General features: G+C 34.2%; 3 protein-coding genes across 14 annotated transcripts in view; 1 reads left to right on the top strand and 2 right to left on the bottom strand.

The window, feature by feature from the left end:
• LOC106666214 (serine/threonine-protein phosphatase rdgC) overlaps positions 1–32,823 on the bottom strand; it is a 227,649-nt gene extending 194,826 nt beyond the window's left edge. For all 4 annotated transcript variants that reach the window (XM_014393243.1, XM_014393245.1, XM_014393244.1 and 1 more), the window contains exon 1: positions 32,751–32,823. The gene's annotated coding sequence lies outside the window, so the exon portion shown is untranslated. The remainder of the gene's footprint in view (positions 1–32,750) is intronic.
• Positions 32,824–35,167: 2,344 nt separating this feature from the next.
• Positions 35,168–62,521, top strand: LOC106666167 (CCR4-NOT transcription complex subunit 7). 9 transcript variants are annotated; one of them, XM_014393142.2, is made up of 9 exons: positions 35,168–35,583; positions 44,436–44,544; positions 50,623–50,713; positions 50,801–50,922; positions 50,997–51,193; positions 51,281–51,442; positions 51,516–51,630; positions 56,446–56,586; positions 58,184–58,369. In XM_014393142.2, the coding sequence occupies exons 1-9, from the start codon at positions 35,498–35,500 to the stop codon at positions 58,316–58,318; spliced, it is 1,158 nt and encodes a 385-aa protein (XP_014248628.1). In that variant the 5' UTR covers positions 35,168–35,497; the 3' UTR covers positions 58,319–58,369. The 9 variants fall into 9 exon arrangements, with proteins under 9 accessions (XP_014248628.1, XP_014248632.1, XP_014248631.1 ...); XM_014393146.2 differs by having other exon boundaries at positions 35,170–35,575; positions 58,184–58,368; XM_014393145.2 differs by having other exon boundaries at positions 35,170–35,763; positions 58,184–58,368.
• LOC106666168 (coiled-coil domain-containing protein 94) lies at positions 62,397–70,182 on the bottom strand. Its single transcript, XM_014393148.2, has 7 exons — positions 70,057–70,182; positions 66,895–66,995; positions 66,702–66,813; positions 66,469–66,636; positions 66,203–66,390; positions 65,990–66,137; positions 62,397–62,813 (listed from the first exon to the last, which is right to left on the bottom strand). Exons 1-7 carry the CDS (start codon positions 70,078–70,080, stop codon positions 62,553–62,555), a joined length of 1,002 nt encoding a protein of 333 aa, XP_014248634.1. The 5' UTR covers positions 70,081–70,182; the 3' UTR covers positions 62,397–62,552.
• Between the last annotated feature and the right edge of the window lie 1,907 nt (positions 70,183–72,089).

Genomic DNA, 72,089 nt, shown 5'->3' with positions numbered 1-72,089 from the left:
AGGGCTTAAGCCATTTCTCCTGGATATGGATATGGAATACGATGGAGCTGTAAGAAATGAAATGTTAAAGTGTTATGTTTGATCGAAGACTTTCTTGGTTCAGGAACTAAATAAAATCATAGACATAGCAAAAATTGCCATTGGCCGATGAAATACGAAGATGTCCCGTGATCCGTAAAAGATCCATGCTGACTTGTGAAAGGATAGCGTGCCTGGGTATTACTGGGGAATTAGAACGATCCCACTTCATGTATCTACCACCACTACATATCTTCATTCAAGACGTGACTAAAACGACCATCTTTACAGGTTAATGTAGAGACGGGCGCCATTCTACTCGAATAAAAAGCTTCAGAAGGAAATTAAGCAGACTAGGTTCTGGGGATGCTCGTATTATCCAAAAATTAAGATTTGATAAGAAATTTCCAATTAAAATATCAGACAAAACAGACTGATGAAAAAAGATCACAGTTAATACCACTGTATCTGGTATAAATATGATAGAAATGGATAGACGTAGAACGAGAATTCATATAGGTCTTGTGCAATATGGTATTATTTTTCACAAGAAGAGCGTTGTTATTTAACACTGTGCCAGGGAGAACAAAGACTTGGAATCACAATCAAAAACTAGTTATCTATTCAGACTGCGAGGCGACGCTAAAGACACCTATCATCGACAGTCAAGTGCACAGTAGTTTGGTTCTGCATCGTGGACCCTGCCTGACTCTGGGGACAACAACCAAATTACCCTTCTAACTTCTAACTTCTAGTAGGCCGATAAATTGCCAAGAAAAGTTTGATTATGACACTTATGAGCCCTGAACTATGTTGTGAGATACGAATTGCCAAAAACGTAGATTCCTCAGGCAGATTCAATTGGTAGCCTGAACAACAGCATGCCAGACCATAACAATAACTGATGAAAGAATTGCTAAACCTACGACATGTTAGGATTAGAATCATAGTAGGACTGCTAACTGTATACTCCGCAGGCATATGTATAAATCGAATCAGCAGAAAAAACTTTGTAGATATTGCCAGGAAGAAGAAGTAGAGGAACATGTGCACATGTGGAAAGGAAAAGCCAAAGAGCAGAATGATACACAAATAAGCGCTAAACAAAAAAATCTGATAAAAAGGCTTAAGCTTAACGAAGAGCTTTAGATAATGATATAAATTGCACAATAGGTTTAATTTGACCGAAATTAATTTATTGTATAATCTTCTTTATTATCAAGAGCTTTTCGTTAAGCTCTGAGAAATAAGCAAAAGCATGAACGTTCTGACAAAATAAAAGTACAATAACAGATTGTGGCTTTTGTTGTAAACGAAGACGTACAAACAACATAATAGAATAAATTCAATTTATGGTTTAGAATTAACAATGAAAATATATACTTTCTCTAAATTGTTTTCGAAATTATGCTCTTTATTAGTTACATAACTTTTTTTGTTTCAAATCGTTTATAGGGCTAATTTATTTATTTTCTTTTAAGGTTTATTTCATATTAAGCTTTATTATTATTACTACTTTATTTTACTTGATCTTTAAAATGAACATAGTCGTATGATTACTTGGATTACCTAATGTTTCAATGAGTTTGAGAAGTGGTTTGATGGACTAAACACGGTTTCAAATCGTCTTCACATGTTAATTTATATATTTATTATTATTAATTTTTAATGGCGTTTTAACGGCTAAGGTCATTTCACACCCTAACATTTAAACCTTCTATCTTAGGTTAGCTTTATCCCTTCTGACCACTATAAAGCTCTGACTCCAAACATTCACTCATAAACTAATCTATCCTACTGCCATCCATTTATCCTTTTAAAATTCTTAATTTGGAAAGCCGAATGTATGCAAAAATCCCAGTTTAAATTACATATAAAATTTATTCCTGTTTTTTTAATTAGAATTTCGAATTTTTGTTCCATAATTTTCCATAGGCTTTTATGGTCAATAATAATTACGGAGTCTAGCAGCACTAGCAACATTATCAGCATGAGTAAAGGCTCATCGTTATCCTTTCATTCTTTCATTCAAATATAATAGATAAACTAATGCTACATAACAATAATAATAAACAAAACAGCAATAACACTTTTGTTAGGGAGATATTTTTCTTGTTTAAATTGCGATTTTGGGCATTGCAGTTTATTACCCCGCAAATTGTATTTTTTCTATTTCATTTTTCCGCTCCGGCAGCCTCAAAAATTCCTGAATTGCACGCACAACTCTCATTCAAACGTTAGCAGACAAACATTCAATGGTATAACAATTTGGGAAAAGGCCAAAATCTCATTACAAACTCCAATTAATTTGAGAAAGCTGAAAAGTGCCCTTCGAAAGAAACACTGCGGACCCAGTAACTCCTTTAAATCAATCGAAAGGTTGAGCCTTTGCCTAAAGGGTTGCAAAGTGCGACAGTCGACCAATTAAGTATTAAAAGTGCAAATATAAATATTCGTGTAGAATATCAAAGTATTATTTGTTATGATACTTTGTTGGGTACTTTTTAAAAAATTAACCTTCAATTTGAGGAACTATTTCACATTTTCATTTTTTAACAACATAACAAATTTTAACCAACTACCTTTTGTAAGAGGAAGGTGATTATTGCTTTCCGATTATCGTAGTTTCAAAAAATTTTGGTAAATTATTTTAAAAATAGATTCCAAACAAAAATCGCCTTACTATTAGAATTTGATACATTTTCAATGCTTTAGCACACGTTACTAAGAAGAAAAATATGCAATATTTCACGTACAAAGGAAAGGATGTTTTCCTGTTTTTACCAGATTAAATGTTGATCGATTATTGGTCCAAAACCATTTTTCTTCACATTCTCTCATTGTATTCGTGATTTAGCGGTATATTGCTTACATTTGTACAACTTTTCATTATCGGGAAACGCCTCGTTTATGTATGTATTTTCGGCGTTGAATGGTGAATGGAAAAGTAAAGTGCAGGTCGAGAATGAATGTCGTAACAAATGGGATTCGTCAATAAATCGCATGTTCCATCGGTATTCAAAACTGGCCTCTTTTCAAGAACGCCAGTGTGACTTGAATAGAGCTAATACCAATATTTATTATTCAGCGGTATTGCAAACTTGCCTTGTCAACTTCTTGAGCTTTTTCACTGACTATTATTTTAATTATTTTAGATTGCCCAAATTAACTAAATGGACGTTCCTTCCTATTTTTCACCCCACATAAAGTTATATAAATACGGTGCATAAAAAAATTAAAACTAGGTCTTTTATTTATGCTACTGACCTACATAACACCCTAATACCATCCTGTGCGGACGATACCGCATTTTATTTTCTAACTCGAATTACATCCAACCTACCTCCATCATCCAAAAACACATTGAGCTTATCGAAGACTGGTGCAAATAATGGAAGACAAGACCGAATGAAGAAAAATGTACTCAGTGTACATTTACATAGAAAAAAAGTCTTGCCTTCAATGTGTACAGCACATTACACACAGACTTCCACTCGAGGATTAAACCTAGCCAATTGACAGACGTGGAATCCCTACAGAAGACTTAAGAGACAACAACAAACTGTCTTGGTTATCAAAACTGAACTAACTGCGAGTTGCAAGCACTTTGGCCATACGGATCACTGTGGGGTCACCCCATCTAAGATCTAATCAAAAGTTGACTTAGACAAATTTTTAAAGCTCCTTACTACCTCTATATCCACAACGACTTGAACATTCCTTTTGTCAACGAATCGATCCAATCCTGATTCCAAAAATTTCACACCAACCTCTCTATCCGTCCTAACCCTACAGTTCGAAACCTCTCTGCTCGTCAGATTTCCTCGATGGCCTCGAGACCTCCTGCCCCTTAATCCCTCACACTGAGAGCCAGCATTGGCAGGATTCTCATCGCATGTGTCTTCCGGGTGAAGTGCTCGCATTAGGTTAGTGCTACGACCGTGTGAAAAGACGTTTTGTGATCACATTTCTAATACGTACAAATATGTAAAGGGTACAATAATTTTAAAAAAGGCGATATTCACTCCCTTCAAAAATATCGCGATAACCTAAAATCTGTTGTATTTTACAACAACATATTATTTAACTATTCTTAGTGTGTAAGGACTTGGTTGAAATGAAAAAAGTTAGTGTCTCGAGCGGGATTCGAACCCACGACCTTCGGCTCAATACACCGCTGCTCTAACCACCGCTATCGTGAAGTGGTTAGAGCAGCGGTGTATTGAGCCGAAGGTCGTGGGTTCGAATCCCGCTCGTGACACTAACCTTTTCATGTCAACCAAGACCTTACATACAAAGAATAATTAATTTGAAGAAGTAGTTTGGTCAATCATATAATGTCAATAATATAATGGATATTATTCAACATTAAACAAAAAGGTTCAGAAATACACAACACTATGACCAGCAGTTCGGCTTGAAAGATGGATGCGGTGAGACCAAGGGCCATATGGTGCTAAAAGTTATGTCACTTAACAAATAATATTTCTAAATATAAAAGGTTAGTTAGGGGCAAAAAACTAAAAAATATCCAGATTTATAGGCATGGCATTTTTTTTAAATTTAAATGTGGGTCAATTGAAAATGCTACCGTAACTTTAAAAATATTTCCATTCTCTTTTGAAATTCGAATTTTGTTCATTGGTAAAGGGCAAATCGCATTTTTTATTTGTTCATCTGTGTTGAAGCTGAGAGGATTACTATTTTCAAAGATTTTTCAGAGCTTTTGTTTACCATAGGGTTCACCCCCTTCGGCCGGGGGAGGGTGGACTGCAGATTGATCCTAACAGTGTTTACATCCCCCAATTTGTTCCACTTCCACGAGCTCGACCGACCGACTTTTGCAATTCCATGCGATAAGTAATTTTCAACACTGTTCACGTCCGAAGTGGACAACATTAATTTGGTAATTGTTTTTCTGACTCCGAAAAATTTTGCGAACGGTTTTCTTCAAAATAAAAATTAATAGTAAATATAACTTATTGTTCATGATAATAATTAATGATGCAATTATAATAATACTCTGGAAATAATTATTAATCAACAATTAAAATCCGACATCTCAAAGATTGCGTTTCTGAGCGGTAAATTTTTATGTCTTGCCCAACATTATAGGTATATCATAAGAGATTGTAAGAATGTTTTCTGAGAGAATAACAAAAACAAACTAAATATGTATCTATAAATCTTGTGTTGTATATTCTAATGAAATTGACAAAACCCTCCTTTATTAATTAACATTATACAATTGTATATGGTACTCTCTTCTTTTGCAATCAAGACTGTCTTTTTACCACCGCGACTTATAATAGGTCCATTGGGAACCTCAATCCTCTTGGTGTGAACGTTATTTTACCAAAGTGGCAATCCCGTATCCGAGCTAGCGCTCCAACACTCAGGAAAATATTTGCCGACGTCTCTAGTTTCTCCTGACAATGTCTATCATGCATATTGTTTTGTATGTAAAACCATTTGCATATATGTTTTACTTGTCAGTTAAAAAGGCAGTGGACGGTATTCAGACTAAAATTTCGCCTTCCTTTGAGGGAGATTTGTGAATTTCTTAGCTTGACACATAACTGGTGTTTTTATCCAGTGCATGAGTTTTTCATTCCAAACTTAATTTTTTAAGGTCCTCAGGATGACTTTGCTGTTTAACTTAGCTATTTATTTTTGTTTGCTTATGCAATGTTTTTGCACTATATGTGGCCAGGGGGTCAGACCATTTAGGTGTTAACCAATACGCCATCCTGGGTTTTATCCCCCAGTTTTTGTAGCTCAATGTTTGACCAATGTCTAATAATGGCCTCATGTAGTAGCTGTACCTGGGTATTTAGTTTCTTTGGAAAGAGTTATGGCTTTAATGTACATTTCCTTAATTTCATTTGTTTTTATAGTAGTTCCAAAATAAAGGAATCATTTGGTTAAAAAAAACTTTTAAAAAAACATAATTACTTTATCACTGAAAAATTGCTGTAACGTAAATGATACTTTAGGACACAAATTGTCAGTATGTAATTTACTTTGGCGTTAGGTTTATGTTTGAATTGCTTATTACACTGTTGAGTGGTAAATCGAATATGCGATATTTTGTCCTTTGAATTGTTCAAGGACCAATCGACGGTGGTTTTAGTGGTCGAATGCTCTCGACAAGGGATAACTTTAAGGTTAAATGTTATCCGACTCCGATTGGCGACAATGACGCGTTTCTATTAATAATATATAAGAAGTAGTAAGCTCATGGCGATCGGCCAGCTCTATAAGAATCTATTAGAGCAGGTGGACGATCCGAATCAAATGAACACTTACCTCGTTGTGGTAAAAAAGAAATATGTGGAAAAAAGGAACATTGTATGTTCTTCCTGTACTATTTGATAAAGATTAATTGGTTATTTTTCCCCTCTAAATTAGTCTCGTTAAATTATCCATTAATTTATAAGCAAGTTACAAAACCCTTTTTTCTACGAAATGACACATAAAAGAACTACGTAAACAGTCATAATAATCAAATTATTAAATGAAAAACGCGAACATACATATTCATTAATAAATTTATAACAGCGAGTTTTCAACGGTATTTTTTTTTCTTTTTTTAAGTTTATGTAATATAGCAAACTCATCGACACTGAGACTGAAACTGTCAGACGTTCGGAAAAAAGGGCTACCGGGCTACAGAAAAGTACCGCTAGTCCGAACTGATTTGGACAACTTTGTTTCGAATAATAAAATTTGTGATTAGAAGTAATTTTGATCAACCTATCGTCGCAAATGACAATTGCCTTTCACCATCTGTAATTTTTAATAATAATTTTGATTGAAACCCACCACTGAAGATGCCAAGAAGCCGAAACACGTTTGACAGACTAAAATTGGCATCATAATTTCTGGAATGAAAAGACAGCAAAAATCAGCAGATGATGAGTCCTAGGTAATAAAAAAATAAGTCAAAATATAGAAATTGGAACTACTACAAACAGTGCTAAGAAAAATCTTGGAAGAAATGTAATATCCTATGACGTAGCAGTTCGCCGAAAAAAATATCTAATGTAATTTATTCCTGATATGAACTGAGACGATAAATTAATTAAGGTTTTAAGTTGAGATAAAAAAGTCAGTGTCACGAGCGGACTTGATACGCCGCTACTCTACCACAAATGGGAAGTAAATTGAAAAATGGCAAAAATGAGGGAAAATTCAAAAGGTGGGGTTGAGATGGGAAGTTAGTGCCCGAGGGGATCGAAGTCACGATAGCTCAAGTGGTAGAGTAGCGGCGTATCAAGCCGAAGGTCGTGGGTTCGAATCCCGCTCGTGACACTGACTTTTTTTATCTCAACTTAAAACCTTAATTAATTGAACGTTATTAATTGGTCATGCGGACCACGAAAAATAGTGAATGAGATGATAAAATTAAAGGATGCTAGATTACAATGAAAATTTTGGCTTCTTTAACAAAGAAAAGAACTCCTTAGTGGTAAGTTATCGAGGATTTCTATGGTTAAGAATGGTTTTTCTAGGTATCGTAGACTTTCCACAGCTAATCCAGAGCAGTTGGCAAGAACTTGCTGGGTTGTCTCTATCTCCTCTCTTCTACGGTGGCGGGATTTTTAATCAAAGAAAAGATTGCAGTATTATCAGCAAGAGTGGAAAGGATTTTTTTTAATAGGATAAACATGTCAGCAGAATATATTGTGTAAAGGAGAAGTCTAAGAATGGCCCTTGAGGGACGTCAGATTTGATAAAATAGTGCACATCGCAGTTTCATGTGTAACTCTAGCGTTACCGTCAGACAAGAACTATTTTAAAATTAGATAGGAGGTATTGGATAGATGCCCCTCAGCTTCTACAAAAAGCCCGAAAGTAAAATTTAATAAAGACTTGTGCAATGTCAAAGCACACACCGAGGCAACAATGCTTCTGATCAACGAGGTATGAAATCCACAACTGGGTGCCATTGTGGAATTGTGGAGTAAGAACCTAATTCAAAACTGATGACTCGGAATAGTTTCTTGGGATTCAATGGTTTAATTTTTTATTCCATTTGTAGAGGGGAAATTTCTCTCTTAAACAGCTTCAATTTTGTCTATTGGGTCTGATCTCTAACAGTGGATTTCCTGGAAGATTTTTCTTTTTTGTGGGTAAGGTATCAACGTCAACATAGAGTAAGGATGGTTTTCTTATGTAGCCTTTCCCTAGCTATTGCAGAACAGATGCATAGTATATTTTTTGTTAGCTCTGCTCTTCTAGACATTGGTCATCCGTTAATAATCCCATTTTGTAGTCCAAGGAATTCCAAACTCCGGCAGACGGCTGTCATGCTTGAAATTTACTATAAGTATTTTTTAAACCATTACTTACGTTAGTAATAAATGGTTTTTCTCAAAATTTCTATTGGTATTTTACTAGAGCGTGCCATGTAAATATACGTTCAAGGATTTTATTTTCTTTTTGTTTCTCTAGGATTTCATTTTGCTCCCAATTGATAGTTTTTGCTAGCGGTCTTTTTTCTCGCCCATGCCTGGTAAACCTGCCCAGTAGTTTTAGTGTTCCAGCAGCCCAATATTCCTATTCTTTATTAAAGTGGCCCTTGTTCAAGCCAGAAAAGTTTTATGGGTTTATTTTTCGAAGGCTTCAGAGTTTTCAACCAGCGTGTCTTCTACCTTGTTGCGGGCAATTAACAAGCAAAAAATTGATTAAAAAAATTGATTGTTTTTATACAAATACACATAAAAGTTAAAATCGGACTTGCATAACATTCTTGTCCTGTTTAGTTGTCCTCGCATTATTTATTCAAGATCTGTTCTTTTTTTATTGACCTTTTAAAAAGTTATATAAAAACTGTAATAAAATAAAAAAGAAGAACAAACGTTCAAAACTGTAATAAGGTTGAAATTAACGCCAGTCTTGACTCATTTACATTTAATTCGTTTAAGCCAATATTGGACTAAAGTTTCCGCGATATGGTGTAGTTCGAAAGCATAATTGTATTAACCATAATTACACACCTCATGTTCTCTGGTCTCTCTGACTATCTAATTCAAACAATGTTTGTTAAATCGTGTACGTTTAAACAATCCGTTTACCTATAATGAGCTTTGTCAGAATCCGTGCTCATAAATGATAGAGCTAATACCGTGCAGATTCTGGTCGTTAGGAATCAAAGGGAAATTTATAATGACAAAACACTCGTTACTTATTGTTCTTCTGTGTGTGTGTGTGTATGTATATATATATATTTGTTTTTTAATGATTACCAACTTTCCACGAAAACCAATGATTATATGGAACTTTTATAAACAAAGTAAATGTGTGATATTTCTTATTAGGGAGATCTATATATAAGTCCACTTCAAATTATGAATTTGATAGTTCGAGAAATAGAAAGAAGCATAGACTATTGTTCAGATAAGTTTAGATTTTGCTTGGTTTGGTGTCATTTAAGATTGAATCGCTTAACAATTCATGTCCGTATGTCCTAAGACAGTAGTAATAAAGTAATATTATTTTCTTATTTGTTAAAGCATGTTTAGATTGTTAGTCAGATAGTCTTTTTTAACAACCTTTTAAATTTTTATTTAAATCTTTACGTTTGATTCTCATATGGGGATTCGTCGTGAGTAGTTTATCGAGGTACAGTTGCTCTCACACTACACATTCACGATAATAAATAGATTCACTGTCAACATATGCTAGAACACAGAACTATCGGTAAAACAACACTGTTTCCTCCAAGAATCGGAACAAGGGACCCAGATACTCGCTGCCGTGCTCAAGCACAATTCTCATATCGGGTGGCATTCCTACACGCTCTCTATATGGAGCCAAAGAATTGCACCCCTTAACATGTGGGGCACATCAAGTAGCCTTTCTCTTCTTGCCGAATAACAGCCCTCTAAGCCCATGGTATCTTATCCCAGGTTAATAGAAACTAATATATAATCACCTTCAAACACAAGCCCTAAAAAAGTCAGTCCATATTTATTATTATAAATTACTTGAAAAATTGTTTTCTCATCCTGCCTATTGGCAATAACGCTTGTAAACGCGACTAATAATTTTCCATTCTATATCTTTAAAAAAATGTCATTAAAATTGTTTTCGGAGCCCCAAATTGTAAGTCATAAATTACGAATCTTCTGGTGACATTTCTAACATGAGATTTGAAACAGGAAGCTCAACGTCATTTTTTTATTTAGGAAGGAATTAATTGAGTAATGACTGCTTAAATGTAATATGTGAATATTTTTAATAAAGCTTCAGGCTTTCATAGTACTAAAAACTCAATATTCAAAAACCGAACTGAATTTGACAGTCTCGTTTGACATCTAGCTACCTTAGTGATGGATTCCCATGGTGCCTTTGAAAATTTTTGTTTTACGACACTTTCAAAAATAGGTGGTCGAAAAGCCTTGTGGTAAATGAATAATGTTAATAAATCTATTTACCTGCCTTCTATAAAAGGCCTAATAAAAATACTTTAATACCGATAATCTATAATGGAATAAAGAAAGAAGAGAAAAATTGAAAATATAAAAGATTGAATAAAGATAACGTAATAAAACGCAAAAAGTACTCCGGATTTCCTTTCTTTCCGTTTAAACTCCCTCGAAGAAACTTTTGTTGTTCATTTTAGACACTTTTAACCCGGAATTAACGAATTCAACTCCGTGTTCAATTGGATGAGACCCGGAAACTTCTGTGAAAAGAGTTCCTCTCCTTTGGGCCTTGTTCATTTAAACCCGGTTTTTACATAATCTCCCACCATTTATGTATCACACTTGGAAATATTAGGCGAGGACCCCGCTCTAAATAATTGGATTGATAGAGTTCTCCACAACACTGGCACGTCTGGTAATAAATGAAATCCCTTTTGGTCAAACCGGTTATCATCGTCCCAAGTTAATTCAATTAGGGTAGTTAAAGCTTTTCCAACTCATCTGACTGTTAAAAGAAAAAAAAGAAGGGAACGAAGCTAATAAAATCCTCTAGTATTCATTAATCGCTTTCCCTTTGTTTTACAGAAAAAAATAAACCTCATTAAGAAGAATAAATACCTGCTAATGATATAAACGAGCATCTTAATAAAAAACAACACATTTAAAAACATTAAATGAACGACAGTAAAATCATTTAAGCCTTCGCACTTTCCCCATTTAAAATTAGTTCAAAGATTTTCCAAAGTAAAAAAAATTTTCGATCGTAACTGTAAAAAATTCATAAAACAACCGATTGTTTTTATCCAAATGAGCAAAAAGTTATAATTCTTATATAGCTTATTTTTCACAGTTTTGCTATCTAACTGGGACAGAAGCCTTCCAAGAATTCTATTTCTATTCACACATGACATACTTGTTTTAGTTTTCTTTACCACTCACAATGAATGACTCAGTATATTTCACGAATGTGAACCAGTTATTATTTTAACAAACAGAAGAAATTCGATTTTATTTTAGCTTTTGAATTACTTTAACTAATCGATTGTTAACTATTCACATTATTTTTAAGCTGTGTTGAATTAAAACCTATGGCCAAAATTTATAGTTTCATATTGGCTCAAAATTGATAACAAAGAACATCACAACTCTACGGATAATCTTTTTCATGTTTTAAGCCACAATTTTTAAATAGCGCAGACTGTTTTGTAAAAACCTTTTGTGACATAGTTATGCAATACTTTTACAATTTATCATTTAAATTAAATGAAGTGTTAGAAAATTTACTAGAATATTAAAAGCAAAATGAAAAATGTGAAAGCGCAGTTTTGGCCTAAACATAACAGAATAAAAATGATCCATGATGAATAAAATATAAGGAGAATTAAAATGAACTTGAAATTTAATATTTCCTAGATTTTGTAATATCCATCTAATAAACTAAAATACAATTGATATATCTTTATACTTATAAATTACCTGTAATGACCAAAATATCGATAAATGTATTGTAATTAATTTTACAGTTTTGACATTGTCAAGAAAAATAGCAACCCTTATAGATAGAGGAAAATAAATATACCCTTATTCTCAAAAACATTCGAACTTTCTACCACACTTATTAGCACATCTCACAGATTTAGGCAACACACTTTTGCATCGAATGAATTTTTCTCAATGCGGAAAACGCTTTTAACATAGTGTGGATCTCAATATTATTAAATTCTGCACTCATCTGCCAGACACCTGCTTCAGACTCATCATAACTACCACCGGTCCCGAACGTTTGCAGTAAAATACCTGAACTCACTCTTCAATTCTACCTAGTTTATTCTGAGTCCCCTAGATGGCCAACATATGAAAACGTCAGAGTAGCCCATTTTGCGTAAGATGTAGTAGCCACAAACACTTCAACTTCTTCAGAAAAATGGCGCATTGTTATGCACTCAACCACGTCAACACTTGTGAAATTGACGTATCAAGTAAGAAGCTTCATTCTAAATATAACCTTTCAATTAATTAAGGTTTTTAGTTGAGATAAAAAGTCAAGTCACGAGCGGAATTCGAACCCACGACCGGCAAAAAGGAGGGAAAATTCAAAAGGTGGGGTTGAGATGGGAAGTTAGTGCCCGAGTGGAAGTCACGATAGCACAAGTGGTAGAGTAGCGGCGTGGCCTAAGGTTCGAATCCCGCTCGTGACAATGACTTTTTTATCTCAACTAAAAACCTTAATTAATTGAAAGATATTAATTGGTCAAGCGGACCACGAAAACTAGGGAATTAAATATTACCCTTTATGTAATCTTGACATTATGCGTTCCATGATTTGTTTTCATATAAACCTATTAGTACCACCATAAATCTTTGATTGTTGCTCTTATCTTATCACAACTATCACATTGCAATACACTAAACACTCTCATGAGACAAACAGCTACAAATAGCCCTCGATGATTCAACGCCAAAAGACGTAAAAGAAAACGCTCGTGACTGATGCGATCAGGCCAAAAAACGTTCACAAGATTTACTGGATACCAATGCCAAAGTAAGAAGAATCATTAACTAATTACAATAAATGAACTGTTAGTTTAAAAATATTAGGTATATAGGGTGGTGCATTTTTTCACGTACCATAGGACAAACAATGCTCGACCTACTTAAATGAACCCTGTTGCAATTTTTCTAATTTTCTAATTAAAATTAATTTCTTAGTAAGCACTTGGCAAACACTTAGTTCAAAACGGACTCTACTCAGAAAACAGGTTGCGTGATAGGAATAAAAGAAGCGGCCACAAGGCCTGAGTAGATTTATTACGTTCTCTCTTTAATTAATGAGAGTTTACTTATTTAGTGACTTTTTAAGTAGGAACTATGAGAAATGAGCTTTTCTTTCAGTCTGCGTAAAACATTTCTTAATTATTCATACCTAGACCAAAAAAATGCACGACACGGAAAATGAACGTTGATAATCATAATCGTCCTACAAAATCTAAGATTAATAATCAACTCTGACCTACAAGTGGCACCCTTGGCCTCCGAAACTCACGTAGAAGGTATCCCAGGGGCCGGGACGGAGTGAGACTTGAAATTAACCGAAACCCAAATCATGTCTGCCTGCGGTTTTGAATAATGTCATCACTTGAAACTAGTCAATTGCCTAACAGCTACTGATATCAATCGGCCTATTTTAACCTATTGCGGAGAAATATATGTATCGGCCTATTGGAAGAAAACAATTACAATCCTTCTGTTCAGCTGTAATCATGAAACGTAAGAGATTTTAAAAAAGCATGTCATCATAAATGATCGGAAAGTCGATAAAGTTATAAATATGACAAATCGCACTTTTCATGAACGAATGACATGCCATCCCTACATGCCTTTGGCAACATTATGAAACCATTTAAAATTTTGAAAGGTTATTCCATGTTGACCTGCATGCAAACATCGCATGCGTGGTTTTACTGTACAATGTAGAAAAGTATAAATTATCTTGTTCTTACAACAGTAAAATTCTTACCTAGAACGAGATTAGCTTTCCAACAAAAAAAACTCAGTACTCGTGTATATACTCGTAATATATTATAAAACATGAAAATGAATTGTTAAATACAAAAAACCGAAATACATAAGTTTCATCCTTAAAGGTAGTTAAAATTTGTATTAACATCTTAATAATTTTGATTCGGTCAAAATGAACTTTTATTGCACTTGATCAAGTTGATTTTGTTTGTCATGTTCCATGGTTTTGTTTACCCTGCACACCGAAGTTAGAATATTGAAAACTACATACTAGTAGTTCGTAAGCCGACAAAAGCATGTATCCTTTTGTTAGTAGTGTATGGTCTATTCTGAAATATATAACAGCATTACTCGCCATATTGTGCGACTATACTTGCATTGCGACGATTTCACCAAATTTTGAAATTTGATTTTCCCTACGGCGGTGTTACTATCTATTTTTTGGGATTCGTCTCGCCCTGAGAAAGGGTTTGAAGTCCGATGTGCGGCCAGAGGCGGTGAGGAAGAAAGTGGGGATATACAGGATAAACAAACTCCTCAGCCGAAGTAGTGAGGCGTTTTCGAAATATATGCCAATTAGAGGTCCAGCTAATAAATGGTAACAACTGTGCAGCAAGAAGACATTTTGCGGCCATCTTGGAATGGCAAACCTGGCATCCCGGAAATTCAAGTATACACGAGGTGCCTTTTGAACGATGCATTTTAACCTTGATTTTTGTCAAATCCAGTAATTTCAAAATTATAATTTTTCGCCGAAGTTAAAATTTTTTTTAAAAAAATAAATACATTTTTTTCTTTTACGTGAAGGAGTACATTTTTAATTTTTAATTTCATTTCTAATTCCGTTATTACGTTTTATTATACATTCCCCTTTTCTTTTATTGGGCCATATGTGAAGGCAGTTTTTAGTCTTCCCTATACATTTCAAAAAGAAAAATCAATGGTATAATTCAAACTGACCGTCAGAGCATATAGGATAATAAGGCCTTTAGATTTAAAGCATTGTCAGTGTATGGCCTATTCTCAAGAAAGATTTCGCTTTTCAATACATGGGGAGTCGAGGCATGGCACCCTTCCATTAACAAATTCGTCTCTGTTCTACATACAAAACTCGGAAGTAGCTTTGGGCGAAATTACTCTTTACTGTGTATATATGTAGAATCAAGAAGCTTCAACTGCCAAATGAATGGACATATTATGCAACTCTAACTACATCCAGGACAAGAAGGGCTTTAGACTTTAATCGTTGTACTTGTGTTTAGTCGATTATGAAACAAGTAACAACGATTACTCTTCTATGAAGAAGCAGCGGCATGACAACCTAAGGACATATCCCACTCTATTCTGCATGCAGTACGTAGCTTTTAACTTAAAGAATTTGTCTTTGTGGGTAATTAATGTTTGCCCTATTTTGATACAACGTTCTTCTGCGTTTATTCATGACTGACATCCTTACATTACGTGAGACTTGTGAACCTTCTCAGTTCTACACGCAGCTAATGAACATCAGATATTTCATTTTACGTAATATTGCGTATTAAGATTAGCTTAAGCTAAATACTAGCTTATTCAACCAGCAACTAAGTTAAAATATAAAGTAATAACTTATTTCTATAAAACGCATAATTGAGGACTGATACGTATGATATTTTGATCGGGATCTCACATTGGGTTTCATGTAGAGCCGAAGCTGAAGCTCTTTATTATATGAAATGCAGGTTATGCTTAGATAGGAATAAATTGTGCGTAAACCGAACCTGTTCTCACGACGGTTAATTAGGCAATTAAAGCTTTTTATTCAATTTTGGCCAATCTTTAATCACATATTGTATTGTGCATTTAATATAACTGAGGCTTAAAATTATCTGAAAGATTTATTGAAATCCTGATAGGCTTTCACTATCAATGCTACAATTTTAAAATTAAAACTGAATAAACGTAAATCATATCATAGTAACAATGTGTGCAAAATGGCTTACAGTTTGCGTAGACTTATTTAAAGATTAACCTTCGCCTTCTTATCGGATTTCCTGAAAGGTAAGTTGGCGTGAGGCCATTAATCTATACATTTTTTTAAATAAAAATCTAATCTAATTAATTATGATAATTTTTCAACGAAGGTCGAAGGTTTACCGTTGACGTTAGGTTGACTTGTCCCTATAGTGAAACGATTTTATTAGTCATTGAGGAATTTTTCACTTCCTTCTAAATTGGAATAAATTGCCTGTGAAGTATCAATATAAATCAAATACCAGATCGAAACCAAAACTTTCAATTGCAAATGTTTAAGGTATAACGTTATTACGTAACTTCATTAGAGTTCGTGGTCCGATTGACCGAATAACGTTTTTCAATTAATTAGTCTTTGTATAAGGCATTGGTCGGGATAAAAAAGTCAGTGGTACGAGCGTGATTCGAACCCACGACCCTCGGCTAAATACGCCGCTGCTCAACCACGGAACCATGAACATAGCTCGAAAACCACCTTTTCATCGCACGTGGCAAACCGTTGATAAAATCTGATATCAAATTACACCTTAATAAAAGCAATTCGCAAGTTTCTGCTCTCAGCTTTATGTTCACTGATCTTTTTCACCTTCCCGCTATTATCGACCAGCTGTGCCTAAAAATTAGGGGAAAAACAAGTTTATATCGATACAGTGAATTACTGGGTCCACGATTGATCCTTTTTTCGCCATTGCCATTCTCTTAAGTCGATAAAACATTTACATTGTTCTATCTGTGTATGACTTAGTCTAAGACACCAAGGAATTATATCCACTTAATTTTTACGTTCACTGGTGCTATACTTGAAATGAAAAAACAAGTTTCTATACCTTGATTGAAAAATAAATAGATTTTTCTCTTAGACAAAGCAGACCATGGATCGAAACCAGTAGTAATCTGACGGAGGAAGGTGGCTTTTATAACGGTTATGGCAGGAATTTGATCCATGTAACATCAAGGAGATTTTCCTCTTGGTAATCTTGCTCGAACAGGACCAAGAGGACAATGCAGTTTGACCTATATCAAGTACAAAATTCCATGAACCTGGATAGTAAACCAATTTTCATCTCACTTGAAAAACTTTTAATCAAATCAAATATCACATAAGCTTTTTAAAATATTTTTGCCTGTTTCTACTCTCTCTGTAACCTGCTGGATCTTATATCCACTTCTATTTTTCACCTTCCTCCCAACGTACAAATATTGACAAAATGTAGTCATACTCAGGAATAAAAGGATTTTAAAAACCATATTTCTTTCCTTTGAACAGATTGCAAAATAATTAAACTTTTCCTATATATAAAGTGGACCATGGAGCGAAACAAGTAATAATAATCTCACGAAGGTACTGTCTTTATTTCGGTTATGGCAGGAGTTGATAGTTCTAAAACAAAGTTCATTTTACCCTTGGTACTTTTCGAATAAAATTTCGTTAAAATTCGAGTTTATATTTTAGAGACTACTCAACACTAACAAGCTCGTGATGATATTAATAATAATAATAATTAATTAGTATTTTCTAGATTAAAAAACGCATTTGTTCCACAGTCCCCTTGCAGTAAAAAAAGCAAGGGGTCATAGCGATTTGACCTCGGTCAAGTCCACGGAACCATGAACACCGCCAGTGAACCGACTTTTCAACATACCCGCCAATATTTATTAAACTCTCCTATCAAAAACTTTTTAAAGTATTTTCCGAATTTTCTGCCCTCTATGCGAATAGCTAGATAGCTTTTTCACGTTTACCGTACTGTCTTTCAGTAAAACATCCACCTCGTTCTATCAGTGTAAGCCTATTCTGAGACAGGTAAGAAACATGAACCGAGAGATGGCACCCTTTCATTATGAGAACATATCGAGCGACTCTATTTCGCATGAACGCCACGTAGCGGATTTAGACTTTAAGGATGCACTGTGTGTTATCATTGTATGGCTTATTCTGAGCGATTAATGCGCTTCGTTTCTCGACATATTTTTCGCTTTTACATTTTAAAAGAGGTTAAAGAACGTCACACAAAAAAGAAGTATCCTTGTCAAAGTATGTCTACGACTTATCGAATCCTATTAAGTAACTGATAAATTACGTTAATTATTTCGTATAAATATTTCACTTATTTATATATTAATTCCTGAACGAACATTTCTTAAACTCCATGCTATGTTTCTTTGTTTTTAATTTTTGCACCCCGTCTGTACCCCAGTGATAATTACATAAGATTTTTTTTCCAGACAAACATAATTCATTGAACTAAGAATCAGGCAGAGGAAAAATGTTTAAGTATGACAATATGGTGTTCAACGAATTAACATTAAGTATTAGAGAAAAAAATCGAATTTTTGATTAAAAATCTTTCATTTTAATTTATACACCCTATTAAAAAACAATAAAAATAATATGTGAGAAAATGTGGATACAAGTTTTCTGTAGATGTGTGGATCTTGACACTTCTCGAGAAGGTCTTCTCAAGAAGCTTTTCTATAAAAGTGGCCACTTTCGTTCAGATAACGTCGTTTGTCAGTCGAGTTTGGCTAATCCTCTGTCTAGTCATGAACCCAAGGACTTGTTCTCAACGGATCAATATCTAAAGATCCTTCTTTTTTTTCTTTTCAAAATTAAATTAGTGTCGAATGGTCCGCTGCGGTTGAAAAATCCTATTAAATGTGTTGGCTTATTAATCATTTGGTTGACGCGATACCCCGACAATACGCTGTTTTAAAGGTTTTACAAAATTTGGTCGATGACAGGCGAAGATTAATGTAAAATTAATGGATAAATACTTTATCCATTATAAATATTTTCACTTCACCTGCATAACTTAAACCGTGAATTTTTTAATCTTTTTACAAACTTTTATACGGTTATAATTAGCCTTTTAACTGTCATAATAAATATACTAAAATATACATTAAAAAAGTTTTATTCTAATAAAATAAACCATCTTCCTTTTATTATTTCATAACTTTCTCTTTTGTAACTGTCTTTTTGTGAAGTAACTGCATGATTTTAATGATTAAAAATGAGGTAATCGTGGGTCAAAATGGACCTGACAGCAATTAGACTGCTCTTGAAATTTACGACGAAATAAACTTAGCGAGAATTAGATTATTCACGGCCGTAACACTGAAGATTTATTTCCATTATATTATCTTTAATTATGTTAAATTTTCATAGTATTGTTGAAATCCACGGTATGATGGAAAATGCATTTTCCTTAGACCAATATATATGAGGCCGTGTTTTTAGTTTTTTGTCGGACTTAACCATTTTTCTACTAGGCAATGCTCCAATTTATCATCTGATTAAGCTGACCATCCTTGGTCAATTGATCGCTGTGTCCATATATACTGATTCAATATACATTCAATATGTCACTAAAAAATTAAAAATTGGTTGAATGAATTGAAATTTTGCGCTTGGGCTGCTGAATTGATTGAGCCCGAAACGACTACTTACATATAATAGCTGCCACGGAATACTTGCTTATTTTATATCTCACTGTCAGGACGTACAGAAGTTTGAAGCAACATGTACTGTTATATATGATATATATATATATAAATAGTACGTTCTGTCATATATAAACGAGATTTCTATTTAAATATTTAAAAAAGGAGTATAATTATGAGGTATATCATGGATTATAAATGACTTTGATTTAGTCTGAAAATGTGGAAATGTTTAAAACATTATACAATCCACAAGAATTAAACTAATTTAGTTTTCTCAATGAGAGGGTTATTTTTCCCGTGGTTATAACGGGCGTTTCAAATTCTATCCTGTAAAATTTACAATGCATTTATATTTATTCAAGGTAGTAAATTTTGAGTAGTCTTAACGTTGAACTCTTTTCAAGCTCAGTTTTACTAATAGCAGATACTGCACAAACGTAACATTTGGATTAGAAATTTCTTTTTTAATTAAAAAAAATACGGATAATGTTCATAATTTTTATACCCTAGGTATTTTCTTAGCATAAACAATTTCGTGAATCTTCTTTCTAGAATATGACATAACAAACACACATCGATCCATTTGGAAATAGGGATCTATTATTTAGCTATTTAATGAAGATAGGTCAATAGATAAAAAAATCAATGTGCTACGTTCATGATCTCGAATTATTAGAAAAATTGGTCCTCTTTTCCCATGAGTCATATTTTATATCCATTTCCCGACAGCAAAGAGATAAATGATTAATTATGTCCGGTCAAAACGCCAAGCGAGATAGGGTGAACCAATGAATGATCAAACTACGCAAACTACACAGCATTATTTGGACAATTTCCATTCATGTACTAAATGTATCATCAGCAATACAGGTTTGCATATAAGTTTCATTATTTTAACAATTCAACAAAACAATTTGAATTGTTTGTTTTATTTCCAATCCGACCAGATTTCAAATTCTCGATGGTGTCAGTACTATATTTCCTTATTGTGTCCTATTGCCTCTGTATAAAATAGTTTACATAACGTTCAAAGATGATAAATGTCATTTAATAAAAATTTCGGTACGACCTTAGACTTGCGGATCGACAAATCCAGGTTGACAGAGGGACGTATGTCCCTAGCGTGCAGAGAAAGGTTATTCGATGTGTCTCTCTCTTCATTGAAGAGCTTTCTTTGGCTCTGTAAAAAGAGCGTGACAATGAACATGAATGACACCCAAAAGAGAGTTGTGTTTGAGTATGGTAGAATTTTTTCTCTATAGATATATTTCCTATACCTCTTGTAACTCTATAGATATATTTCTTCTTGTGTATGAAGTAAATTGAATGCAACTATTAGCCTGAATGTATATAGTGAGAGAGCCATGGAATATTGAATACTCCATTGATTCACAATCATATTAAGTACACAATATGTGTAAAAGGTGGTAGAGGAATAACAAGTTGACCACCAACTTACTTGAGTGAGTGGTGTATAAATGGGAAAGAATGTATTAAGAATGAGAGCTGGAAGTATCTAGGTTTAGCCGAAATAAATGATTCTCAAGAAATCTAAGTTCGATTCTGTACACTTGTGTGATGAATTGAGATTTTATTAATCAGTAAATCAATCCTGATTAATAGAATATACCGTATATTATAAAGTTATAAAAAATACTCATCATCATACAAACAATGTTGAATATAATTGACATATTTTTCTTTTTCACAAATGCTCAATCAGCCTTATTTTAATTAACAAATTTTAAAATAGAAGTAAAACAAATATATAATTCAAAAATGAGAATTTAATTTCAATATTTTAGGTGAGTTTGCTTGAACTCCTGGAAATTCCTTATGTGTGTTTAGGCTGTCTTACCTTAAACATATCATGTGAATAGCACCAAAAGAGCATTAATTGATATAAACAATTCCACTTTGGGCTTTGTCGATAAACCACTTTGTGACTTGTTGAATTGTGGTTTCACAATTGAGCATATGTGAAATAGATTATCCTTTAGAGAGTTCTCCGTCGTCCCTTAATGTGTGCTCGTATTTATTTAGCAGTGTCCTGTCAACAATCCTGTCAGTTGTATGTGATCCGAATCTACAGATCGGTTAGCTAATTTAGAAGGTCCTTTGATGTTAGAACGTCTCGCCATACTCGCGTATTTTTTTGACAACTTCGCAAACAGTCTGTTATTTTGCATTTGTTTCAAAGTGGCTTGTTACTGTCTAATACGCGTGGGCCAACATATTATGTCATTTTGTATTTTTTTAATCAGTTTTTATCCTCTGGCAGAAAGTCAAGAGATCTTGTTTATTGCCCTTTGTATATTTTAGGTTGTTAGTAGTGTTCATCTAAATTCTAAAATATTCTAAATCAAAATATCTGACTATATTTTCAATAGTGAATAAACGTAAACATTGTCCGGCCAGTATTTAGTGACGTTTTCTAACATAACAATGTATTTGATTCCTTTAGGAGAAAAATGGCATATCTACACATGGAATATCATTATACACATTAAATTTATTCTTACATTTTATAGACGAACTTTTATAGCAACAAAAATTAGGCATTGTTAGGTTGTTAGCATAGTTAGGTGAGAAATTTTTATTTTCCGATGTCCTGTGTTCACACTTAAAAATTCATAACCCCTCTGGATTTAATCCAAATTCAATGTTAATGGAAAAGCTGAATTTGCCTTCTTTCGCCGTATATCAACAATATTTAGATTTTATGACATTATAAGATAGATAAACAACAATTGAAATCAACCGAAACTATTCAAACGTTTTATTTTATAGCCCCGGTTTTAATTTAGTTAAGGAGGCCAGAATTGTACTCTTTCAAAAATTATGTATTTCAGTATCAACTGTACCCACACACTATGGATAGCTGCCAAATGCAATTTTCACGTAGTAACCTATACAGCCCGAAAATGTTCAATTTCTTATTGCTATAAAAATTAGTTTTTGACTGCATTGGTGTTTTCTTAAAACGAATCCAAATTATTTTTCTAAACAAAAAATTGACCTGCTTTACTGAAATATATCTGTTTTGGAATGGAAACAAATTTCAATTTTTTTGGGATAATGGGAAGTGTGCAAGTATTATCACTCTTGATTAGATGTGTTTATATTACAATATTAAACTTGAAGAATTACTGAAATTAAATTGTTTGTTTAGGGCAATTTTCTTTACTTAATTCATTTTTTTAAATATTTATTTACATTTTGTTCTCATTGAAAATTGTAAAATACTATACTCATTCTACGAAATTTAGCAAAACACGATTAATGAACATTTGGAATATAAGTCGTAGCAAATATAAGTAGCATTTAATTGTCTTATATTTTTAATTTAAAAAAATATAGTTATTCACGCAAAGACCAAAAATTAGACTCTCGTATTTGGTTGTTTATTACAAATTATATATTTTACCGTTATCTTAATTACACCACACATATTTTAATGTAAACCAAATTAAACGAAATCAGAAATTCAAGAGTTTTAATAAAAATTTAATTAAAAATTATGATCGCTTGAAGAAGAATTCGTCTAAACTCCAGATAGTGATAGAATACAATTTAACTAACTAGTTTTGGTATCATACGACTACAAGGAATGACTACTTATTTCTCTTTCTCTGCACACTTCTCGCCTCACCATGTTATTCATTACTTCCCGTATTTACTTAACATCACAACTATTTCATTCGTAATAAAAACAAAGACTTTTATTTCTACCGGCAGGAGAACATAAACATCAAAAGGGAAGTTTGTTGAGGACAACATCCTTGACTGGAACTGAGTATCTAATGGCCTGTATCTAATGAAAGTTTGGCGGCCATTATATCTTCAAGATTGTCAACCATTTGAGAACTTTGTCAGGATATCACAAATATCGTAAACTATTTTAATAGTTTCATTAAGCTCATCGGTGCCACAATTCAAACCTTCGAAGGTATAAAACTTTCCCTTTCTTCTTTTTTTATATTTAATTTTTTGCGGACTTTTTATAACATTATTGTTTTTAATAAGGATTATCCTTGTTGGGTCAGGATAAGTTAATCCCCAAACCGGAGGCATGTAGAATAGGAGGAGGAGGAAGGACAGCTCAACTTTGTCGAAGGCACATCTTCGTCAAATAAAAAATTGGAAATGGCAAGGAATAACGTACGTCATAGTGACCAATTTTATTTCATTTTAAATAAACTGTATTAAAAGGTTACTATTTTACTTTATTCGAGCCAGTTCTCGTTTTCTCGAATTTCACGGGTCAAAAAGTGTTTAAAGAGGTCAAGAAAAATAAATTATAAATTTATTTATGTTATTATTATATTTGTCTTGCAATTTATTTAATAATGGACAGAAGTTAATGAAAAACGAGAAAATATAGGACAACGATAAACTTAATAAAATAGAAATTTGTGACCAGTACTATCTTCCATTTATTAGATTTCGTAGTCCGATTGACCAAATAACATCTTTCAATTAATTAATCTTTATGTAAAGTATTGGTTGAGATAAAAAAGACAGCTTCACGAGCGGGATTCGAACCCACGACCTTCGGCTAAATACGCCGCTGCTCCACCACTTGAGCTATCGTGACTTCGATCCACTCGGACACTAACTTCCCATCTCGACCGAACCATTCGAATTTTCCCTCCATTTTCCACTTTTCAAATGTCGTGAAATCTATTTGATTCTCGGCGACAAGGAAATGGCCACGGATAGCTTTAGTGAAGATATACTTCATTTAACTTATTACATTCATTACATTTCGTGGTCCGATTGACCAAATAACATCTTTCAATTAATTAATATTTATGTAAGGTACTGGTTGGGACAAAAAAAATGAGGGAAAATTTGAAAGGTTGGGGTGAAATAGGAAGTCAGTGTCAAGTGGTAGTCATCGAAGTCACGATAGCTCAAGTGGTAGAGCAGCGGCGTATTTAGCGCAAGGTAGTGGTTTCGAATCCCGCTCGTGACACTGTCTTTTTTTATCTCAACCAATACCTTACATAAAGGTTTACTTATATCCTTTTCTTCTGACTATTTAAAAGTGCGAAACTAATAAATCTAGAACCAAACGACCAAAAGTATTATTTTATCAATCAAGGATTCATTTTCCTCCCAAGATATAAAAAAATAGTTTGACTTTTATTGGCCGATGCCTACAGAGAAATCGGGGTGAAATTAACGTACGGTGCTTACTTCTCTAAAACTAAGTAGATTCAGTTAATATTGATCTCAAAAAGTAAATCCGCTACCAAAAACTTTTAAAAAAACTTGGTACTTTTGACTAAATAATTTTTATATGACACACAAAAAGAATTACAGAGAAATATTAAATTTAACTTATTACGTCGCTTCAATACTCAAAAACAGAAGAGCTAAATAACTGAATTGCCTGTACTTAAATTACTGTCATAAGTTAACCAAACATCTCGTGAAGAATAAACAAAACCTTGATTTCATCTTCATAATCGATTTCAGAGAGGGTTCGTATTAAAATGCCACACTGTATATTTACTCATTATTAACTATGAGTTAATTTAGTACATGTTGATGTAGCTGATAAAGGCATAATTAAATCATATTCAATTACTGGTACTTCGACGTTCCACATGTAAAGTGTGTATGTAGGTATATACATAATATTTTTCGAAGTACACTATTGTTAGAGATTTTAATAAAAATTTACTTTAAAGACTTTTTATAACATTACTAATTATCTCTTTGTTTTATCATTAGCACATGTCTTCTTTATATTATTATTTGCAAGATCTGCTAACATGTATACATTACTTTATTGAACATTATTAGGTTTAATTATTATTGGATTTCTTTTTTTTCAGTGAAAATTGTAATATTAAATCTGACTTTATTATTATTACAACATACAAAAGCAATAAAATTGATAGATAATGAATCAACCAAAATAGTAACAATAATTTTTCCCTCTTTGGCTCTTTCAAATCAAGCGTAATCTCAAAATCAGAAACAATTGAACAGTGGAATTTAATAAAACGCCTGTTTGTCATCAAACGTTGAAATTTCTCTGTACGTATTTCTGTGCGTTGAAAGATTTAAGATTGAAAATCGTGGATTTGTTTCAAGTGTGTTGTTCAATATCAAATATTTATTGTAAAACAATCAACCCAACAAGGAATGATTCCTAACTTATCAAATTTAAATGTAAATTTTATTCTCAATTTGCATCTAAATAAGAACGCTAACAACAATAACCCGCATCCGTGGATTTTATTTAATATGTCTACTACACCTTTTAGTTAGAATTGATTAGAAAACAAACTTATTCGTGAAGAACCTTTTTGTAAAAGTTAAAATGAATAATCCGTTGATATACAATATAATTGAATGAGCTTGAATGAGTTATTTTCCTCTAATCTTAATCTGTTGGCGTAATAAATCAATTATATATTCATAACAGGGATTCCGGCGAAAAGCCTCATTACCATAGAGTGATGTCATAAGTCTGATAATTTGACGAATCGGACTAATTCGATTAAACGTCACGTTGGTCTTTTAACCCCGGTCGACTGTTATGAAACGGTTTGTTTGGCTTCTGATATTAGAAACCCTCAAAGGCCGTTCCGGAGAGTTTGCCAAGCCGCGAATTGGCCGATGGTCAATGCCGACCGGTTCTGTATTTTTGAACGAATTAGGAAAGTAATTTTACCACAGTGGATTCAAACCTTTCTGTCGTCAGACCGGACCGAATGGAACGGCTTGAAAATACCTATCACACAACATAGTACGATTATTTTTCATCGGCAGTTATTAATAGCAATGACATTGTCTGCTGCACTTTTGCTGAAATCTTTCTTTATTCATATCAAAATAAATGTCACACATTCCATACAGCTTTATGAATTGTAATAGTTTTTTCTAAAATATTTGATTTTCTTTAAATTATATACAGTACAGAAGAAGGAGAAACAGTGCGAAAAAAGTTACAGACAGTGAGATAGGGAAAGAGAGACAGAGAGAGAAAGAAAGAGGGAGAGAATAGAGAGAGAGGGAGGGAAAGAGAGACAGAGAGAGAGAGAGAGAGAGAGAGAGAGAGAGAGAGAGATAGAGGGAGAGAATAGATAGAGAGAGACAGATAAATATGTTGATTCGTAGATAGAGAGAGACAGATAAATATGTTGATTCGTAGATCGATAGGTAGACAGTGTATAAAAAAACTGAGAGAGAGTGATAGTGAGAGAGAGAAAGTGATTAAGACATAGGGTGGGAGAAAAATGGAGCAAATTAGTGCGGCAAAAGAAAATATAAAGGAAAAATAAGGAAAATATGGAGTGAATGACCACATTTAGATCAAATAAGAGTGAGGGAGAGAGAAATTAGATAAATTGTGTGTGAGAGAACTGAGAAAGATTAAGATTCTAAGATTAAGAGAAGGTGGGAGAGAAATGGAACAAACTAGTGAGGAAGAAAAATAGAGTAAATGAACACTCTTACATTTAATAAGAGAGAGAGAGAGAGAGAGAGAGAGAGAGAGAGAGAGAGAGAGAGAGAGTGAGAGAGAGAGAGTTAGTGACAAGGAGAGAGTGAGAGAGAGAGAGTTAGTGACAAGGAGAGAATGAGAGAGAAAAATGATAGATACAGAAAAAGAAAGAAAGACTGCAGTATTTTTAACAAAATACCAAAAATGGGAACTTACTTCTACAAATACGATAAATGACATACTGATCCTAACAAATTTAAAGAACGATGAATTTTAATAATTGGTATTTTTGCGGATTGAGATAATCAATAATTACCAATCCGAAGTACATACGCAAAAATTATTTAAAGCCTGTTGAACTTCAAACTTAATCAAAAATTAATGATGAAACATGAACATGTTATACTTTATTCGAGAGAAATTGGTCCAGCATAAAAATCGCTTGGTTAACGAATGTTTTCTTTCTTTCATATGACGCTAATTAATTAACACGAAACTAGATAATAAATTTTTTAACGTAGACTAACATAAAATTCGGAATCTAATACGATTTATTGGTATTTCTTCAGAGGGTTGAGTGAAACTTTTTTGACTTTTTTTTAAATCGGACCAATATTCAAATAATTTTACCTTTCCAAATAGTTAAAACGTTTTGTTATAATTTGCATTAATTTAATTATTAATTTTACATAAGTAGCAGCGTGAATCGGAGGTAAAATGTTACAGAAGATAATGCCTACAATTTAAAAATAAATTAAAATTGTGCCCTTTGGCAGCTTATCTCGTCACGTAGTCTACCGACCCTCGCTATGTTTGGTTTAAAATTATTTCAACGCGTGTGGCATTCTATTATGCGGGGTGGCATGTGTGAAATTAATATTAATATTTATTTATACAGGCGAAATTACGGATGCGATCGAACCGGGAACATGAACATGAGAAACTGTCTGAACAGTCAATTCATGTAAATAGTTCTTTATATGTTCTCTAGAGGTTTCAGACCATTTCCACTGCAATAGGTACATTAGGCCATAATTTGTGTAGATCTTGCGATACGCTTGCACGTTAAACAAAATTGTGATAATTTTCCATTTTAGGTGAATAGATCAGTTTTTATCATTCACAGCTTTTTTTTGTAATTTTTTCAAAAACTACTTATTTCCTCTCGGAAACCATTCATTTTTAAACATAAAAATATATGTAAAACTGTTATCACGAGATTTGTAAAAAATAAAGACCTGAGGTCAGAAACAGGAGACAAAAAGACGAATAACTGATGTAGCACCAGGTGATTTTAACGGAAGCTCACTGATCGTGTTTTGTCAGAAATGTAATTTACATGATGAAAACTCCCTTCTACAACTGTTGGGTAAATTTAATATCCTATTCTTCCTATATAAAAGAAAGTATTGAACAATACCTGTGACTAAAAAATTGTAGTGAATTATTCCAATCTCTCACATAGAAAACCTTATTTAAAGTAATATTAAATTCTTTTGAACATTTTGTTCAACAAAATTTAAAATTAGTACTAAAATCTTATCCCAAAAGACATAAAAGTACTATGTTACGTATTAAATGACTTGTAAAGTGTATAAACACTTAAAACCACGGATAGTGCAAGGAAAATATTGAACACCTGTAATGCACATTCTGGATTATTTCAGGAATAGTTTACGCATGAAACGACGTATAAAAAGGGGTAAACAACATACAAAACTAGTGCTTGAATATTTCTCATTTACAAATTTTTTTGGTCAATGGGCATCCATTTTCCACACAATATGACAGAAAAATAATATGTTGTACTCACATCAAACAGGAATAGGATTTTGAGTACAGCGATTTATCTGGTTTCATTTCCAATAAAAACTTGAAAGGAATTTTATATGAACATTGGGTCTCAAGTGATGCTTTGAAAAAGAAAGATCTGGCAAAACAAGATCCCGGCCATCCAATTTATTGAGATTTTACTTACACTACGTACCTAAAACCTTCTTCTGATTTGCTCAAAAATTAATTTTATTGAAGGCTAGGGTAAAAATAACAATGGTCCGAAGGTTTACAGGAATGTACTACTTCACTACAGGAATTGTGTGACATGACTGTAAAAAAATTAAAAGCCAGGTATATCCTGTCACACAGTATGGCCTAAGTCCAACTTAGCTGTGTGGCACAGACGATTGGCCAAACAATTTTAATTTTTTTTTTTTTTTCAATTATTCGGAGATTTGAACCCAGAACTGTGACAAATATTAGCCTGTCATCTTAACTTCTTTGGGGAATTGGTATTGTGTAGCTATTTTAATATTTAGATTGTTAGGAAATTAAATTTTTTGAACGTATATCCTAGAACTGTCGGCAAACGTGTTTCGATCTTAAAAAAATTATTAATAACATAAATTAGGTTTTAAGACTTTTTCCCAAGCCCGTTCGGAGAGTTGATTACTCTTAGGCCAATTTCAACGAAGAAAATTCACGTCTCTTTGCTCAGCACAATTTTCTCGCCACATAGTGATATTTATAACCCTTTACATACAAATGAAATTAAACAAGACTTCACTATTCCTTAACCTATTTCTCACCCTCCAAATACCTTCGAACACTAAACACGTAATCTGTGTGTGCTTACGAGGAAACCCCTTAAAAAGTTCCTGGATTTGGTTAGATCACGTATCAAATCCTACGCTGTCTAATAAGAAAAACCATAGTTTTTCTTAGTTTAACTTCCTACTTAATTTTTGCTCTTTAAAGCCATCCAAATAACGTGTTTCCCTGCACTTTGGAAATTTTCCCTCTTTTCTCTGCATCAACAACTAAACCAATTAGTTTTAATATTTAGATTGCTTCACCTACAATTCTGTCAGTCTCCAGTCTCCTCCCTGTAATGAGTAAAATTTTCGAAAAGAAATGAGGCCACATTAAGAAAGAATTGTAAGCTTGGGCAAGTAAAGAATCCAGTAAATATTGGGAGCGACAACCAGGCATGAAACAAACAAAAAGTCTACTCGCAAATACAACCTATGAAAGAAAAAGAAAATCCTATGCAACAGAAAGGAATTAAAAACAGTTTGGACTTTAGTCCCTACACTCAACAATCCATCAATGTCATCGAGTTGTGAACTTCATTTTATTCTCCATTGAACACGGTTTAAGAATAGGGGGGGGGGGTCCCTGGGCCTCCTGTAGCAGGTGAAAGGCATCCTACCCTGGATCCACTACTTAAACCAAAAATCGTACCTGTCTGACCTTACTTTAACGATAGACAGGGAACAGCGTTATCTCCTATCCTGTCAATCTGGCGTCTCACAAGGAAGCATTCTTGGACTTCTCTTTTACACGGTACAACTCTGTCTTTCCTGTCCAGATACAATCTTCTCTCTTTTTACTGGCGATGCAACAATCCTTCCTCTGCAGAAAGACACAGTCACCGCATTCGAAAACTTGCAGAACCGTACGTTACTTGAGACTTCACCTAGACAACGATTTACTTGAAATCCGCACCCAAGTCTAAAATGAACTACACGGAGGTTACAAACTACTATCACCACTACACCACCGTCGATCCAAACATCCGAAGTTGTTATACATCATGATCCCCCAGCCTATGAGGTCTTTCTACTTACTCTCGAATTTTGGAGGTCAACCAACCATTCGAACTCCCAACGCATTTAAAGTTCACAGTCAAAAGACTTAAGAACAATTGTGAACCCTCTTTCTTATGAGCCCTTAATATTCCCTTTGTTCCAGAAATAGGGAAAATCCCTCAAAAAACAATTTTACCTATCCCTTTCCACACATTACAACGCCTTGGTTTGTCAGCTCAGTTCCACTGCCATCCTAGATAATAATCTATGTTGACCGAAAAGCCAAAGAACTAGGTGAGTAAGAAAATTTAATATTGCAATAAAAAGCGCAGTTTGTTTTCCTTTATAAACAACAATCAAATGAACAATTCAATGTAATCTGGTCTTGTAAGGATTACCAATGTTTTATTCTAGAAATGATTTATTCCAAATTGACAAAATATCAACAAATTTTAAAGAAATGAATTGAGCATTTTTGTCTCAATGCCTTGTCGATTTAAATTTTTGGGCTTATTTAGATTCCGAACGTGCCGCATTTATCTGTAACCTTTCCAAGGGTGAATTTTATCTTTATTTTCGTTTGTGCGGAAAAGAATGAAAATACAAAGCTGCTTACCCAAAAGGCAACCTTTCCGTCTATTAAATATAACAAGTACTCTTTCAATAAAACAAAAACGAGGTAGTAAAACAAAGAAAATATCATTGTATTTAGTAAGTTTTGCATTGGAAAACGAATGTCAAAACATCCTTGTCGGAAACACGCCCAGTGTATTGTTTTATTTCACCGGACAATAGACGAATTTTCAAACTGTTGTACAACGCTATTCTAAACAATCGATCGATTATCAATTAATCTTTTTCACATCAAAAACACAATACTTTTGTCGTCAATCTTGGTCGAAGAAAGGTGACAAAGGGTTTGTGGTATTTTCTTTTTTTGTTCAATCAATGCACATTGTATACAGAACAAATGTCCATTTTATGAAATTGTATATAGCTGGGGAAAACATTAATATTGATCGGCTATTGATTAGGATAATGTATTCGACTAGTACGGCCATTAACCTATTTTAATGTTTATTAAAACGTACCATGTTTACCAAATTTAGACGTCAGAGGTATTATAAATTTGATAATGATCCAATGCGAACNTATATATATAAAACGCCTATGTCATGAATTTTGACAAGTTTAGTATTGATCACATTTCATTGTAAATTTAACGTAATTTTCAATGACCTCAACGGATTTGTCAAAAACCTTATTATCATGAAGTTACCATTGTTCATTTGAAGCAAGGTCGTGAAGTCTTAAAAAATCAGAAAAAGTGAAATAACTCCGAAACTTGAGATTAGGACCACAGTTAATTAGTACTTTTTGGTAATGAGTGAGTGAATGAGTGAGTGTGTGTGTGTGTGTGTGTGTGTGTGTGTGTGTGTGAGATTAGTTTTTTAACAAAGAAGGATATTTAGAGGCTATTCCAACTGAACTCTATGTGTTAATAAAAAATATATCAGAAGGAGCATTCTCAATTAGAAAGAAATCACAAGAATAACAAAGGCCATAAATAATATCCTTCTACCAATTTAGTCAAGGTCCAGTGCATGTGGACGCTAAGGAAGAAACACACTTCCAGTTGAATACCTCTGAGGAAAACGAAAGTCAATTTCAGGACAGACTTAATTAGAAATACTAAGGGCCAAGGTAGAACAGTGACACAAAGTAAAAAAGTATAACAGATATAATTATATTGCTGTGACCAAATCAACAGGGAGCATCAAAAGGCTCGCTAGGATGACCTACGTGATGAAAGAGAATTCCACCTTACCCTAAAGGCCAACAAAGGAAAATGAGCCAACTAGTTTGAGAAGTTGAAAACTTGTAAAGACCCTGTACTTGCTGTATTGTAAAAATAAATTAAGCATATTTTTTATTAGGATATTTTTATTTGTTCAGTTTTAAGCAAAATTTTAAACAGAAAACAAAGCCTAAGTGAAACTTTATACGGATGCCAAAAACTATAGCCAGATTCGTCATTCTGTATTAAAACTTAATAATATTGTTTTTGTAAGTAACCTCGGTGCATTTTATAGCCACACGGCAAATTTTCTTTCTAAATGCACTAAATATAACTATAATACTTTTAAAAAACTGCAGGCATATTTTGTATTATGAATTCAATTGTTGCAAGCTATTAAGCAAATCGTGTTGTTGCGGTTTCGCTCCTATCTACTTCGACTACACAAGCATTATTTCTGGCTGTCGAAAACTGACCTGTTGTTCCTATCTACAATACGTAGGATATTATTTTGATTCGGGAGCGAAGACCCAGTTAGTCTGGCAGCCAAATGGAAACTGAACGGAAAGGAATGCTCTGCATGCCGCCCCCTCCGCATCCGACTCGACCGCCTCGTTTGAGCACGTTCAGTACTACACCAGTGTGTTACAAGTGTATAAATCTTCTTTTCAATGCACTGTTTGCTCTTTCAGAAAGCGTAGATTAATCAATCATGTCTAATGCCATGTCGGTAAAATGGGTTGGTTTTTGGTTCTTTATACATAAAAAATGTTCTGGTAATCGTTACAAAATCTTTTCACCTGGGGATTGAATATATATAATCGGATAAACCATTTACAGAACTGGATGATACTCGTCGATTCTTGTGCAAAAGGATTGATGAAGTTCGAATACATTAGAAACTTTTTAAATAAACAATTCCATCAAACCGACATGCCTACAATGTTTTATTATATTTATATTAGGGGAAAATAAAAAACGTTAAAATATTTTTCTGAAATGTGTCGTGTTTAGTGACCGTTAGTTAATGATTATTTGGAGATCGTGAGATGTGGTCTGGTGTGACGTAGATTTAAGAAAAACATTTTCTTCATCGTGCCAACGTTTCGATCTTTATTGAGATCATCTTAAGGGCCTGGGATTTATAAACATTTTTTTAAATTACACAAATACATGTAGAAGGAAAAAAAGGAATTTATGCAATGCTAGAAATTTTAGATTCAATCAAAGTATTTGTACTCACTCAAAGTGTTTGTTTTCTGTGTAAATGTGTCATTATTGGGTGTCGTGTTGAGAGTGCCAGTGCGATATTGATGTTTTTGATGATGATCTCACGATCTCCAAATATTCATTTTTCTGAAAACTACCAATTTCAAAAATGAAAATATATAATGTGAGAGAAAAACAGTGAAAGCGAGTAAGGGAGAAAGAGATCAAGTAAAACTGTATGCATTATATCTATCTGTTCGCCGGTGAAATTTAAATTGTGAGAATGAGAAAAAAGATGTAAGGGAGAATAGGCAAGAAAGAGAATACAAAGAATGAGAAAGAGAGAACGAGTAAGAAACAAAAAAACGAGAGAGAGAACAAGAAAATAAAATAAAAGAGTGAGGAGAGTGAAAGAAAGATTGTAAACCAATAATAAGAGAATACCCCCATCGGCCCCCAATTAGATTAGTTTGATATTGTACACAGGTCGATGAAGGAATGTTGAGTACTCCATCTACCAAATAGAATAAATGCAATGTATATAGGTGTGAATGTACTTATTCCTTCCTTCTCATCTCACTTCCTTCCTTAAATGATTTTAAATCCTTAATAACCCCCTTCTCACATTTGTATCTTTCCCAAGCTTTCCCGATGAACCCTAACCCAATAATCTACTTTTTGTTTATCGAACTCGAATGGACTACTGATTAACAAACTTGAGCTCGTAATATTATAGAATGATAGATATATTGACGTAGCTCTAAAACTGAAACTCGCTTAACAGAAATGCATTCTGTTCACACAGGTTACCAACTTCCATTCCACGGAATCCGCTCGCAACTTCCATAAAGTTATCTCCATCTCCCTCCCCTTCTGCTCTGCACCTAACCTGCCAGCAATATACTGTAATCTATCAGTTCCTTTGTACCTCGCTCAATTGAAATCCATCTTTAATTCCTTCGGATGTCGGTTTGTAGACCGAGGAGCCTTCAATGCCAAGCATCCTCAATGCGGCAGTAGAGGTGCAAATTCTCGCTGACGTATCCCTCAAAACAAAATCCTGATAGAAAACTATTTCTATATTTCTCCTTGCTTACCAGTCAATTGGCCTTCTGATCCTGCGACTGACATGGACCCATCACCTTATCCCTCCAGTGCCTAATGGATCTGTCCTCTGATCCCCATTTCTCCTCAAATTAAGTATAACCCGACTTTCTAAACCCAGAAGACCATCCCTTTTGCAGTGCTCATTATACTGGCAACTTTTTCAAGATATCCTAAATTCTGCTCTAAACCTAAATACTCCAATGAAAACAGCCAATGACATAAAAAACGTAGTATTACATTAAGCAACAGCGTTTTAAATGTAGAATTAAATGCATTATATATATATAATCATCTGAATCGAAAAAATGTTTTCACAGAAACATTTAAAAGCCGATATTTTTTTTTAATTTAATTTTTTTACATTAGGACACGTCCAAATAGATTATACTTCTTTGACAGGCCTGTTATTGATTTAATGATTTGCATTGAGCCGTTTTCCCATTGATATTTTGAGGCCGTAAAATTTTATATCATGACGTAAAATCGATATTCGCCGTTGAGGATCGATTTTAGCGAATTCCCATTGATAAAATCGACATATGTGTTAGCAAAACATTTTATTTATACGTTTTTATTCAAACCAGAAGAGATAATTTGAAGGGTATTTTTCGAAGTAAACAATTCCTGGAGGCCATCCTGGTTGAGACCGCCGCTTGAAAAGAAAGGCCTGCACTGGATAGCTATGAACTATGAAACGTTACATGAATCATACGTAAAACTAAAACATTCCAATTTGTTGCCAAACAATAAAACGTGTTACAAACACCATCGATATAGTTTGAAAAATAAAAACAAAAATAACATCAAATTTAAAAATGTTTTCAATACATGATTTTTGGAACTGTTATTAACCCTGACCTTTTATCAACACGTGTATTTTACTGACAATTTTAATGCGACATACTCAATGATTTTAAGAGAAGTTATTAAAGGGCTCAAGATAAAAGGACTTGATAAGACATTCGAAAGCGACCCGAGAAGACAGGTAACCAGGTACTGTAGAATGCAAATTGTGCGTTTAGTTTTCTTGTTATTATCAACTGTGTTGGACTAAACTGTGTGAAGTCGGTTAATACCGAAAGTGCTAAAAGTCGTTTCGGTTCGAAGCCAAACTCTTGGACATTGTTCACTGGGCTCAACATTTTTAACATGATCAGTGCAACACAAATATTGGTATGTCTCGTTATTAAGTAATCGTTTTTTTAGTAATTATAATAATAAATTATAAATTGAACCTAAGTACAAGAAATCGAACTGTCTTAAGTAAGATGATCCAAAAAAAATCCTAAGAAGTATTTCTTATGTCTTTAAAATGATTCTCATATCTTCATAAAGAGTTCTTCTCTTATCACAAAACACCTGTTGAACTGTAGCAATAATTATGCATTAACAAAAATATAAAACTAGAAGTGATAACAGTTTGACGACGTAAATCTTTATACAATCTGGGCCATACACTATGTCCCTTTAACAATTCATCAAGGTGATGAGCGTAAAGTTAATTTTTGTCAGAGGGGAATGAATATGTTCTTTGTTGTTTTTAAAAACGTTTATACAGATTAAAACTTAAAACCTGGATATTAAACTTGATATCATTATAGGTCGATTTTGAAACATGTGTAATCACATTTTTTGTTATTTTATATGCTAGAAAGTTGAATGATCTATAATGTTTATAATCATTGCCGAACATACATTCCGACGAACTGCATGTTTCAGTGCGGAAAAGACAGCTAAATAATTTTAAGACTTTTCTTTGATTTTTTTTTCAAAAGATCAATAACTCCCGCTGATAAAAATGCAACCAGCTTTATTTTTAAAAAAATCATTATTACTGTTTATACAAAATAGGTTAGGTTAGATTCATTGTAAATTTTTAAACCATTAGCCTTAAATAAAGTGATAGGCGCTGAATTTAATTTTAATCTTGGCCGAATAGAAAAATTCAAAACTCTATGTACTTGAGTCAACTGGACATGAATGGATTTTCTTTTTAATTCGAGTAGTGGAGAAAAAGACAAGTTGTGCTCTTTAATCTAGATGGGGACTTACTTAAAGTGCAGTGGTGATTGTTTTCTATTTTAAATTCAGACAAATCCTCGTGTAATGGGTTTTAACGCGCCTAACGGTCGGGCAAAAGAAATCGTCAAAAATTGTCTCTTCCGTTTGATTGATAGGATGATGGTGAAATACACGACTTTTACTCTTTATAGTATTGAAAATGAACTAGTGGTCGTCGCCGATGAGGGGTAAGTGGAGCAATTCGAAATTATCTTGGAAAAAAAATTACAGCATCCCTGTTGAATAGAAGAACACTAAACAGCCAAACCAACCTGAGTCCAAACTGTAAAAATAACAATGATAATTTCTTTCAATTTTTTCCTACAAAAACTTCTTAAACATCAGTAGTTAATAGATAATTAATAAACAGTTACTTTTTTGAAAAATCAAATGTGAAAAAAGAAATAATACACATTAAAAGCAACCTTTATGATCAAGTAACCTTCCGTTTTTGAAAAAATCTGGCATCGGGAATATTGTGATCAAGTATTCAATTCATCACTTTTTATTTTTACAAAAAGCCTTTTAACGTTTTCTTATTTGTTAATTTTTTTAAGATTGTAAATATGCCGCGCTGTTTTATACTTTGTAATATACTTAAGAGAATTTTAAATTGTGTAAATTAGGAAGATGGAGTAATGATTTCGGTAATTGTAGAGTGAGTATTATCTTTTTTTCCCTAAACAATTGATATAAATATTTGTAAATCCGTGTAAACCTCTCCAAAACCATAACACTAGAATTTTTCGGCTCGGAACCAGGTCGACGGTTTTAAATATAAACCTCACTAAACATAAAAAATCTCTCTAAATGTCTTCAATTAATCATTCCTTTTACAAACGGTTATGACTGTCAGAACAATACCTTGACCCTTACCTGAAAATTTTAGTCCCTACATTTGACATACATGTAAGGGAATGATAGAAATTGAAAATATACTATATGATCTAACAATCGAAGTAGATCGTATAAACGATAAAGTTTTCATTGTGAGATTGAAAGATAATGTTGGTTGATCTGCTTTGTTAATTGCTTCTTAATCGAGTCAACATGCAAGACCTCGATTTTTCAACTTGGCATGCCTTTCCCTCGGAATCTCCATGGATGTTCTTGTGTCTGCTACTACTTGAACTTTTTATTCCTATATTTTGTCGTTTTATCCAGACCAAAGTGAATTTAGGAATAGTATATTGACTTTTCTACGGCGTTTTTTATCTATAATCAATACCCGCACCGGGCGAAGGGTTAATTTCTAAACAATGAAGAGTGTCAATCGTAAAGCCCATCGGGTACAAACCCACTCTCCTCTCTAAGCTTTATTTAATTCACTATACCGCTTTTCCTCTCCCTTTCTCTAAAAATATCAAATATTTAATACTACCTACTTTCCACAATAGTAATTTGCAAAGCCTTTAATTGAATTGTTTTTTAAGTTGATTATTTCTCATATAGAAAAGGAAAGCAGTAAGTATTAGCAAAGACCATGTCTATAATTCGTGGTTTTATTAGAGAAATGTTTTTTCCTTTTTCTTTATATATATTTTGTTAAATTTTTCTGAAAACTTAGCCAAGAAATCGATAATGATTTAAAATTATTTTTTAATAAATAGGAGCTATTTGAAGTTCTTTGTATCCAAATTATGAAAGAAAACAAAGGCATTAAGTTGGATTTTGACAGTTTAGCTTACTTTCCAGTGTTAAAATATAGTTTGTCATTGCCACATAGTTAGTTTTCGTTTTTATTACAAGAAAATCTAATACAAGTAAGCAAAGATGAAAGAAGTTTAGTTAGTTAGATGTTTTATGCCAAACGGATAATCGATAGTTTGCAACTATTTTTGAAAAATGATCCTTCCATTATTTCATAACAGATTTGTTTTATGAAAGAGTAAAGTCTTAGAAAACATATAATAAACTAAGTTGAAATTATAGCCGTTAGGGAAAGAGTAATCGATTTTGATTAATTATTTTTGGAAAAGGGGCTTCGAATCAATCGCAAATTAGTAACGTTCAATATTCGTAGAAATGGTTTTTTTAAACTATTATTTTTAACTTAATTGTTGAGAAATCTAAATTCCAACCAAGCTTATTTTTGTCAGAAATTTTGATTACACGACAGCCCCGATTTTCCGTCAAGCAACGGAAACAGATGAAGTCCATCTAAATTAGACTTATCAGAGATTGGTCCTACTTTATGACTACCCTTAGAAAGTGCATTTTTGATCAGGTACTCACAACTAGCTGAGTATTTTATCGTATATTTGTGGAAAGGATGTGCCCGGAATTTTATGAAAAATTGCCTAAGCAGTTCCGGAAAATTTGTCTGATTTGAAGAACTTAATAACCTAATATAGATATGGGAAACTGCCTAAATATACAAGAATAGGCGGACCATTGATGGTGTAAATGGTCGCCACAATAATGAATGTTAATTTAATTTTAAGAAAAACAATCTTGCTTTACCCCTCCACCGTAAATTACCATTTCGTGTCAACTCTGTTTTATAGACTTTGCTAGCAATTTGCTGCCTGAGCGTATTCTCAAAACCTAAAGAGTTATCCTAGAGCCACCATTTTTGAAGTATAAGAAAGGAAAGAAATTGGCGAAATATCATCTAGGAAAATTGTGAGAATTCTTCTTCAGGCCTGTAGCATGTGGAACGTTCATCTTGGTCTTTCAGAACATTTTTGGTCCGCCTATCCTCATTGTTTAGATATTGTCTTTATCCGTATTTTTATATTAAAGATATCGAAAATCTGCCTGGCAGATCGGAAAGGATCAAGCTGCGTAGTCCTATAGGAAAGTGATGATTTCGTCTGGGCCACTATTTTGAAAGTAAAAGAAAGGAGATTTATTAGCGATATAGCGTCTTAAAAAGTTGTAAGCAATCTTCTTGAGGACAAGCACCTTGGTCGTTGCAATAAGTTGTTCTAACCTAATTCGGTAATAAAATAAATTCAATCCACACTTCACATGGTTGATGGATATAAAGCCAATACCACAAAAAAAAATCCACAATATATCTACTTATGTCACAACCTGGATCTATGATTTCTGCAAACGGCAAAATGTATTTTTGAAATCCAAGTAATCCAAAACTTTGTACCCCAGGAGTGGCTCCCTGACCCCACCCAGAGACGTGTTATAATGTAGAGAGCGATATATCTAGCGGGTGTATGTGTATAACGAACTCGTCTGAGCATTTCACTACCATTTTTGAAAGAGCCAGTAAGCATCATTTGACCATTTTTATAATTTTTCTTCGGGTAATTCGGTTAGGGTAGTTATTAGTATAGGTATATAGTTAGTTAGTGGTAGTGAAATGATAGTTCCCAATGTTCCTGCATGAAAGTTACTAATAAAAAACATTTCTGGATAGAATATTTTAAAGTGGTTTGTTTCCATTTCCTTTTTTTGTTTTTATTGTTATTTCCTGAACTTCCTAAGAGTTAGAGGATTTACGTGGACATCTTTAACCGTTACTCTTAGGGAAACAAAGATTTGACAAATCTATTTCTCTCGTTTGTGAAGGAGCAAGGGCTTCGGACCATATTCTCTTAGTATTTATTTTCAAGGAAACTTATTTGTTTAAACTACCTTCTCTTGCCAGTTACTGCCCCTCACAACAGTGAGTAGCAGAGCTAAAAACTCCACCTTCTAACAGAAAAAAAGTTATGTTGTTCCTGATTTCGCAGACGGCACGAATTCTCGCAACTTTCCTAGGTTCTACTTAACTTATTTCCAAAATGGTGGCCCATCTCTAAGTTAAATAAACCACGTTTTCCGAACTTTCGGCAGAAAAAAGTTGACAAAGACTTTAAATAAGTCAATTTAGCCAAATACACTAAAATGAAGTATCCTACATATAAAAAAGGGCTTGAATCAGAGTTGATTCCAAATGGAAACTCAAAACCCCTCTCAAACTACACTTTCGTTTAAAACATATTTTACTTTTGTTAATTTATTATGTTTATAACAAAATCATGACATTTGGGAGCTTACTAGATCTACAGTTTGACCTTACTTTATGACCAAATTAAGCGGGCCAAAATTGATCTGAAACGCCCAGTCTGCAGGTATCTCACCACGCAGACTTGAAGAAGAGTCCTCACAATTTTTCTAGGTGATATTTCGTCAACTTATTTCCAAAATGGAAGCTCATCTCTCGGCTAAAACCACTTTTCAAAACTCTGGACAAAAGCCTCAGAAAGCATAATGTTACATTCTTGAATCACAGTTGACTCATGGAAATCCGAACTACGCTTTTGCCGTCATCATAGGAAAGAAATTAAATTTTGGTTATAAAGACCTCGTTCATTGCGATTTACCTATATTTCTTGGGAGAATTGACCTTATTATATGACCAAGAATTGAATGTTGACCTTCCTATCGGAATTTAATTACTATTCTAGGTAGATTTGTAGTTTCCAATACACCATACGGATTTTTACCATCTTTGATATTCTAAATTTGCTTACTAAGACGCTCAATCTGAAAATAATATCGAAACAGCGAGGATAGGAGAACCGACCAAGCTGCAAATTCCTCACCCCGCATACCTGAAAAGGAATTCTCACAGCTTTCTTTGGTACTATTTCGTCAATTTATTTTATTTTATTTTATTTTCAAAACGGTAGCCCCTCTCTAGGCTAAAACCAACCACTTAATTACTTGGCTCCATTTAGAGAGCAAGTAGGAATGCAATATGATAAGCGGCTCGAGTATTCAGCGTTTTAGAGCAAAGCTGTGGTATTTTTGGGTTCATTTTTACTGCTGGTAATATTATTGTATACGTAGCAACTTAGGTGGTAGATGTATCCTGTGTTAACTGTTGAGTGAAAATATATTTATAAGCGTACGTGTGTAGTACAAGAACGTCGATTGTGGTATATCAAGTACTCGATCGACCTTCAAATAGAATATTGTCGATAGCTATTAAGCCAAACTTCGGCGATGGTGTGTATAAAACCGAGGTCTAACCAAGAACAACTAAAACACCGTAGGGAGCAAGCCGCGAGTCATAGGTCCGATTCTGCACATACAGGGTGAGTTTTAATTTCTAATCCCCCTCTATATTTTTATTATTGGGCCGTTTGTGGGTAAAATTTTGAGACACGTAAACTTTTAATTTTGGACTGGTTTCTCATGATCCTTTGATCTAACTCTCCAGAATATCGGGGCAGAAATTTGCACCAGGCTGAACCGCGCTTTTATGAGCAACAACCGGAGCGTACTCGATATAATTTAAAAAATTGTTGAAAAGTTTTGAAAAACGTGAAACAATTAATTTATTATCAATTAAAATTATAAATAAATTGGTTCTTGGTTGAAGAAGTTCGAGAAGGTTTCGTTTATTCGAAAAACAATATTCGGAAATAGCTTTTTGTAAATAACTTGAGAAGGTTTGTTTCAAATTAAAAACCCTTTGCACCTTTGACTTCAGGGTAAAAAACCTTTAAAAAAAAGTACATTGACGAGTATCGTGCCATTTAAAATAGTCTCTATTCCGTTATACTAAAACTTATGGATCATGACGTTGGTTTTTTCCTCAAAATGACCCAATAAAAAAATATATACAATATATAGGGAGGGGGGGAAATAGAAATTGAACTGTACTGTACTAAAGCATATATATTTGTGCAGAATGGAACGTATATATTTTCAAGGATAACAATTGAATTATAAAGAATTACTTTGGAAAGGGCTACATTTGATGTGTAAAAGGTTACACTTTTGGGAAAGGTTCAAATAGACTTAGAAATACTATAAATAAATCAATCGATAAACTCAGGCGGCCGTTTTGACATTATGGTTGTCTAAATATAATAGAAATTTAATTTTTTTATTTTTATCAATGTTTCTGAAGATGGTAAAAGCGTAGTTTGAGAGGGATTTTTGAATTACAAATTTTCTGTTGAATAATAGGCAAAGATTTTGTGTAATTCATTGATAGCTGGCGTTAATAAGTAAAATGACCCAATAAAACAATGTATACAATATATGGGGGAGACAAAAGTTGAACTATATGTATGTACTAATGTATACATATTTCTCCAGAATGGAACATATTTTTTCAAGGGTAACAATTGAAGTTTAAAGAGTTATTTTGGAAAGGGTTACATTTTACTTGGAAAGGGCTAGATTTGATTTGTAGAAGGGTACACTTTTGGGAAAGTTCAAATAGACTTTGATTTGTCTATTCAATCAAAGTTATAACATTACTAATGTTATAAATCAATCAAAGGATAAACCGAGGCAGCTAAATTTTGAGATTATGGTTGTCTAAATATAATAGAAATTTAAATTTTTGTCTATGTTTTTATCAATGGTTCCTGCAGATGGTAAAAGCGTAGTTTGAGAGGGTTTTTTATTTACGAATTTTCTGTCGAACAATAGGTAAAGATGAGTAAAATTTTGTGTAATTCTTTTATAGTTGTCGTTAATAAGTAAAAGTGAAAATTGTTGTACATAACAGGTCCCGTTTAAAACCTAACTACGAGGAGCGCTACATTTCGATTGATGAAGCAACTAGGGCATGATCAGCTGTTACAACCAAACTTTTGACAGTTTACATAGAAAACAGATTGCGCGTTGAATTTGTTTATAAGTGAAATGTTTCTTTTAACGGGGTCGATTTTGCCTGTTTTCACCTCGGTGGACGACTTTGAATTCGAAAGGGGCGCGCACTGCTTCCCTCCACGATCGGACGTCAATCCTAGATCTGGCCGACTCAGAGCGGTGAGTGACAAAAAAGCGGATTCTTCCGATTTTCCTTGGGGCAAAATTGATTCAAAACCCCCGGACGGGTTTTTGGGAGGCGGAGGAAAGGCGGCGAGTGTCGTTTCGACGTCTTTTCACGCCCCCTCGGGTTGAGAGCCGTGTTGTTTATTGATTATGCCAGTTGGTGACGTATGCCATTGTAATGAAAGAAGGCTTCTCGTCTGCTTTAAGCCGTCTCAAGATATTTTCCGCTCGGACCCGGACCCAAACCTCTAAACGCCCTCGAAAACATGCTCGTGGCCTTTCTTAAGATATCTAGAAAATAACTGTGAGTAGACGCCCAACCCGCAAAACGTTCGACAACGCTTTTACCCCTCTAACCATTTTCTCCCGACTGGCAACTTCACTGGACACAGTTACCTTCTATTTTTCCTCCTGGCATTTTCGTGCACCTTCATCACCGTCGGGTGGGAAATCTCGGATATATCGCATGCCACTGGACGGTTTCGTCGTGAAAACCATCTCTTTCCCTCAGCTCGCACGTCGGCTTTTCCGAGACGATCGCTCACTATAGTTCCGATCCGCTGCGAAACTCGCACTTTTTTCGATACCGAGACCATTGTGCAAATATTATTCGGCCAGTGATTGGGTGGAAGAGATCTCAATCGATAAAAGGTACAATAATAATTAGCTTTAAAAAAATCACGTTTACGTTTACAAAAAATTCCACACGCATTAGCACAAAACACCATCATTCGCTACCCTGAAACAGAAAAAATCCGCCCACAAAACCAAAACTACTTTCCAAAATTCTTTCTTCTCATAAACCCACTTATAATCTTGAACACTTGAATCCAAAACCTTCAACATTCAGTTTTTTGACAGACAGTAAACACTCTCAACTCTACATCTTTAAAAAAAACCTCCAAAACATTTCAGTCGTTCGATGCCAGTTTCATACCTTCGCATACACCCATCCATCGCAGGATCATCCGAAACCCACCTACCTCCCACAACGTCTCAACTAATTTTTGTTCATTTTTTTCTTCTTGTTTTTTTTCCAGTATATGCAGGAGTCCAATGAAAGTTTTAATAGATAGTGATGTGCAATTGACAGTAGCACCACTTAATGCGCGCTATTGGGAACTAGCGGATTACAAGGATAAGCTTACTGTGAGTTTCTCAGTTCTTTTTAAACACAACCGAGTTAAGAAATGCTCTTCCCTTGAAACAATCATGTTCAGAAGTTTTGTTTATAAGTACACCTTCTTTTAGATTTATTTAATATGAGCATGGATTTTGAACGTTCTATAGCAAAGTTCTGTTGTAGCAAGTTTTTTAACATGTAACCTCCACTCCACCCCTACTGCAATTTTTGTCTTCAAATCAACCAATTATTTATAGTTTAAAATTGAAAATTGTATAATTATTAATACTCACACTTCTCTGAATACATTTTTCATATCTGGTAAGTTCGTAACTAAATATTTTATATAAAAAAGCTTAATGTACTCACAGAACGTTTAAGACACAACTGAGTTAAGAAATGCTCTTGCCTTCTAGAACCAAGCAGGCATGGTTGCCAACATGACAAAACCTTAAATGCAACTATTTCCAACAAGCCTTTTTTTCATCAAATTTTTTGCTTATAAATACAGTTTTTAAGTAGTTATTTGTAGATGTAAATGATTAATCAGGGTGTATTTTATACCATGCCCTATAAGAACTATTGTAAGGGGAAACAAGGGGGTTCCGTGCTTATATCTGCCCTAGTTCATCAAGGAATTTGATTAGTAGGCCCGTTTTCAGTGGTTGATTTTTTTCTTCTGTTACATTGTACATACCATAACACTTTCTCCTGTGGCAAGTGTAGCGCCACAGTTTGTTAATAGCTATGTTTGTGTCTCCTCGGTTTCTTTGCAGAATCTGCATGTGCCATTGGGTTATGCCAATCTTCATTGAATGTGGTGTCCTGTTAAGAATCCTGTTAGGATTCGCAGTTTTTTTTCTTGCTTCTCTCGATACATTCTGTTACTTCTTTCCTTCCAAAATTTGTTAGGACGTTCTTAGTTTGTTTAGGTCTAGTGAGTGAGTTCCATTGTTCCCTCATTTTCTTTTTATCCTTATGTCTAGGTACTCGTTGATAGTGTGGGTTCCTATGCCTTCCACTCGCACATGTCTTGGGACCCAGCAGAGGCAGACTTTGTTCTGCAGACCTAATATGTTTAGTTAGGTTTTGCAGTAAAACACCATCTTTGAACTAATGACATTTGAGCTTAGTGCTTTGATGGCTGCTTGGCTAGCTGGAATGATAGCTTTGTTCTAGTTTTTCCAGTTGAATTGAGTACACCTCTCGGTTGCGTAGACCTCAGCTTGGAATATACTAGTGTATTTTCCCATGGGTACCGAGCATATAGTTCCAGAACCAAATACTCCTGCCCCCCATACATCCTTGTGTTCTAAATCCATCTGTACCAATAGATGGTGCTTGGTACCGTTCTTAAAGAAGGTGTTTTTCTCTTTTTCCCCATTCTTTTTTGGTACCTAGGTTTATTTGGAAGTTTTGATTAAATTCAAATATACTGTTTTAGGGTTAAGTAATATGCGCATTTGAATAATGGTAGAAAGTGTTTTAACATTTTAACCCCCCCCCCTCATGCAATTGATTAACTTTCATATGAAGCAATTTTTTATAGTTTAAAAATGAAAATTGTATAATTATTAATACTCACACTTCTCTCAATAGATTCTTCATATCTGGATAGTTTTTAATTAAATCTTTTATATAAACTTACTGCGAGTCACTCAGATCATTTTAAACATAACTGTGTGATGAAAAACTCTGTCCTTGAAACAATCATGCTTGCCAATGCGACAAAACTGTGATTGTAGCTTTTTCTAACAAACCTTTTTTCTTTTCTTTTTTTTTCAAAAATGTTTGTTTATAAGTACTACTTGAAGTGTTATAAATGTTTTGTAAAGTGTTTCTAGATTTAATTAATATGAGCATAGATTTTGAATGGTCATATAGCAAAGTCTTGCCATAAAAAGTGTTTTCAGCTTATTAAAAGGCCCCCTCCCATATCAATTTATAATCTTTCATATGAAGATTTTTTTTTGTATTAGGAAATACCCTTGAAACAATCATATTTGCTAATGTAACAAAACTTTGAATGCAACTTTTTCCAACAAGCCTTTTTTTTCAGAAATTTTGTTTATAAATACAACTAAGATTTCTTAGATTTAAGTAATGGAATGAATTTTGATCTGTCATATAGCAAAGTCCTGTTGTAAAGTGTTTTTAACATATTAAAGCCCTCTCCCACTATAGCAATTTATTATCTTTCATATTAAACAATTTTTTAAATTATTGTTTAAAAAGGAAAATCGCCAGTTATTACTGATCACAGGTCTCTCAGTATAATTATGTCTGAGTAGTTCTTAATTATATTTTATATATGGATAAGTTAACTATGAGTTTCTCAGATCTGTTTACACACAACCAAGTTAAGAAATGTATGTGAAATGTTGTTCCCTTTTAGCATCAAACAATAACGTTGGCCAATGTGACAAAACCTTGAATGCAACTTTTCCCAACAAGCCATTTTTAAACTTTTGTTTATAAGTACAACTGAAACTGTCTGTACTATACCTTGAATTCTATATCAACTGATATCTAACCTGGAATTGACACACATAAACGTCATAAAGACAGGAAATAAATAGAAGCTTCAGTCTAGTGCATAAAATATTAAGAAAATCACCCTTATCGACTAAAACAAACTTAATACTCCACAAAACACTACTGAAACCGATTTGTCCACTACTAACTGTCCAACATTCCAACAGCACAGCCTTTCCAATCAGAATCCTCAAAACTATTGACTAACTCCCTATTGTGTCTACATTACCATTTCCAATGACCTTGGTGGAAAGCAATTCACAAGAAAAAACCTATAGTCTCGTTGCTACCAATTAAGAGATCCATGTCCAACCTAATCCACCCCTACATCCGAGTTAGGTGACTGAAGCTGAGATGGCAGCCCCAGGACCTACTAGTCAATAGGGTGTATTTATGGAAAGAAACAATGGTTGCTCGCTTCCTCTCAAGAGATCCTTGTCAGATTAGAATATTGTATCTCATCCCATTAAAGAATGCATCTATTTTTTATAGATAGTAATTTTTAAAAAATCAGTTTAGTTCTGACATTCAGCTTCTTTCTTCGTTGTACAAGCCAGATCAACACCTCCAAATATAAATTAGTATTTAGAACTTTAGGTCAGGATATATTGCCACTATTGTAGATTTTTGAACATCCTTCATCACTTGTTGCATTGCCCAGAAGAATAGATAGAACAGGCATACATATTTACTTGTATTAGGCATACATATTTGAGTATTAAAAACTCAAAGTTTTTTGAGTATAAAAAAAAAAAGGGGTATGAAACAATTCCTTAAGGAGTGGAATCTATCCCCCGGACATAGGCAATCGAAAGAGTTTTTTGTTATGGTGATCAAACCAGCAGAATCGAAATGGCTATTCTCTATCTCAAGGAAGGGAATTAGGAGGCTGATAGGTATCCTGACGGGCCATTGCCCACTGAGACGACACCTCTCCGTAATGGGTATTCTGCCAGATCCTTTTTGCCGTTTTTGCAAAATAAAAGAAGAAACGGCAGTGCACTACCTCGCAGAGTGTGATAGGTATGCTAGGTCTAGATTCGAAATCTTTGAAGGAGAGGACATCACCAAATCACTCCCTGAGATAAAATGGTCCAAAATCTTGAGGTTTGTGAACAAGTCCAAGAGGTTTATACAGGACACGTGAGCCGACCAAGTCCCGGACCTTTTAGGGATGGGGTACGAGTCTACCCAGACATTTAACCCCTCAGGTCTTGGTCGCCCACCCTGCATAATGGTGGGGTAAATATACATATTTACTTAGTACTAAGTAGTAGTAACTTCTAAGTCATTTTCATATTTCACAGTTATATAAATTTAAATAATCAACAACCTATCAAAATCAAATGTTAGCTGTTTAGACAATGGGATTGAAGTGTTGACTTGACAAAAGCAAAGTTTTTAATATTGAACTTACAGTGATGGTATCACATATCAGAACTTCATTTAGTTCTAATTAAAAACAATTGTGTTTTTTTTTTTCTTCAAAAATTCAAAACTACATGAAGGATTGTTGCATGAATTTTGGAAGAGACTATCTTGTCTTCAGACTTGTCTGATGTTGATATAATGACCAAAAGCAAACAAATTTCTTTTGTCTGGCCTTTTTCCACCTTATTATTATAAAACTGACTGGAATTTCAACGTTTACCCTTCCGGGCAGGAAATTTGTTTTGAATTAATTTTCTTAGTCATTATGACCTGCCTGTAGGTCAGCTGTCTATTTGAAACTTTGTCTCCTCTGAAGGTGAGATGCACATTGAGTTTGTTACCATCTTCAACAACCTTTCTGAATTATTAAAATTCTTTTAGGTTTAATATCACTATTACAATCTCAATAATCCAATAATAAATTCACTGTTAGTAAAAATAAAAAAAATAAAATAAAAAAATAAAAAATAAATAAAAAAGGAATGTTTCGTTGTAATAGCTACATATTTTGCTGACCCATGATCTTTTAACAATTTGTTTAACAATACAAAAGGCTTTTTTTAGCTGCTTATCTAGGCTGTTTTCCCTTTGTCAATAGATTTCATGTTTAAGTTTTTACATTTTCATGATAATTTGCTTAAGTTGTTAAACTTCAGTGTTAGTTCCCTGTTGATGCATCATCGATTAAAAGATTAATAAAATGTTAACTACTGTATTACAATTTGTCGTTATTGATCATTTTGTTCTATTCGGGTTGGTCTGTTGAAGGAGACACTAAAGATGACAAAAGGCTAAAACATTTGACAGATCAATCCAGCAAGGATAGGCATCATTGATGATCAGCATTTAATGCTCAATATAGATCATAGCAAAGACAGTTTGTGAGTAGAACCATCCTTTTCAACAATTGGATTTGCTCAGTCATATATATTTTTATGCATGTCGGCATTTCACAGTCTTCAATTTTTCTGTACGATTCTTGAACAAGACACTTTTTTAAGGGCGTGGAAGGTGCATGTCGACGTTTTCTTTGTTTTTCAGTGCTTTTTTGAAATCTGTATCACACAGGAACAAAAAAAAAATCAAAACTAATGAAGCAAAACCTCGACAAAACTGGCATGTATGCCATATAATATATACATTACAAATACACTAAACAAATTGCAGTGAAAGATAAAAGACAGATAAAAGAACATTCAAGATCATTTATGGACAATAACAGAAAATCAAACTAAGCAACTCACCGCACAGAAAACCATCACAAACCCTCAACAAGATAGCAAAAACATGAATCTACTCAAAAACTTGGAAATATACAAGTATAACACATGTAACATTAAAAACTTTGTCATAAACAGACCAATTAACGACAGTTCACATACATCATTTATTGAAAACACTACCATATAAAAAAGAACTTACTAGAACAGTGCAAAAATAATGAAAGAATAAAAACAAAAAACAGACAATCTACCAAAGGAACCGACAAACAAAGATACTGCCTTATAAAACAGATTTGACTTAACAGAAATCACACAGACTCAACGATGAAGATGTCAAAATGCTGAAATGTGTCTGACAGGTGAGGATAGGCAGAACAAAATGATCGATATCGACCAAATTAGAACACCACAAGAGTAATGCATCATAGTTCTGGTTGAATCAATGCTGGTGTTAGTAAAGATTTAATTATTAAAAGGTCAGATTAAAAGGTCAAATTGTTAATCTGCACTATTTACATTTGTAGTTGACCTTATGTCCATATTTTTTTATTTTATAATGTTTACGATTTTACACTAACTAAATAAATTGATTCTTTTCTCCCTATCAATACATTACATAATACTAAATATTTAAAAATTTGCCAATATAAATTTTTTAAATGTTAAAACAAGTTATTTTGTTACTTTTTTATGCTTGTATTAACTACAGATGTGAAATTTTGTCAGTACAAACAAAACAGGCAAAAGCATTTCTTTTGAACTTTTGTAATCAATAGTAAATATATTTATATTTTAATTAATGTCATTCTATTTGACCCAGTGCTTATCTAATCTTAAATTGCCTACCGCATGTTTCCCCTTTCCCCTCTCCTGAATCTTTTCCCCAAGATTACAATTTTTCCGAATATTTTTCAGGCTACGATAGGAGATCAAGTAGTCCTAAGCTCAGATGCTAGTTGGGCTACACGCCTACTTGTAGGAACCCCTGTTATGCCCACAGCCACTGGTAATAAATCATTAATCCAATAAAGTTTTAAAAATTATTTATTTTATCCGATTGGTACCACTGTGATTAATGCTATGGGTTTTAAAGGACACAGTGGGGCTATCCCTAGCAATGAAGAATGTGGTATTAGAGATGTTTGGGCACATAATTTAAAAGACGAATTTAAAATTATAAGGAAAATTATTTCAAAATACAACTATGTTGCGATGGTAGTTATTCTTCTTAATTTTTGAAGTATTTCGCGTACTTTAGACAAAAATTCTGAATCGAACTGGATTTTCAGGACACGGAATTTCCAGGTGTCGTCGCCCGGCCCATTGGTGAATTTCGAAGCACTGCTGATTATCAATACCAACTGTTAAGATGTAATGTCGATTTACTTAGAATCATCCAACTTGGGCTCACGTTTCTCGATGAAAATGGAAAGCCGCCAGCCGGTTCTTATAGTACGTGGCAGTTCAACTTTAGGTTTAATCTATCGTAAGTCTCTAGTCATTTATGCAAATCTTTTATTTTTTTGTTATTTTTTGTTTATGTTCTTTTTTTTATCTATTCACTGAAATTTAGGGAAGATATGTATGCTCAAGACAGCATAGACCTCTTACAGAATTCAGGTATTCAATTTAAAAAGCACGAGGAAGAAGGAATTGATCCTATTGACTTTGCGGAACTGTTAATGACATCTGGGATAATACTTATGGAAAATATTAAATGGCTTTCTTTCCACAGGTACAATTTTATTGTTTTCCCTCATATAATAATAAAAATGCTAATTTAAAATTTTGCCTAATTTTTTTTTCAGTGGTTATGATTTTGGATATTTAATAAAACTCCTCACAGATCAGAATTTACCCAATGATGAAAGTGATTTTTTTGAATTGTTAAAAATTTATTTTCCAACTGTGTACGACGTCAAGGTAACTATCTTTCATAATTTATATTAATTTATGGCTACACTCAGCAATGTTAAAAATAGATTGTTAAACAAATAAAATTTATAAGAGGTACGTGATAAATTGCGCCAGCTTCAATCTTGGAATGGAACCCCTACGGTTAACAACATACCCTGAAAAGAGTGCTTTTCCCCCAAAATCTAGCCCTTTCTTAGTGGCTCTTTGTGCACTTGGTGTTTTTGACTACCCGAAGTGGCTTTTACCATAAATGGGTTAGTACCTCAATTCACAAAGGAGGCCAATCAATGGTTCTCTTGACATATTGAACATGTCACTACTTTGTGAGAGTAGTTCTTTAGGTGGCAGTGGCCAAAATAGAGGCACAGAATTTTCCTCAAACACTTTTGCCTGCTGAGAGAGAGAGAGACTGACCGACCGACCATCCCTACCTTTTTGAGTGATTTATAAATCTCTTAAGGTGGCCATTAAGCGCCAAGCCGTACAGCTCCATTTGGAGTGCCTGAAATTTGAGAGGGCATTCACGACCGCCAGTCGCTCCGAACATCAACCAGTGAATTACCTTCTCAAAATGGATGATGATCTCTTGTGCTACGCTTCTGTTTCTTTAAATATTAAAAGCAAAAAATCGAAGAGGAAATGGTGTAAGAAGTGGCTCCTGAACAGAAGCCACATCAGTTTGATGAAAGATCTTTCCCTTGAACCCGCTGATTGGAGGAACTATTTAAGGATGGATGAAACATGTTATTTATTCTTTATATTTAGTGTTTTACTGACCTCTTTCAATTAATTAATATTTTTTGTAAGGTTTTGGTTGAAATGAAAAAGCTAGTACCACGAGCAGGATCTGAATCCATGGCTTTCGGCTAAATACGCCGCTGCTCTACCACTTGAGCTATCGTGACTTCAATCTTCTCCGACACCAAAAAAAGAGAGAAAATTCGAAAGGTTGTAGGTTGAGATGGGGAGTTGGTGTCCAAGTGGATCGAATTATCGAAGTCACGATAGCTCAAGTGGTTAGCGCAGCGGCGTATTTAACCGAATGTCGTGGATTCGAATCCCCTCGTGACACTATTTTTTCATTTCAACCAAAACCTTACAAAAAAAAGATTAACGTCTTATTTATATTTACTCCAGCTTGTTATCCCCATGATTAGAAAACAAAAGACAGTCTTGAGAGAAATCATCACTACATGAAAGGTTAGCAACCACATTACGATTTCTCGCTACAGGGATGAACTACAAAGAACTTAAGTTCTCTACTACGATTTCTGATCATTGCTAGGGATTATCAATACCGCATCTCTCGTTACATTTGTATTATTTGTTTTGAAAACGTCGACCAACCGGTTGAGGATCGAATTTCTTTTATTTCTATCATGGTAATCGTCCACCATTTTCCATAAACATGGTAAACTTTCATACAATTCAATCACTCAACAATAAAATCTCGATTGAATGTCATTACCAATAAAGAATAAACTTTTTGACTTTTTGAGAATGTACGATGGAGATGTTTGCTCAGTAACAGAAAGACGGAGACTGCGCCAAAAAAACGCGGGTTTTCCCATTCACGACCAAGCCAGTGCTCCAATATTCCACCGTTCACGCCAGGTTTTCCCATTCACAAACACGCCACGCTGTAGATATTTGGAGTGGCGTGATGGAGTTTGGACCGGTCGAATATTCGGCACAGCCGGGCACACCAGTTCAGTTTTGCCATTGGCGTGGTTTTTTGAACGGCGTCGCTCAGTTTGGACTGCTAGGAGCGATCGTAAATGGCCGCCTTCAGTCTCATGCCTGGTGGTTTGTCCAGTTCTTGAATTTTTCTTTCAAGCCATTTTTCCTGGTGGAGGAGAAAGCTGCTTCCCCCCCTCTATTTGGTCAGCCTATTTGTTTCCTTCTATACTTTCATGTCCCAGAACCCGCTTCAAGAAAACCTTGCGTTCATCTAGGGTCATTAGGTGATTTAAGACATTCCCAGGCTAGTTTTGATAAGCGCCTTCTTTTTGACAAAAGGTTTCTTGTATGTTTTCATCTACTTTAGGATGGCTGAATATTTTTTATTTGTAATAGACAATTTTTTAAGTACTGAACAACCGACCGTTCTCAAACTGAACGCATTCTGTGATGCACTGAAAAACCAGATCGATCAACCCAATATTTATCAAGAAGCCAAACAGAATTGTGGCATTGAACGCTCGTATTCAGGCGCAAAGAAATCGTATTTTTCTCGTGATTTCTGCATGGTTTGAACAACATACACGTCATATATCTGAAAAAATAACCTTTTGTCAACAAAACTGGAATGTCATCAAAAGTGCTGTTGTTCAGTAACTTCGGCAACAACACCCTTTGGAAGCTGTCTACCTTGTTGTCTGGCTCGATGCCATTCATTACAAAATAAAACACGATGGCCACTATCTGAGTTCGGCATGGGGTCAGATGGGACCACTGCGCTATTGCCGCCAGACAAATTCTTATTTACTCGTTCTGTCCATTCAAAAAACAAACTTTTTTACATGTAATTTGGCATGATATATAATTAGAAAAATCTCAATTTTCAATAACAGGTATTGCAATAAAAGAATATTTATGTAATTTGGTAACTTGCTTAAGAATCATCATTTTTAGCTATTTTTAAAATTTAGGCCGAGTATACACTGGGATTCTTTGAGTCGACTCTTTAAATCTCCGGAGAGTCTCAGCTGCGTCTAGCCTGAGTTCCGGGCTGCCCCGACTCATTGCTGCGATGAATCTGGTGTGTTGCGGGCTAGCATTTTCAGACTCTTTTGAATCCCATCCGATGTGGGATTCTTTGACTCAATGTTGCGCAACGTTTGCCAGTGCGGACATGAATCGGAACAAGCGCTCTTGTTTCATTTGTTTAGTTGACGTGCTAGTGAGTGTTTTCTTGAAGATTTTAATACTGTCTTGTATATATGTTGTGGAGTACTGAGTTGACTTTACAGTCTATTGAAGACATACATTCCCATCGGTGTTTGTGGGATGTATCATTCACGGAATACAGAAATCGGGAATTGAAAAGCAAAACATTGAACGGTTTAACCCAAAAATTCAGTGTTTCCGTCGCCGAAATTGAGAAAAATGCACACTTTAAAATGACAGTTTTTTAATGCACTTCCGATTGGTACAATGCAAAAAAGAGCAAGGGAAATCCCTGAGAGCTAGATCCCCCGTCATTTTCGCAGGCACTGATGAATGTGAATTGAATCTTGGTCTGGACACGGTTCTTTGTCGCGGAGCAGAGTCGGGGCTGCATCGCAACAATGAATCTACGCAGCTCCGACTCTGCCCCGCAACATGAATTGATTCAAAGAACCTCAGTGCGTATTAGGCTTTAGAGCTGCTAGACTCTCCGATTCTGTCCACTTTTTAAAAATTTTCTTTTATCACCTGTGGGCAAAGTTGGATTGCATAGACATCAGCTTGGAAGATAATTTGGACCAGTCTAAGGTTTACTAGTGCATATTTAAGCTATTTTTACCCTACACCTACTTCGTTTCATTGTGGATCCATCAGAGTACCAAATTGGGGCCCTTTACGGAAGTTGCCTTTCTTACAAAAATTTGTTATTTTTTGCCACTTGAAATGATTTGTCAAATTCACTAATTTCGTGGTCCGCTTGACCAATTAATATATTACAATTAATTAAGGTTTTTAGTTGAGATAAAAAAAAAAGTACAAGTGGTAGAGCAGCGGCGTATCTAGCCGAAGATCGTGGGTTCGAATCCCGCTCGTGCCATTGACTTTTTTATCTCAACTAAAAACCTTAATTAATTGTAATATATTAATTGGTCAAGCAGACCATGAAATTAGTGAATTTAATTAATTAAAATGAAGTATACTTTCACTAAAGCTCTCGGTGGCCATTTCATTTGTCGCCGAGAATCCAATCCGATTACACGACATTTGAAAAATGGCAAAAAGTAGGGAAAACTCAAAAAGGTGGGGTTGAGATAAGAAGTTGGTGTCCGAATGGATCGAGGTCATGATAGCTCAAGTGGTACAGCAGCGGCGTATCAAGCCGAAGATCGTGGGTTCGAATCCCGCTCGTGCCATTGACTTTTTTATCTCAACTAAAAACCTTAATTTATTTATTAACGTTAAAGAGGGGGGGGGTATTATTCGACTTTTCCAATGAAGTACATTAAATTGCTTATGAACTTTACAACTTCTGATTGTAGAAAAATCTGGTTTGTGCCACGTAAAGAACGTTAAATTTTCGGTAAGAAAACCTATAGAATCGATGAAAAAATGCTGTTGCTCAAAAATGTTGAGTTTTCCTCAGATAACCATCTCCTTTGTTTTAATACATTTTAGAATTTTGTAAAGGCTTCTTAGATCCGGTTTGATTTTGTTGTTTCTCAGAAGTCTGTTGGCACTTTCAAAAGCCACTTTTTGATCATGAATGTGTAATGCAAAGTTCGACTGTGGTTTTCATCGCTGTTATGTTGAGACACATTAGCTATTTTAGACTTTGCAGTTCATTTTTAACTGGGGTTTTCTGTCAAAAACGTTTTAAAATTTCATCAGGTTCAACGGTTCAAGTTTTGTTTAGTGTTCTATCTATCAAAGACAAAATAACAATGTCCACCCGGTGCTGATGATGTGAAATTCTGACAGAAAAAGCAGCAGGTGTGATAGAGGAAATAAACACATATGCTTGTTTTGTACTGTAATTGGGTTTAAAAAAACATGTTTTTTTTTTACTTTATCGCAAACTATTTTTAAAAATTACCTTTTAGCATTTCAGTTTTTAATTTATCCTTAGACTTAATATTAATTAATTTTTTTCAGTACTTAATGAAGAGCTGTAAGAATTTAAAAGGCGGTCTGCAAGAAGTCGCCGACCAACTGGAGCTGACGAGGGTCGGCCCACAGCACCAGGCGGGTTCTGATTCACTCCTGACGGGCATGGCGTTCTTTAAGATGCGAGAGGTGAGTCAAGCATGTGGCCAGCTTCCTGCAGCATTGACGCTTTTTCTAATGCTTATTATGCTTTTGTTGCAATGCTTTTTTCTTTTCCAACAGACGCTTTCCTGCATTGACCTAATGACAATTTGTGAAAACTCTAAACCAGCACTTATATTTTACCACTGGAAAGCTGATATTATTATTAAAGCAAAATGTGATACGGACTTTTAAAACTCATATTTTAAAAACAAAAAAGTTTATTTTTTCAACGTTAGATTTTGTAGAAAATATTTTCTTTTAAGATTCTATTTTTAAATTGTGCAGAAAATATTAAAAGAAATTGTTACATGTTTTTAAAAATCATAGTTTTTATCCAAATTTTTAGTAAGGTTTCATCTTTCACTGCCGCACTTCATGCTTTAATCGTAAATGTTTTGTTTTTCAAATCGTCAATCTGTCAATTAATTAAAAAAAAAAAAAGGAGGCCAATCGGAAGGTTCCTAAGGTATTTAATGCAAGGCAATGGTGAAAAAAAGTGCTCTTCGTGTGTCTGTCCAACTGCATCCTTTTCACTTTTAAAAAAAGATTGGAATAAAACAAATCAGCGTGCAGGTAGAATTTCTCCCTTAGTTGCATTCGGCTTGTCCTTTCGGTGTATTTTCAGAATGAATGTGCATGCCATTCAAAAAATTTTGTGTGCTGTGTGTGGGATATTTTGTTCAGTCTACTTTGAAGGTGTGGGATTTTATTTTTCAGTTCGCTTTGTGGTGTGGATTCCATTGGATTTGTTGTTATAAAAATAAGCAAGGTAGTTTCAATTAAACCTGAATTATTTTGCTAATTAGCCACGTCCTTTGTTTAGTCGACCGATTGTAACAGCAACTGCCTTGCACTTTCCTTTAAGTGAAAGTCTACGAAAACTTATTGCATCTTCATCCAAATGACTAAATTTGTTTTGCCCTTTAACTGACAAAACTATTGATTAAGAACGGTTTTTTAAATCATTGTTAATTCTCAAATTGAAAACTTAACCTCAATAGAAACAATGTAAAATTATATTGATTTTAAAATCCCTCGGATGGACGCAATTTACAAGCCCCTTTATTTCTAAGATTTTTAAATTATGCATGTTTTTAAAGTTGAAAATTTTTAATAAATAGGGCAATTTATATTTAATTTGGTAATTTATTAAGTTTACACAATTTTTAATGTGGATGAGAGAATTTTAAAATAAAAATCAGCTTGAATACCATCAGAAAATTTATTATGTATTGAAATAAAGCCTATTTTGTGTAATAATTTAAAAATTAGTAAATTATTAGAAATTTGTTCTTAGCTTTTTTGTTTTTTATTCAAAAACAGTAGACAGACACAAAAATCGTAGAGCTAATTTTTACTAGTCAATTAAGTGAAAAAAACTTCAATACCTTTGGAATCTTTCTGAAAGTTTTGACAGTTCATTTTAATGCCAAATTTTTAGCCAAAAAAATTAAGAGAGTAAAAACTGTGATAATTTTGCCTGTTGGACTTTTTCTTTATATCCTTACTTTTTTTAAATGTTATTTTTGTATACGGCATCCTTTTCATAAGCATGTATTCACTCATGACAAATGTTTTCCAGGACCTTCCCGAAACCATATCCGAACTTCCTAGTTCTCCACTCCTTACGTGTCCTTGTAAATTGCGTCCTAAGTTCAATAGATGTATAGCCGACGTTAATTCGGATAGTGATGTTAAGTGCTTCAGTAAAAAATGAATAAAATATCTATTGCGATTGTTAATGTAAATATTCCTCAGATTTGTAAATAAAGTTGTAATTTACGATATTGAAATTGAAATAAAAAAAAGTGAAAGTTTAATTGTTGATTTTTGACAATTTACTGTAATTTTTATTTTAAATTGTGTACAAAAAAGAGCAAGCACTGAAAATATAATAAAAAAATAGGGATGGTATCAAGAGAACAATGTATTTACATGCTGTGATGCAATTTATGTGATTCTGTTTTATTTGTTTGTTTTATTTTAATTTTTTCTGAAAAAAAGTCTAGTTCGTACAAAAATAACAGTTGTACATTTGGTGTGGGTCTTAAATCACTGAGAGAAATGCCTAAACTACTGTAATTGCTGAATTTTATGTCTTGCCTTCTGAAACACTGTAAAAAATTCCCATTTTTCACAAAGGTGTTGGCTTTATTATGAGAAACAATACTGTACATGAAAACCAACTGGGATGGTCTGAAATAAGCAGCTAACACTCAATATAAGATTTTATATCGATCATGTTCTTCACCGCATAAATAAATAATATGATGTTAAGATTTTTTTATATCCCAATCCTTTTTCGTAAAAGATAAGAAATTCCTCTAGCGACATTAAATATATGCTGAGCTGCTAAACTGGGTTGGGTTTGGTTAATGGGACAGTTTTGTAAGTACAGTTTTACTACCAGTACTTTACCTGCTTGGTTCTTTGTTTTTTGCTGCATGTACATCTTTTAAGTGGTAAACCGTCTTTTCCATTCTCACACCGAAAATAGCCAAGAGAAGAACAAAAAATTAATATTCAAATAAATTTTTGTGCAACTTTAAAAAGTGTATTCAAGGCATGCTTAAGTGTATCCGACTATATTAAGTAATTTGGTCTTTAATCATTAGGTCTGCCCATCCTAACTGGGTTCATCAGTGCGTTTTTGTTTATATTAAGTCAGTTATTTTATATGCTAGTCCGTGTGGGGTTTGTCAGTGCCTTCGGCAGATTAAATCTTTATCTCACAAAAACAACACAATCAAAAAACTAATAAGACAAATGGCATATATGCCATAACATGAAAATGCAGGCATTGGACAGAAAAGGTGAAAAAAGAGAAAACAAAAAATGAACATATAAGATCATATATTGGGACAGGAAAACAAATTAAGCTACTTGCCTAACAGCTATCGCGAATCTTCAACAATACAAGCATGAAAATACTAACTACAAAATACTACCAGGCCATTGGCGCTTTAAGTATCTTAAAGAATTGTCAGGAAAGGTTTGATATGAAATGTGTTGGTCTAGGGTGTTTAACTAAGCATCTATTGTGGCATCTGTATCAACATATTCCAGTTTAGAGGACAAATTGGATATAGAGGTCTGTTCAGATTGTAAGGTCGGATGCAAAGTTAGGGAGGTTAGGCCTGTTTGAAGGACTTTGGACTGGAGTTTTTGAATTCTCCGGAGGTTGGAATGCTTGGTCTTTAGAAGTCTTTTGAGTAGTTATGAAGTTTCTGTTTAGTTTTCTTCTTTTTCTATTGCATCTAGTGTTCCCAGTAAGTCTTTCACCGATTTAAAATTCCCAATTATAGATGGCTGGGAAAAAAGATTTCTAGCAGATTAAAGAAGAGGTGGTGCAGCGATGGAGTAAGGTTATTTGCTGGAGTTTGGTTTCGTTGAAACTGATCCTCCATTGAGACGCTTCCATTTCTTGAAGCATTCTTCTAGACAGAAGAGATAGTACTGGAAGTTTCTGAAGGCCTCTTCTTGGTTTGCTGAAAGCATAGCGGTATAAGCAAATACGAGGAGTACTATACTGGGATTGCTAGGAATGTGTGCACTACACAAGTATAAAAAAGTACCAACAAACAAAGATAACACACCTTCCTGATTAGAAAGGAAATCACTAGGCCATTGGCACTTAAGCATCTTAGGGATTGTCAGGAAGGGTTCAGGGTGAATGGTCTAGGGTTTTATGGCGTCTGTATTGACATCTTTTGGTTTGGAGAGCAAATGAGTTTTGGGGGTCAATGTGGTGTATGCTTAGGTTGGATTTGAAGTAGGGAGCTTGGGCAGTGGTTTGAAAGGTTTTGGACTGGAATGACGTGTCTTTTGGTGTTCAGAGTATGGCCAGATTGGTTGTAGTGTAGATGAGGGTTTGGATCTATTGTCGTAGACGATGTGGTTTCGTTGAGTTTGAATCAGAGAGATGGTCATGGAGGTTTCTTAAGGCCACTATTGGGCTCTGAGTTGTCCAAAAAGATGGTAGTATCGTCTGTATATGTGAGGAGATCACTGTATTCAGATTGAAGAAATATCTGCACTATGCCGATATTTTAAAAAAAAAGGCCAACAAACAAAGATAACACCTTATAAAACAATTTGACTTCAAAGAAAAAACAGACCCAAAATAAAGATGGCGAAATGCCAAAAGGCGTCTGACAAACCAAACCAGCAAAGATAGGCAGACAAAAATGATTGACAAACAAATTACAGGTTCACCGTAGAACGTCTTCACAAGATATTACAAAGTTTCATCTCGAATGTACGCTCCCTTATAATAAAAATAAAAAGTAAATGTTTTTGTTTGAGGTGGTAGTTTTCGTTTTTGTAGGTTCTTTTTACCTTGTTTTAAAATTTAAAGCATGTATAGTTTAACCTGTCAAGTTATGTGATGTAATTTATTTAAGTTAGGGCTTCTGATATAAAAGAGTAGAAGACAGACATAAAAGTAATATCAGTTATAAATTAAAAATATATCAATTTACAATTTAATACTTTTGCTGTTTGTTGATTTATGTGAAAACAGTGATAAAGTTAATGGTGGGTGTTGGTCTGAGAGTTGAAAATTTGTTGAACTGGCACTGCGTCCCTTACAAATAATTATTACTCGCTGAAGATGCTCAAAGACATTTGACGAACACAGTGCAGGTCCAACAATGATAAATTCCTTGTATTTTTATTTATTGTATTGATATTTTATTCAGGCAGCAAATTTTATGTTGCAGAGTATGGGAAAGCGTATTTGTTCCAATATCTCTGCCATTTTGAAAATTGTCAATGGTTTTATTTTTTCTTTGTTTTCTTTTCAATTTCAGATGTTTTTCGAGGACAACATCGACGACGGGAAATACTGCGGTCATCTCTACGGGCTTGGCACTTCCTTCGCGGTAAATGGCAACAGTTTCCATGACAACGGTGACAACGGAAGCAACTCGTGATAAGGACATTTTTCACCGAGGAATGTGTGGCATTTGCTCGCGATATGTGTATATAGCTAAATGAGCCTCCAAATCGTGAACTCTATTTCTTATAAAAAAGCAAAATCACGTAAAACAAAAACTTTTTGTGCCCATCCCACAACTTTCTTCTCTTTATTTTTAAAGTATAATTAAGTTTAAACTGAACAATTTTTTTTCTTTTCTTTTCACTCATTTTTTTTTCTTTTGTTTTATAATCTGATCAGGTTAACTACAGACTCAGTGACAAAACCAACCCAGTATTCAACTCTTTAAACAAATCTGTGATTTCTGAAAACACTTTTTTTACTTTTATTGTAAATAATAACAAAGTGTAAAATGTTCTATTTTAACAATATTTGGAAAAAATACAAAAAAAAGTAATTGTTAATATTATTATAGATATATTTATTTTTGTCACAAATCTGTTAATTAATATTATTATTTGTTGAATTATCATGAAACACGTGTTGAAATTATGCAGCGGTGATTCTTTTGTCCCTGAACACTGGGTCTTTTGTTGGTCTAGATGTAGTCAACCTTGTTGGATTTAGGTTTAAGATAATTGCTTATATAACACATGTGTATGTATAATCCCTTCTTCCCTTCATCCCTTCATTTTCTATTATTTTTTTAATTTGTTTGAAATATTTGTAAAATAAAATGACCCCTCCCATCAAATTAGTAAATCAATTATTGTAGAATTTAGGTTGTTATACATACATCGAGTACACTGATTGTAAAAAATTATAAGATTGGTTTTTTTAATTAAACAAAAAAAAATTTAAAAAAAATTCAAAACCCAGTTTGAAAAAAATTAAATTAGGGTAAATTAAATGCATATTCGTTTTTGTAAAATATATTTGTAGTATCTAGAAAGTTTTGACTTGAGGCATTTATTTACAAGTAATCACTGCCCCCTGTACACAATTTGTAGAATTAAAAAAAAAAAAAAAATTTCATATTTACATTTGTTCTTCTCACATATTGAAAAATAGCTTAAGACGAATCGCTATCCGTCCCTGAATACGAACCGAGGAGGGATAAAGCGTTTTGTTTCGGCTGCTCTTCATTCGGCTCCTTCTTTATAGTCGACAGCGCTTCAATTTTAACCTCTGAACGAGAAGGTGTGCCTTCCTTTCCCTTTAGCCTCACCAAGTTACCCAACGGCTTCTTTATAATCCCAACGCTCTTTTGCGAAAGAGGATCTGGTTTTATTGTAAGTACTGCCGGTTTTGTCGACATGATTGCATCCTTATCCTTAAAAACAAAGTTAAATTTTTTAAAAGAAATAAAATATAGATAATTAAAACTATATAACAGCCTTAAAAATAAATATGGTGAAATCTTCCCTTACAACCCCGACTTCCAAGAATTTTTTAACCTTTTTGTTTTTTATTATGTTAAAACATATCACAAAAAAAGAACCTTGAAGGTAAAAACACTTTTTTCCCCTACTCTATACATATTACTAACATTAAAAATGTGTTCACAAAATGTTTTTTTCACACGGTCACAGCACTAACACTAATGCCAGACGCTAAGACGCATCATGAAAAACCAGCCCAATGCACTGGGTGTGGGATTTAAGGGGGGGGGAGTTAAGGAGGTCTTGAGGCTATTGTCGTTTAAAGCGATGGGGTGCATTCTCGGAATCGGAATTTGTAGGATGGGTTGAAAAGTAGGGTTAGGATGGATTGAGAGGTTAGTGTGAAACATTTGCAATCGGGAATGGATCAGTTCGTTGACAAAAGAAAAAAACGAGTGAGGTGGATAGGATGTTACATAGTTTGACTTTGACGTTTTGTCTGAGAACTTTTGATTGGATGATCTGGATGTGTTGGGTGTTTTGGAAGAACCACACAGTTACACTCCGTCCAAAATAGTCACAGTAAATTCTTGTTATAAGGTTAGTTTAGTGTTGAGTCACGACGGATTTTGATGCAAGAAGTCTTCACAGTTGTCCAAATCTTCTGTTAAGTTGTTGTGTGGGGATTCTGTCAGTCGGCAGTCTAGGTACAGTCCTAAGTACTTGACCTGAATGGAAATTGCTAACTCTTTGTAATTGATGTCAAATTTGGAGTATCGTCTGCATATCATAATGGAAGGTATTAGGGTATAGGCTGGTTAGCAGTATAAATGATATAAAGGATACGATTAAGAATGCTTAGGAGTGAGTAGGAAGTGTGTTTTAAAGCAGGCCCGGATGCCAGACCCTATGAAAAAGCTGTGATTTGGGACATCTAGGAACACACCCAAGCATTACTATTTATTCTCTAGAGCAGGAGGAGATAGTGTCGACAACAATAAACTCTTGAATCGTGGAAAGATGAGGACATGGAAGGACTGGCATTAAGCGCTTCAAAAATCCTTTGAAGGAAGAGGCTGATGGATCTGTGGTTAGGAGAGGATATGTGGTTGGGAGGTTTGTAAGATTTAGATTTATATAGGCGCAAATCTGCATATGTACGCTCATACATACAAGCAGTTGAGCCTATTCTCTAGTCACTGACAAGTCCAGCATTTGCTATTTACAGTAAACTGCCGGCAAACTAGAGAATCTCCCACAAGTGTTGGCAGTCCAGGGGCAGACTTTAGCTTTATCCATCCAGCCACCAAGGTTGATCTTGGGGAGGGGGGTGCTGTCAACAGCTAGGTGTCAATGTGTGGCTGCCATCTCAGCATTTGATCAAACATGAGACCAATGAACCTCACCGACCCTAGGTACCTTATTCAAGCAGGTCTACCCACTTAAATGTCGTCGATGAAGGATAATACTACTCAACAATGCTTTTTTCTATTCTATCAACTTGAAAAATAAATCCATAGATTTATTTTATTATTTTTAATGGTAAATTCAAGAAAAATTGTAGGTCATTAGTTAACAATAATAAGTTCATAGTATTATTTTTAATGGTAAATTCAAGGAAAATTATAGGTCAATAGTTAATAATAATAAGTCCATAGCATTTTTTAATGGTAAAGTCAAGGAAAATTTTAGGTCAATAGTTAATAATAATAAGTCCATAGCATTTTTTAATGGTACAGTCAAGGAAAATTTTAGGTCAATAGTTAATAACAATAAGTCCTTAGCATTTTTTAATGGTAAATTCCAGGAAAATTTTAGGTCAATAGTTAATAATAATAAGTCCATAGCATTTTTTAATGGTAAAGTCAAGGAAAATTTTAGGTCAATAGTTAATAATAATAATAAGTCCATAGCATTTTTAATGGTAAAGTCAAGGAAATGTAGGTCATTATATAATAATTACATAGCATTTTTTTAAATGGTAAATTCAAGGAAAATTTCAGGTTTTTAATTAATAAAAATGAGTGTTGGTTTTTCTCTCAACTCAGCATCCAATCAGAGCCAATTTTATTTTTATTTTTTTTCTCTGTACCAACCAAATTCAAAAGTAAGCTAATTAATACAAATAGGGTGTTGGTGGCAGCAATAGTTACTGCGTTGACATGGCGCTAATCACTGTAAGGTAAAGGCAAAGAGCTCGAATCCATCGGCTGGCCCAACACACCTTTTAAACACACCAACACCTCAAGGGTTCTTACAACTTTGTAGTTGAAATACCCTTGTTTTTCTTCTCCTGCATATCTCTACGATGAACCCATCCAGCTGATCTCAGATGTGTTGAAATGATTGTGTGAAATATGCTAATTGTCTCTACACTGTCTCATACCGTTGAGTGTAGGTTATTTATTACAAAACTTGAATTTGGCCATCATCAAAAGCTGAAGGATGACTAGAACGCTTTTCATTCGAAATTGAAATTTCCAACTTCTGAATTTAGTAAATAACCTGTGGATGGTACTTTGTCTTAAAACATCATTGCTATACAGAAGTATTCTTCCTCCATTTAAATAAACAAAACACCTCAACTAATCCCTTTAAGAGTGTATAAACAATAATGACTAATTAAACTTTAATTCAAATTAAATTATTGACAAACGCTGCGGAATTATGTTACAATCCAATAATTAAAATTTCATCGGCTACAGCAGGATTAAAACCCAGACATGTTATAACATGACAAATATGAATTGGGCGCCATAACCACTCGGCCACCAAGTTGGTTGTTACCGGTCATTTCATCATTGTTGTGTTGGCCTGTCAGACACATTTTGGATTATGCCATCTTCAGTATGTCTGTGATTCTTTTGAGTCAAGTATTTTATATGCTAGTATTTACACCAGAACAACAAAAAACTAAAATTTAAGAGATTTCCATAGAAGCACTGACAAAGAAAAGAGATTGGACCTCACATAAATACCAAAGATCTGACAATAAAGATGGCAAAATGCTGAAACACATCTGACAGGTCTGACAAGCAGACCCAAGGTGATCAGTAATGATCAAATTATAGGTTTATCACACCACAGATCACAAAAAAATCTCATATTAAAATAGCATTTAACTCACATCTAAATTACTGCTGGAAGATGATTGAGTTTCATGAACGTTTACATTCTCCTCTTTTTCTTTTTTTATCTTCTTTTTTTTCTTGAGAGGTTGTCCATCTTCGTCCAAGATTTCCTCTTTGACAACTGTCTTCTTTCCAAACACAGACCTTAAATTAAATTTTTTTTTAAATTAAATTTAATATCTTTCTTGAGCTTTATGTCAAAAGCTTACTTCACAAATCTTTCATCTTCTTCCTCTTGCATTTTCCTGATCCGCTCTTGGGCCTCTTTCGAGTTGTACTGGGAGAGAAGCGTATCAAAGTCGACATTCTGTTGTCGTTTGTTAAGATCTTTCAACTCTTCTAAGGACTCGAGGAGGTCCAGTTCTTGTTTTGATTGCTTCGTCCTGTTTTCCAACAGCTAAAAAAATAAAAGACAATTATTTTATTTGTATTTTATTTATTTATTTTTGTTAAAGAAATAAATAGAGCCACTTACTTTCATTGGGTTTGACGCTTCTTCTTCTTTTCTTTCCTCTTCTTCTCTTTCTGCTTGCTCTTCGGCAAGTTTCAGCGCCATAAAATTCCTCGTAGCGCCTGCTTCTATTTCGTAATCCGTATTTTTCGGGTCGGTCTTGAAAGATATCTCCTGGAGACATCTTGTGCACTGGAAATTGGCGTATTCTTATAACAAAAATAGATTTTCAAATGTGAACACTTCAATAAGCTTACTTTGATATAAAACCTGAATATTCTAATGCCCAAATAGTCCTCGCCTTCAACGTCCTCTTTCTTTGCATTGAACTTTTTCCCTTTGTATATGTACTCGCCGCAAGTTGCACATCTACAAAAATAACAAATGAGGGTTTCAAAAAAAAAAAAAATCTGTATGGTATTATTATTTTTAAAAAATATAAAAAATTACCTCATATTAAAAGGGGCCATCAAACGTACAGTGAACTGACGGTTTTTCGTCCCTTTCATACGAGGGATCTTTGACGGATCAAAATCCGGGGGGTAGTATTTCTAAAATATAAACAACAAAAATTTATTGTTCCAATTTCATCAACAATTAAATTCACTAATTTCGTGGTCCGCTTGACCAATTAATACATTACAATTAATTAAGGTTTTTGGTTGAGATGAAAAAAAGTTAATGGCACGAGAGGGATTCAAACCCACGACCTTCGGCTTGATATGCCGCTGCTCTACCACCTGAGCTAGGTCAAGGTCACGATAGCTCAGGTGGTAGAGCAGCGGCGTATCAAGCCGAAGTCGTGGGTTCGAATCCCTCTCGTGATCTCAACCAAAAACCTTAATTAATTGTTCATCAACAATGTTTTCATTTATTCATTCATTTAATTACTAGATTTTTCACAATCAACCCTCTCGCATTTACACTACGCACTGCCACATTCATACAAAATGTCCAACCACAAAAAAAGATACAATAAATAATTAAAATATATGTACAATATTTTCAGGTTAAATATGCGGAAACACCCCCGTTTCCCTTAAAAATCAAAACAGTGGACCCCACAGCCTCATGGCCAAGGGCTGTCATTATATCAGGTGCCACGCCTAATCGCTCCTAAAGATGCAAGGCCTGGCACTCCTGCACCAACCACCACTGAGCAACCTTTCTCTACAAGTGACACATCTGCATGGGGTTTAACTAAAAGCATGGGTACATATGTCAGTCAGGTATAGCCTATCCTCAAATGCCTCAGCACGATATCTTCCTTTCGTTTCAAGAGCCTTTCCAGGCCCACTGATGCCATAAATTTATATTCTATCATTGCCAACTCTTCAGAGTTAATATTATACTTGACAACATGAATGTTAATAAAATATTAAATAATTATTATAACCTAAAATAGTGGTGACAATATCAATTAGAAGTTGTTTTGTAACTTTTTAATTTAACCTTATATTCTATCATCCCATCAGTTTATTATCTGTTCCTGGCAAAATCCTTCAGAAACTCCTCCTCAAATGCTTTCAACCATTCTTAAGTCCCAGTCCATAATCAATAACCATCAATTTTGTTTTGAAACTCAGCACTCGACTGCAAAGTATTGTCATTGTGATCTAGATGTCATTGCCTCCTCCTTTGAGCTTAAAAAATACTGCTCCAAGATATTCCTTGATGTCACACAAGCATTTGATAAACTATGGCACAATGGACTATGTATACTCAAGGGCATCCTTCTACTAACTAAAACTGTTTTCAGGTTTGCGAGGGCCATGCATTTTCTCCCATTCTCTCAGTTTCTCCTCTACTAAATTTATACCCATGGTATCGCTTCATCTTATGCAACAGTTACATTTACATTTTCTAATGATACATCTAGCTTTCTCAATATTATGATTTTGTCTTTCCCATAGAAACCTTCATCTCCCCATACACCTCAAAAGTAAATCTATCAACTAATTTATTACCATGTGACTAGTCCTATGAATTGGAAGAAACTATAAGCAATCAATATGGAGGCAGGAACGTTTTTTTTTTACCAAAAAGTTCAATGCCATATGTCCATATCAGACTAAAACTAGCAATATAAATTAGACTTTTTTTAAACAAGGGTAATTCAACTATGAGGTTGTATTTAGTGAACCCTCAAGGTGCCGTTGTTTTTGGAAAAAATTGAACTGCTGGATTCGAACCCAGACCCAGGTTCTTTACTATACAGTGATGACGCCTAAGCCATTGCGGCCACTGACACCCCAACAGGATCTTTACGAGAGCAAAGGATGGTGGTATCATTCACATAGGTGTCGAAGATTGTTTCAGGAAGGTTAGGTATGCTTGCAGTGTATACTGTGTAGATAATGGCCTTAAGATACTTCCTTGTGGTACTGCATTAGCCGACTGATAGAAAAGGGCCACTATTGACTTGAAAGTTCTCAGGTTGTTAGGATTTTATAATCAGGTATTTGGTAAAAGGAAAGTCTTTTAAGCTTCCAGACAGCCCCGAGAGACTTGCCCAAAGCTTGCTTCACATCTAGGAACACACCAGAGCAACACTCCTTTTGCTCAAGAGCGGTAGTAATGATCTACATGATAGCACTGCTGAACAACAACAACAAACATCTAAACCCAAACTGGTGGTCAGAGTTAAGGTTACAGTTATGAAGCATAGGGAGAAAGTGTTTAAGGAGTTTTTCTAAGATTGTTTATTATAAGCAACTGTCAAATTGGACAATAGGATAATAAAAGGTTAAGAGGTTTTTTATACTTTGGGATTATTCAGATGAGGGAAAATTTCCACTGGTATGGGATGGTGTTCTAAGGACTGAATTATAAAGGCAGGTAAGGAAAACTAATGTTTTTTCCATTTTAGTAGGTGTTGAAGGATTTTTCGGTGATTAAGTCAAAACCAGGAGCTACCTTCAGATGTGTTATGATATGGGTGTGAACGGAAATTTTTGTATTAAAAATTTTCAGAACGTTACAAGCAAAGTGCCTCACATCAACTACTAAGAAGGTCTAAAATGAGGTCTAGCAGACAAAATAGGCAGATTATCACACTACCCATCAGTAGTTGTACTGATAAATTGCATCTTTTATTCTTTCTCCAATGAGTTCAAACTAATTGCCAATTTCTAATAATACATAAAAACCTCATTTTATCCATGGATATGTAAAGTAACTGTATTATAAACAATCAGGACCCTGCAAATGTGCCTTAGAGACCAAATGTTAATTAGGTTCAAAATGAGGCCTGACAAGAAAAAAAACAGCAAGGATAGGCTGGCCAGGGGTCATCATAGAGTAGAATTCACCTCACATCTCACAATTGTAAAACTACATCAAATTTTTAAACTTAGATAATTAAAACAATTGTATAGTACATAAAAAAATGTTAGTTATTTAGATTTTTCAAAAGTTAGCAGTCTGAACATGATAAATCCTCCGAGGAATAAAATATCTTCCTTTTTTGACATTTTCGCTGCTAAATATCAGCAAAGGCAGTTGGATCAGGATAATGATAGACTCTAGCAGGTAATCAAAAGTTCAAACTGCTGACAAGTAGTTAATATCGTTTACCCATAAATAATGGCAATGTTATATGAAACCACTTACATTCAATACTTTTCTCTCGGACATTTTTCCAAAATTTAATTAAAAGATAAATTAAAGTGGAAAAATAAGTGTTGCCCACTGGTTGAGAGGATGGTTAACCTTCCCTTGTTTTCGGAAGGCTTCGTTGCTCTTGGGTCTGTGAAGTGGCGCGGCTTCGAGGCGCGGTCAGTTCGAGAAGCGTGCATGTGACGATCCGGTACCCCCACGTGTCTCATCGGGAAAAATTTTGAAAAAAAAGTCCTGTTTCGTCTAAATTTCCATAATCCCCGTTTACTTTCACTGTTCGATGTTTTATTTATGAGGAGCGACCTGCTAAGAATATGTATTGTTGAAGAGATGTGCGTTTGTAAGGAAAGATGGAAATAAAAAAGGGCTACTTGTATATCACTCAACTTCGCTCTCGACGTTTCACTCTCTCTCGCCACAAAATTTTGCAATAACACGTTAGATTAGAAAATAAGCAGCTAAGTTTGTGACAATCCGCCACCCTTTCTCCCTCACCCTCTCACTCACTCTCACTCTTTCTAGTCACAAAAAATCTGTATCTCACCTTTTCTCTCCCACTCTCTTTCTTTCTCTCTCNCACAAAAAATTTGGAATGTCACATTGGATTAAAAATAACCAGCTAAGTTTTTGACAATCTCTCACCTTTTCTCTCCCACACTCTCTCTCGCTCTCGCTCTCTCTCTCTCTCTCTCTCTCCCTCCCTCCCTCATTACCACTCCCCCGTTCCGATATGGAGGTCCATAAAAGGGTTGAAACTTCTTATTTACCTCTGTATCTGTCTATCTTTTTATGTCTAATTATCGAACATTCTTCTATCTCTGTCTCTTCCAACAAATGAAACAATCTATCTATATATCCCTCACTACATAGTTTTTTTTTTAATTTCATAGATATATTTTTGGCGCATAGCTTAGGGTTGGTAAGGTTGGAGATGTGTTAAGTTACTTTAGGTTAAGCAGGTTTAGATTAGATTAGGCTAGGGAGATACGTTAGGTAGGGTTAGAATTATGTTAGATAAGGTATGCTTAGGTTAAGATAAGGTAGGGTAAAGGTTAGGTTAGATAGGGTAGGATAAGGTTACAAGATTCAATTTTCGTGGAACGGAGAAAATGTGTTAGTGCGAAGCGCGAGTTTTATGTACTAAGATGCCTATATAGAAAGATCATTTGAAAGGAATTTCTCTTGAACATTCTTCTTTACTTGTGATTGTGGGATGGATTTCCGAAGTTGGTCTGTTCTTCTGAGTACTTAAAAATTTTAACACGTAGGATTTTAGTTGAAGACAGCGAGATGACGGACCTGGAGAATGGTTGATTTTAGTTTGCCTATTCTCGCTGATTTTGTCTGTCAGAACCCGTTTTGGACTTGCCTATCCACGGCACAAATAGTTTAGTGAATACAATATAAATTAAATTGCATTGTTGATAGACAGATTGAAATCGCATATAAAACCTTATTCGCCTAACTTCGCCGTGCTCCAAAGTGATTATACTCCATAATGAAACACAAATCTGCAAGCATCTCGAGTTTAACTGACGAGGTGCTAAGAGAATTGAGATAGCCAGCAATAGCAGCCAATTATTCCATTATTAAGGATTTGATTGGTCACAATTAACTGTGAGTGATGACGGCAGTTTAATCGAAATCGATCCTGTCAAGTCCGCGTGTCTGCGATATTATAAAAGTCTTTGGTGAATTGCAACAGGCGATCGTTTGTACTCGCAAGTAGATCAAGTGACGTCAGCAATAAGATCTTATTCATCATCTGGCTGTTACATTGTCTTTAAGCATACGGGTTTCTTTAATATAGCCAATTACTTTGTTAGGTTACAAGGCCAATAAAATGCCAAGAGAGCTTAGTAGTAATTAACGATGAACGATCGTAAAGTTCTGTTTCAAATATTTTACTATGTTCATCTCAACCAAACTTCTATTTATTTACTTCTTGCTAGTGTGTGATACAGTAGGATAAGTTACGAATATGAGTATATTATGAGATTGATTTCATATGCGAATAGATAGATCAT

This window comes from Cimex lectularius, unplaced genomic scaffold (assembly GCF_000648675.2).
Source record: "Cimex lectularius strain Harlan isolate CLEC.00 unplaced genomic scaffold, Clec_2.1 scaffold5, whole genome shotgun sequence".
Taxonomy (NCBI): Eukaryota; Metazoa; Arthropoda; class Insecta; order Hemiptera; family Cimicidae; genus Cimex; species Cimex lectularius.
This window is presented reverse-complemented; position numbering and strand designations above follow the sequence as displayed.

Excerpts from the sequence above, each read along its gene's own strand:
- LOC106666167 (XM_014393139.2), top strand. The coding sequence starts at position 36,697 with ATGGGTTTTAACGCGCCTAACGGTCGGGCAAAAGAAATCGTCAAAAAT. Across the intron at positions 44,545-50,622 it reads ATTACAAGGATAAGCTTACT|GCTACGATAGGAGATCAAGT; the intron begins GTGAGTTTCTCA and ends AATATTTTTCAG. Across the intron at positions 51,443-51,515 it reads AAATGGCTTTCTTTCCACAG|TGGTTATGATTTTGGATATT; the intron begins GTACAATTTTAT and ends TTTTTTTTTCAG.
- LOC106666168 (XM_014393148.2), bottom strand. The coding sequence starts at position 70,080 with ATGTCCGAGAGAAAAGTATTGAAT. Across the intron at positions 66,814-66,894 it reads ATGGCCCCTTTTAATATGAG|ATGTGCAACTTGCGGCGAGT; the intron begins GTAATTTTTTAT and ends TTATTTTTGTAG. Across the intron at positions 62,814-65,989 it reads CTTCCAGCAGTAATTTAGAT|GATAAGGATGCAATCATGTC; the intron begins GTGAGTTAAATG and ends TTTGTTTTTAAG.